Source organism: Berghia stephanieae, unplaced genomic scaffold (assembly GCF_034508935.2).
Source record: "Berghia stephanieae isolate SIO BIC M18660-M18661 unplaced genomic scaffold, UCSD_Bste_1.3 scaffold7, whole genome shotgun sequence".
NCBI classification, from domain to species: Eukaryota; Metazoa; Mollusca; class Gastropoda; order Nudibranchia; family Aeolidiidae; genus Berghia; species Berghia stephanieae.
This window is the reverse complement of record NW_027628621.1, coordinates 58,641-125,000: the sequence shown is the minus strand read 5'-3', so window position 1 is coordinate 125,000 and position 66,360 is coordinate 58,641. Positions and strand designations below refer to the sequence as shown.

Below are 66,360 nucleotides of genomic sequence, written 5' to 3'. Positions count from 1 at the left end.
AGATGACTTCATCAAAGTCATAGTCATATTCCTGCCTCTGGAATTTTTTTTTGACATAGTCAGAAAAATAATCACCATTATCATCTTTAACTTCTAGCCATGACCAATTGAATTTATTCCTCACACTCACAGCTTTAACTTTATCGATGCTCGACAAGTCTGAATTGCGATCCACGAACAGCTCAGCCATTGTGAGAACATTAGAATAATGTAGCAACGAGCAAACTTGATTTTCAATCAGTAAATGACAGAGAAAAAAAAACTTAAATTAGTTAGGTACGGCAAACTGCCGCTAATACGCTCTGGCGGACAATTTTCAATGTGTTTTACATCAATTTTACTTCGTTGTATTCCATTAAATATCAAAATGACAAGGATAAAATTTATATCAATCGAAAGCTTATTCAAATCCCTTTAAAATGGTGTCTAAATGATTTATCTGCTTTTTTTTGAAGATAATTTAAGTGGGTTTTGAAACAAGTCACTAATCGGCTCGTCCGCTGATGAAAAAAACGAACTTTTCGCGATCTGTCATCTTGAAGAGCTTGGCGAATTCGGGCCATGGGTGGTATCGGATCAGTAATTGGTTTAAAATGTGCACAAGATCTTGACGTTTCGATCGATACCAAATAACTGTTGGTTTATTTAGGGGAAGCGATTTTATTTTTTAAATTTCTCAAAAAAAGGAAGATTAAACTCATTTCCACAAAATTTCAGCAGACTATTTTTATATCACTGGAAAGCTCATCCATTTTTCTCTTAAAATATGGAGATGCCGTACCGATTATAAGTATCGCCCGCATTCGCCCAGCATTTAACTTTGGTAAATAAACACTAGTTGCACAGCCCAGTCAGTGAGAGCAAAATGGCGTGCCGACCAGAGGCTGCCTCGACGGACCAGGTCGAAAATACAGACGCAATTGATCGGACTGTCATAATAGGTGAGTCGAAATGTTTTTAACATGTAAATTATTTAATATAATTTGTAGCTGATAAGTTTCAAACCACTTTTTAATCAATTTTGTACTTGTAATTGTAATAGCAATTAGATCGATGTTGACCGGTTAAGTCAATGGTTTGTTGACAAGTGAGTCGTGAACTTTGCGGTGAGATGTATTTTTTATTTAGAAAGTTTGGGTATTGACAGTATGATTTATATAAACTGCAGGTATTGTAAATATGATTTTAAAACATTTGTGATCGCTATCTGGTATAGTGCTTTATATATCCAACTAAGTTGCGGTCACACATTTCTCTTCACAACGGCCTCAATTTTCAAAATGGCGGATTCCAGTTTGGACTATTCCATGTTTACCAACATATTGATGAATACAGTTTATTAAAATTTATTAATCAAGAGATCAGTGGCCTATAAACTTTTAAAATTGATTTTGGTTTATTACATCCCCGTTTTGATATTTTGATGCCGTTTTATATAACTATTTTAACTATACTTATCGTAACATAATAGTTTGCTACGGATTTCTCAACCTTCTCACCCCTACCATTTTGAGACTGCCCATTTTAGTAATTATTTAGAGTTTTGCTGAAGGTTTTAATATTATTAATACTCCTTAAAATTTTGTCTGCACAATTATTTAGCTCTTTTTTTCATCAGTTTAAAAATTATTTTGTTTTCTTATTACTATATATTTTTTTTTTTTTTGGATTCATATATTTGCTTTATCATCATGAATTTCCAGGCGATGCCCAATACCAGGCCCTTAGAAACAGATTCCTTGAATCTGGAAAAGGCAGGAGGCCAAACTTGCCCCCTTGAGCTGTTGACAACAATTTGATTCTTCAGCTGTACCATCTAAAGGAAGAAGCTGGATGCTCATGGGACAAGGTAATTTGCTTTTTGCTTTCGGGGGTCCAAATTATTGTCTGTGCTCAAGAAATCCTTAGAAACCTTTCTTTTTTTATGTGATTTCTTGAATATTTATTTTGGGTTGATGAGAGTGAGAGAGAGAATTGGGGGGTTGTGCCTAAAGATGCTGGGCACATATTATATTATTAATATTTGTGAGCTTCTCGTTTATGACAAGAGATACCTCTGTTGCTGAAATGGCAATCAAAATAGAGAATTGTGGTGGTGATAACGTTGCAGATATTGCTGCTGATGAAGGTGAATTATTCTTCATTTGTGGCATTGAGCTCCTGCTGCTAAGTTGACCTGCTGGATGACCCTTAGTAGAATCGCAACGACAATTAGATGGTAGAGATATCAACTTTGACAATTCACTTTTTTTTATTTTTAGGTCAGTACTAAATCTGGTAGTTCCCCAAGTTGATTATTTGTTTAGATAGTGTGATATACCTTAGCATATATATGTTAATGGAAAGTGTTGCGAGGAAATATATTATTTTTATAAATATAAATATATCAGGTAAATTAATGATTACCAAATCAGACTTTTGATTGTGTTTTATTTTTCAGCTGTGCTCGTGGTCCCTCCATTGACAGGAGCAGTGTCCGCAAGTTGACAGAAAACTCTTAAAATGTAATGAAATACGATTGGAACGACTGTCGATATAACATTGTCTGGAGTTTGGAATGATTTACTCATATTTTGACTGCAGCTCGACAGAACTTGCTGTCAAGACTATTTTATCTTAACTGTTTTCGCCATTTTTATGAATGTTTGAAGACCCATTATATTTTAATTTTCTTATTTTAATTGTTGATTTCCACTTCATTTATTTCTATTTTTGTAACATTAGTCCAATATACTGATTTTTCCATAATTCTTATGTTTTTTATGAATTTTTAAAAATTCGTAGACGGTGAATTATTTTTCAATAGTGTGACTTTGGAGACATTGTATAGGAAATTTATATAGTTGTCATTCATATGTATTGGAATTGCCCTTATAGATCTTGATTTATACTTTGATTTGATGAAACTTGGATGTTTGTATCTTTATTCATTGATTTTATGCGAAATTTTGAAATTTACAATTTTTCACATTTTTTGTCTCCCTTGGCGATTTATGAGAAATATGCATTTTTTGCGTTTTCGTGGCGCTTAAAATGTAATTAAATAAAGAGCTAGAGTTCTGAAAAAAATTGGAGTTGTTTAATTTATATGAGACTCTAAGCAGTTGAAATTTTGTCATTGTGAGCCCGATACTTTTTTTTATACGAAGCCCCGAAGTTGGGTGCTGAAGCAGGGTGTCGCGAAGACGAAATTGTCAAATTTTCAAATGGCCATATCTTCCTTAAAATTTGAGATACAGGTATGATATTGGTATCAAAATGCTCAGAATTGCAAACTCTTTTAAGCAAAAGTGACTAAATTGAACATTGTTGGGTTTGAAAAATCAGTTTTCTGTACCAACTTAAATAAATATGACTTCTGGCTAATACACTGAATTATTAAGTAGAAGTGAATTATCAAAAAGAAACTTCGGCAGGCGTAACGGAAAAATTCAAAGAATCGAAATGAAGGTAAATCGCCACAAAACAGCAAGCTCGCTTGGGCTTGAGCATAACAATGGCAGAAAACGTCCTGATTTGCACGGGTATTAATTAGGCTACTTACCATTGTTCCTTATAATCAGGTACTCAATCAGTGAAGAAACGGTCAACCAGTTTGTTTACAATGTGAGGCAATCGAAATGTGCTTGTATCAATCTATTCTAATCTAACTTTCGATTTAAAGGTGTCTCCACCATCTACTCGAGATGTTACTTCCGGCATTCGCATTTTATTTTTTTTATAGTTTTAAAACCCAGCTTGTAATTGTGGTCAATTTTGGCTTAGACGAAACAGTGAAATTTATCGCTCGGCGGCTCAGTTAAAATTGGCTACCGTTGGGATCACGACAGGTTGGAAAGTGAAAAAATAATTTAACGAAGGCTGTGTGAAATTACACTGCGATGTGTTCAGTCACGCCAATTCTAAAAAGCGCCGCTTAGCCTTGGCAATAAATCCATCGTTAATATTAACGGCTCCCATGAGCTATGCGTAGCGTTATGGAACACTCCTAATTACTTTACGGTCATTCGACTACGATTTGTGAATTCTTTCTTTCTTCACTTCTTTCTTTCTTTCCTTTTTTTTAAATATTTGAATTTGACAAATTGACTGATTTCAGTTAATTGACTGAGAATTTACAGGTCTAGCATTTATTCATCACCGTGATTGCAACTTGTACTATAATCCATAGACATTGAAGGTTGCATTATTGCAAAGTGGCTTCAACCGCTCAACACTGTTGACTGTTATAAGGACAGCCAGCAAACCTTTGGTAGATAGTGAGGATATATAAGCTATCCTGAGTGCATTAAGCGCAGTTGCCTGTTTACGATGAGTTGCCCTAATAAGATGCTTTCCATTAACCTTATCCCTACTACGTTTGGGTCAAAATGACCCGACACCCTGCATTAACCCATATAATAGCAAAACAATTACACCAATTACCTTAAGACTCAGAGTATTCCTAAATTAACCATATTTACACATTATATCATAATTTTGAAAAGTTGAGCCCATACTGTAGCGTTTGAGTGATTTTTTTTCAATTAGACATTGCTCATACCAGGCTGGGTCAATCTGACCCATATACTTCTCAATGAGAGAAAAACTCATGCATTCGTGGTTTAGATACTGCAGTATAGATTCATATTATATTAAGATGGGCTATAATATGTTACCTTTTATATTGCAATTGATTTATGAGTTATTTCCCTTTGTAAAGAAAAAAACCCAGAGTGATGTCCCTTAGACACTTCCTCTTTCCCTTCTATTCAAAACATCATGGCTGACAGCAATGCCAGGAAAGCGTGGTGCGATGCTGCTTTTCAAAAAACAGATACCTTTCTCTCTGCAAGCGTCTACGTTTTGATGACAAGTCCTCCAGGAGTGGTCGTAGAGAAAGAGATGTGTTTGCCCCAGTAAGAGATTTCTGGGAGAAATTTCTGCTGACATTGAAACGTCACTATGTTCCCGGCGAATCAATCACAATTGATGAGCAACTTGTCCCATGGAGGGGGAGGTGTTCATTTCTGCAGTACTTGCCCTCAAAGCCTGACAAGTATGGGCTGAAGATATTCTGGGCCGTGGACTCAAAAACATTCTACCCACTGACAGGAATTCCTTATTTAGGCAAAGTCAGTCGCTACCCTACTGCAAATCTTGGCCGAAACACAACCTGTTCTCTTGTGGAACCATTCTATGGCTCAGGAAGAAATGTCACCTGTGACAATTTTTTTTACAAATTATGAACTCGTAAACAAGTTGGATAGAGAGAAGATGTCACTCGTTGGAACAGTGAGACGAAGCAAACGGTTCATTCCCCCAGAGTTCCAAGATCCCAAACAAACAAAAAGGGGGAGCCGAAGTTTGCATTTCAAAATAATTCAATGCTTGTGAGTTACAAGTCTGGGGAAAAAAAGAATGTCATTGTAATTTCCAGCCTGCATTCAGATGACAACATTGTGATTAACAAGCATAAAAAAGAAATTCCAGAAGTCGTCGACTTCTACAATAGTACCAAAGGAGGTGTCGACACGATGGATCTCATGGCACACACTACAAGTACAAAGCGTCAGACCAAGCGATGGCCCATGGTTATATTTTACAACATATTGGACATTGGCAGCCTTGCGGCATCAGTGGTTTACCAAACCAAATTTCCTAATGAAAGAGTTTGTGACAAAGACTTGCGGCACAAATTCCAATTGGATATAGCTGAAGGCCTCATCACTCCTCAAATTGAACGACGTCGTGGCAACAAGTTTTTGCCCAAACCACTTGCTTGTGCTATGGATTTGTTTCTGGGCAGAGATCCTCTTGTTATCATCCACCCAAGGCCTGTTGACAACGGTGTTAAGCCACCTGCGTCTAAAAGAAAACGATGTGCTCGCTGTCCTGGGAAGAGCGATAGAAAGGCATCAGTCCAATGCTCTTCATGCTTTGCACCATTATGCAAGGATCATACTTTAGCAATTTGCTCTGTGTGTCATGCTAAGGAGTAGGAGAAGCAACATTGCTTCAAATAAATCATGAATCTTGTGTTGTTTCAATAAATTCTTGTTCTTTCTTTGCTATCACATTTTTTGGGTGAAAAGCGCTATATAAATTACTCTTACTATTACTTTTCTCATTCATCAAGTGGTGAAATGAGTGCATACAGTTTTAGAAATAGATTAACCATGTTAGAGTGTATGGGTCAGTGAGACCCAGCCAGGTAGGAAGTGTGGGTAAAATGTTTTTTGCTCTAATCAGCTATATGGGTCACTCAGGCCCAGCCTGGTAGGAAGTGTGGGTAAAATGTTTTTTGCTCTAATCAGGTATATGGGTCACTCAGACCCAGCCTTGTAGGTAGTGAAAGTCAAAAAGCCTAGTAGGGATAGGGTTAAGAAAGTTCTAATCTGATCCTAATAGTTTTTTAAAAAGATGGACAGCAGATGACCAGATATAAGAGTGGAACTCTTCCTTTCCTCTTTCTTGTGATGACAGGTTAGCTCTCCTCTCCTGAAATTCAACGTCGATTCCTTCCATCATCCGTGTAGTCACAGCTCCTTTCTTCTCGTTCTCAACAAACCTTAGCTGGAAAAAAAAATAAAAAGATAGAGAAAAAATAATCACAATCTTCAACTATATTTATATATATATATAAAAAAATAAAAAAGATAGAGAAAAGATAATCACAATCTTCAATTATATTTTTATATATATTAAAAAAAAATAAAAAAGATAGAGAAAAGATAATCACAATCTTCAACTATATTTATATATATATAAAAAAAAAAATAAAAAAGACAGAGAAAAGATAATCACAATCTTCAATTATATTTATATATATATAAAAAAAAAAAGAAGGAAGAAAGAAGAAAAAGAAAAGTCAGAAAAATAATATCCGAACTTAACACGCTATGTGGAAAAATAAATATAAAAGACATCTTATTACTAAAGGAGGCTGCATTTATTAATTTCCGCACCGCAATGCGATTTATGCGCCCAAATTTCAGACAATCACACTCACACATAATGTGGAATAGAACACTTACACTGGCGAACATTCAACTCAGTCATAGTCATTCACAGTATCAGATTTATCAAACTTTCACACCTACCGCCTACAGACTATCCCAAATGTACACTTTCTCTCAGAATCATCAAAGGCCTAGTTTTCCTTTACTACTCCAAAATAAAAAAAAATAAAAATTAGGCACCACCGAAGTTATTGTAGTAAAGGAAAACTAGCCCTTTAGTCTTTAGTCGAAGGAAACGATCCATGATGGAAGTGACTAGGTATGACTTTAGACTTTAGATGTAAGTATGAGCAGTGATGTCACCAAGATTTTGAAAGATCGTCGTTGGTAGAGAGCAGCTTCCCTTGGTGTTTAGAGTCTAGGCTCAGGCAAAGCTGCATCATTCCTCAATTTCATACCTTTTTTTTTCGTTATTTTGTTTTCGATGCTTCTTTCTTCTTACGAAAATTTGCCTAATTTTACCAATTTGGGGAAATTTGCCAAAATCTGCAGATCGCCCTGATATTTAAGGCCGCAGATAATGTAGATGACAGATTTGCTTACTGCAGGCTTCAAAGAGTATAAGTTAAGTCAGGGAAGTTTTTCATCCACTGAATTGGGAAACTGCTATATAGGAAAATTATTTCGGTGGTACACAAGAATACATCATCTGAGAACCAACCTCGACTATTATCAGACCTGCCAACCTTCCCAGGACGAAAAGTGTATTGTATGTCCCTAAAAATTTTATTTTTTTAAAGCAAAAAAGTGTATTTCGTCCGCACATCTGGAAAAAAAAGTACGCGCTATACAAAAAGGCTACGCTTATTTGTACTACCACTGCAAATAACGCCAGAGCTTATTTGTACTCTTACTAAAAATAGAATTTGCGTAATTACTAAAAATATAACATTTTATACGGATAGAACTGCAATATACAATGAATTATCTGGAAGTCAAAAAGTGAACACACTTCATCTCATCACAATCACATTATTACAAGTTGATTTTGACGGACTTTGGTAATTCTTCACTCTTTTCAAGTCACAGAATACTCAGTTTACAAGGTAAGCATACGAAATGCACATTTTAATTCATTTCTTATTTTTATAACTAAACATGCTTTGGGGTTGTGTGTTTGTTGATTGTGCATCAGCTGACGACACATTTGTCGCTACCGCGAATTACTTAACTTTATTACTTTATTTTGTGAAAAATAACAATAACAGGGCTTAAAAAAATTAAAATACTAATCTCCCCCCCCCCCCCCAAATAATTTAAATCAGCCTTCCATGTCAGGCGATTAAAACCAGGTGTTTCAATGTTCGATCCCCAGTCAAAAGGTTGCTAATTTTGTCAAGATCATGATCAAGAGGTTTCGAGTACTCACGACATTCCAGGCTCAGGTCCTTTAAAAAATACTTTTCATTCAGTTATTGTTATTATCTTTATTATGGCCGACACAGCATGCATCGTCCATACTTTTTCAAAACTTTTTTTTGGGGGGGGGGGGGGTGGCTGTTTTTTATTATCGGAAAATTGGGTTTTGTATGTTATGTTCATGGAGAGAGAGAGAGAGAGAGAGAGAGAGAGAGAGAGAGAGAGAGAGAGAGAGAGAGTAATATTTTATAATGATAAGATATCTGTAGTGGTAGTATTATTAGTAGTTTTGAAATGCCTATGATGATGACAATGTGAGATAATTATATTAGTGTGATTATTTTTATTATATTTTTAAAAATTACGTACGGCTATGTCGTAGTGGTATGACACTCGCTTTTGGACCGGAAGGTCCTGGGGTCGAGCCTCGCTCTGCGCATAGTTGAGCCCTTGGAAAAGGCACTTTGCTCACTTTCTCTCACCGGACTCAGTTGTAAAATGTGTACTTGGCCGTTAAATGCGTTGTCTCTGTCCGAAGAAATTGTAATATTGCCTAACAGTAACAGACGTTATGTCCCGTTCAACATGTTCAACATGCGAAGTGTTGCTGTTATAAACTTTAGCATTGGCATGTATGTGCCTATTTCGCTGTAGTGAATTTAATTTAATTTTTTGTTTTCATTGACAGCTAACATGAAAGAACACTGTTGACGTTACTGGTGTCCTGACAATCCATAAAGATGCTGGCTCAAGGGCTATTCTGGCAAGGTGTGTTGAGGCAAACCTTTGCCTGTGGCAAAACTCATCAATCAGCAAACCATCATCTGGGCCAGCAGACCAGAGTGTCTGCATGCACTTTTTGACAATGGTTAGTAATGTTTTCAAATCTCCATTGCGCCTTTACATTTTTTATTGGTGATCAATAAAATAAATGCTCATTTTTCTAAATGAAAATGGCAAAGCATCATTTGAATTGAATTACTACTGAATGTATTAACTTAACGACAGACTATAGTTTGTTGCCAAGAGTTTTGTTCTATGGATGTAAAACCAATGAAATTTCAAGTGTGTTGGTGTGAATAATGATCATTTTTAAAAAATTGCTATGTCTTTGACAAATGCATTTTATGACAATAATGCCATTTCCAAAAATTGCTAATGAACTGTGTCTCTTTTTTATTTCAATTTTTCCATCCAGAGCAGGATCAACCCTCTTTGTGGAACTACAAAAAAAGTGGTGGCAAACAAGTAGTGTTGACTTTTTCTGTATTGAGCCGAAAGATATTTTTATTCCAAGGGTTTGGGAAAGCAAATTGCTTTTTATTCAGAGCTAGTGCACTATTTAACTGTTTTATTGTCTAAAATAGAATTGATTTTGCAGTTCAACTTGACTAGATATCTAATTTTATACGACTTGTCTCTCAAGTAGAATAAAAAAAATGAAAAATGAGGATAGCGTGCCCTATCATATTTTGAAAAATCATTTAATGTATCTAGAAATCATCTGTATAACCTATTGTATACAGTAAATAATTAGGTTTTGTGATTATAATGATGAATTCATAAGGTATGACATCATATTCGACCACAAAATTATTTTATCTCTGGGCGTAAAAAAATCAATTTTACAGCATTTTTTTTTATCTATGGGGTATGGTTAGTGAACCGATTATAATTTTTTTTAGACTTAGATCAATCTACAAAATTTTCGTTTTCTTGTCCTATTACGGTCATATTTTGAAAGTTTGATGGATCATTTCTTTTAGTTGTCTGCAAAATCAGCCTTTTAACTTTATGTCAAATTATAGAAAAAGCTTGCGCTTTCTCAAATGTCTGTTTTATGTCATTTTTCTGATTTTCTAGCAATCCTACCTTAATCATTTTCCTTTAAATTATCTTCAAATTTATTCAGAATCTTTTCTATGATGTGTTTTACATCATGATGTAAGTGTTTGGGGGTAAATTAAAATTTAGCAATTTTATAAATTTTAAAATTCATTTGTTCCTGTTGATCCGCGCTAAATTTTCAGTTGAAATCAAATAAAAATTCTAAAAAAATTATTCCAAGAGTTTTCATGATATAGCTATTTATGAAAGAAACATTGTGTTTAAATTTGAAAGAAATTTATATGCTAGTTTTTGGTGCATCTATGTTAGAATTTAGGGTTTTACGTCTAATTTTAGCTTATGTTGCCCCTTAAAAAAGTTGTTTTTTTAAATTCAGTTATTTTTGGTGTTTAACATCAAATTATACATTACATTATTAGTTCATGAGATATAATTAAAGAATTTTAGAACTATAAAGCATATTTGACCACTAAAGTAATTTTTTGGTGAATAACAGCAGATATGAAATTATTTCGTAATTTTTTTCTTAGAGGTATGGGTTAGCGAATCGTTTAGAATTTTTTTCAGAATTTGATCAATTTATAAAATATTACTGTTTTCTTGTTCCATATTGTTTATATACTTGATGAATGTTGGCCTTTGTCTGCATAATTGGCTTTATTATCAAATTAAAGACAAATTTTTCATTTTCTCAAAATTTCATTGTGCGTCATTCTCTGATTTTCTAACATTCACATCTGGATTGTTTCCCATCAGATTGTCTTCAAATTTGGTCAGAATTTTTCTTATGATGTGTTTTGCATCATGATGGATGGGTTTTGGGCTAAACAAAAATTTAGCAGTTTTACGAATTTTTAAATCAATTTTTTTTCCTGTCATGTCACACCAAATTTTCACTAAGAAATCGAAAAAAAATTCTGAAAAATTTATTTTCAAGACTATTGCTAAACCTATCCATCTTGTTGTAAGAAACATTTTGTGTAAATTTGAAAGAGATCTGTTCGTTGTTTTTTTCTGCATCACTGTAAGAATTTTTGGCGTCTAATTTGAGCTTATATTGTCCCCCCTGGTGGTAGGGATTTGGTGGCTAATAGTATTAGCGCTGGTGTTAGGGACTCAGTAATAGCCATGTGGTAGGAACTCGGCGAGTAAAAGTGCTGGTGATAGGGATTCAACGAGTAAAAGCGCTGGTGGTAGGGACTCAGTGAGTAATAGCGCTGGTGGTAGGGACTCAGTGAGTAAAAGCGCTGGTCGTAGGGACTCGATGAGTAAAAGCTCTATGACTCGCTGAGTAATAGCGCTGGTGGTAGGGACTCGGTGAGTAATAACGCTGGTCGTAGGTGCTCAGTGAGTAAAAGCTCTAGGACTCTGTAATAGCGCTGGTGGTAGGGACTCGGTGAGTAAAAGCGCTGGTGGTAGGGGCTCAGTGAGTAATAGCGCTGGTCGTAGGGACTCAGTGAGTAAAAGCTCTATGACTCAGTGAGTAGAAGCGCTGGTGGTAGGGACTCAGTGAGTAAAAGCTCTATGACTCGGTAATAGCACTGGCGGTAGGGACTTGGTGAGTAAAAGCTCTATGACTTAGTGAGTAAAAGCGCTGGTGGTAGGGACTCGAAGAGTAAAAGCGCTGGTGGTAGGGACTCGGTGAGTTATAGCGCTGGTGGTAGGGACTCAGTGAGTAAAAGCTCTATGATTCAGTGAGTAGAAGCGCTGGTGGTAGGGACTCAGTGAGTAAAAGCTCTATAACTCAGTAATAGCACTGGTGGTAGGGACAGTGTCAGTGAGTAAAAGCGCTGGTGGTAGGGACTCGAAGAGCAAAAGCACTGGTGGTAGGGACTCAGTGAGTAAAAGCTCTATGACTCAGTGAGTAAAAGCGCTGGTGGTAGGACTCGAAGATAAAAGCGCTGGTGGTAGGGACTCGGTGAGTTATAGCGCTGGTGGTAGGGACTCGGTGAGTAAAAGCTCTATGACTCGAGTAAAAGCGCTGGTGGTAGGGACTCGGTGAGTAAAAGCGCTGGTGGTAGGGACTCGGTGAGTTATAGCGCTGGTGGTAGGGACTCGGTGAGTAATTGCACTGGTGGTAGGGACTCGGTGAGTAAAAGCTCTATGACTCAATGAGTAAAAGCGCTGGTGGTAGGGACTGTTTGTTTGTTTGTTTGTTTTTGAGGGTTTTACGGTGCTTGCAAAACATTAAGGTCATATCAGCGCCAGTAAAAAGGAAGAAATGGGATAGTAAAAAGTTATAGAATTCAATTAAAGCACCCAAGAAAAGGTAAGACAACGGGAATTTGTTCAAATGGGAAACAGATGTAGATTCCAAGAGCACACCGTCAAAGTACTTAGTTTGAGATCACCTAAAAGTCTCATCCAGACACAAGCACAGGTCCCGACTAAGAGGAATACACTCAAATGTTAACAAATCAAATATAATATGTAAATAAAACATAATACAGTACATAACAGAGAGATGATTTACAATGAAAAAAATATCATCTCCCAAAACTAACTATACATTCGACTGCTTCCCTCTCAGCCGGGGATCCGGCCAGGACCAGGACAAAACCAAGTAATCTCATTCCAAGACAAAGACAGAAAGCATGTTGGAAAACAGATATAAGGGATAGAAGACACAGTATGAACCCCCCTGCCCACTAAGGGAGGTCAGGAACCCCGCCCAGGTGGAGGGACTGGGTGAGTAATAGCGCTGGTGGTAGGGACTCAGTAAAAGCGCTGGTGGTAGGGACTCAGTGAGTAAAAGCGCTGGTAGGGATTCAGTGGTGTCACTGATTTTATGACATTAGAATATAAAGAAATTTACAACTACAATCGGACTAATGATTTTACAAAAGGTCCCCACAAAAGTATATCTTTAAATTATTAAACAAGTCTGTTGATTAAATTAAATTATAATTTTATTTTAAAAGATCAAGAAAATGTCAAAATGCATGAACACTACTTCACTCTATACCGATCACGACCCAACAAGTATTGAGAACAACCATGCTTCTCAAATTTGTTTTACATACAGGACTTTGCACTATCCTTTTGAATCTGGATAGAGACTTGACCGACTCAATTGTTAACGGGCACCTTTTTACTATCACACTCTTTTATTGAGATGTGATATTACGACTTATAATGTCCCTTTTTATTTCGTCACTGACCGACCACCTTTGAAATTTTGATATTCTACAACACAGTGTTTGGTCTCCTGTGTTATATTTGTTTTATTCTGTACCGACCTGTATAACACAGTTTCGGCCTGAAATTTCCTGTGTAGAGTCCCATTTGAAAAATTTCGCACGTCTAACTGTCTCTGTCGTGTCAAGGGCATCTTTATGGTCGCATGTCTCTGTTATCTGGAGTCCCTGTCTGGTCAGTCTGTGTGTCCATAACGTCTGTGGTCTCTCTGTCTGGTCAGTTTGTGTGTCCATAATGTCTGTGGTCTCTGTCTGGCAGAGTGTGTATTTATAATGTCTGTGGTCTCTGGTCAGTACGTGCATTTACAATGTCTGGTGTCTCTGAAAAGTCAGAAAGAGGGTTAGAATGGGATTTGTCTGTATTAAGTCAGTCATGTCAACAATGTCAAAGTCTTTATCTTCAGAGACAAGAGTCAAAAACTGTTCCAACTGGGAGATTCTTTGCAGAAACTGATGTTCTACCATAACTTGAAACAAGCTATTGATCCTGTTTGTCACTGAAGATACAATTCGATACAGTCCTTCCTGTGTATTTGTCACACGCCATACTGGTACAATGTCAGTTTCAGGTTGGTCATGGATTTCCAGTCTTTCGCCCGCCATGACCCTCATCATCTATGCACATAATATTCACAAGTGGATACAAATATCGATTTACTTTGTATGTTGCATCCATAACAAACACATCACAAAAAACACTCACATCACGCCTCATTCTTCCCGTTACTTAAAACAAATACTCAAAACCACCATCCTCATTCACACTGAACTTTGTTACACCTCCTTCCTCCTCTATCTCTCTCAGTAATTCCTGTACCGTTTCACTGTCCGTCCTATCAATATCAGTCTTGAACAATCTCCGCTGCAAATCTTCGACATCTTTAGCAATACATTTTATCCTTGGCTTGATTGAATGGAATGTATTGCCTAAGTTGGGTTGTGGACACCTTTGTTTTAGCCATAGCCTTCACTGTCTCATTCACGAGGGGCAGGCGATTCTCCGGATAAAGTGAGGATGGCTAAATGTAAAAAGAAAAAAGATTAAAAGTACAAAATTGTATGCAATAGCATTCAATTCAGACCTGCCAGCTAACAAAACAAAAAAAAAAAAGCATTTTATTTTTTATTGACAATTTAAAGACAAAAATCTGCATATAAACCCATAATGCACGAGTTGTGTTTGTCACTCTAAAATACTTGAATGAACTAAAATGCAACAGGCGCTCATCAAATTCAAGGGTTAAATGAATGACTGCAGAATTCCCAAAAAACGTCACTTCATTGTCTTTGTAACATTTTCATGGCATACAAAAACGCAATAGAGTGGTCACCATTTATAATTAGTCCTCAGAAATCAAGCATTTATAACTGCATCGTACCCATAGTCAAAGTCAAATTTTATTTTGAAAAGTCTATGGACAACCATCAAATCTTAAAATTCCTTATCTGGAACAAAAAAAAAAAACCAAAGACAAAAAAAAAAAGACCCAAAAAAATACCACCACCTAGATCTGCTTATATTGTCTTACAGGACTTAATAGCGCTTACAACACTATAAAAAGGATGATGATATGGTGACTGATTCAATAAATAGGGAACAGTAGATTTCACGAGCACCTCAAAGATGTACCAATTTTGACATTACCTCAAAGTCTCACTGAGACACAAGCAAAGGATCCTGCTAAAACATTTACATAATGCAATAATATTCAAAACCTATAACTATAACAGTACATAACAGAGAGATGATATTTACAGTATAAAAAATCATCTCAAGATGAAAGGTACTGTATTTGACTGTCTGCCTCCCAACTAAAGACCCCCGCAAGGACCAGGAAAAAAATGAGCAATCTTAATCCATAACAAAGACAGGGAGCAACATGGAAAGGGAGAACAAATATAAGGGATAGAAAAATGTGAACTCTCTGCCCAGAACCCTTCCAAGAAATTTTTTTTTTAATAAAAAAAAATACAAATTCTGGAACAGTCAATTTTGTCACAAGCTGGTCATCATCTCTCCATCTCAGTGCGCCACCTTGAATGTATCGTAATAAAATATGAGTTGGAATGGCTGTTGTCCTTTAAACATTTGGTCCTGGTGTCAACAGTGCATTTACCTAACTAATCTATTACTATATATTACACTCAATAGTGGGAGGGGGGAGGGACAATTAAGTACTGAAAATATAAAGTAACAAGAAAAGAAAAAATAATACATATTTATAAAAAAGAATTGAGTCTAATTGCGACTAAAATAGAATTTGCGATTAATTGCTGTCAAGTGTAAAATTTTCGGCAGCGAAAAACTGCAGGGACAAAATGTCGATGGAAAATAAGTATAAAATGAATGAGTCTTACCAATTTATCACATGGGTGATTTTCATGGTGGTGATTAGCCCCTGTAACCCTCAGAAGCCAGTATTAATTTCAGAGTCCTGCATGGTAAGAAAAACTTTTTATTACAAAGTAATAAAATTATCCACAACATAGTATGATAAAATATTAATAGCGTTGTCACTTGCATAACTCAATTGTGAAGGATTTCAACATGCAGATTATAGAGCAATTGAAAATAAATCTTAATAAGACATTCAATAATAATACTAATCCAGATGAACAAATCAAGTGTTTCACTTTTTAAAACTGTTCTGGTAATAGTTGAACTATTGTCTTGCTGCATTACATCGTGCAGCCCGCCCACTGAAGACTGTAAATGAGCTGCAGATAGGCACACATTGCCTCTTCCTCTGGATGTTTTAAAATTCAGAATCAGTTTGATTGCTTTATTAAAATTGTCTTGGCAATCAAGATAGAAAAGCTGATGGTGATAATTTACTTCCGAGTTATTCTGAAATATTATAACCTTGTGCATATAATATTTCATTTTTTTAAAATATGTAAAAGTAAAAAAACACCTCCTGCCCCCGTCCAAAAACAACCTCCTACCTCTGGTTAGGGCGAACTCTTTTGCTTGAAGCCAATTGCTTTTTGCCTGCTTGCATTCATAGACACAAAAGTCATAAATTAGCCAACTTTCCTCAGGGTGATATGATGGAAGCTGAAAAACACGGAATAATATAAAAGATCATAACATAAATACCTAAATATTAAGTTTAAAAATTGCAATATTTTCTCCAACTGAGACAAAGGTGTTACAGTTCAGTACGTTAGAAGAATAAGAAAGTAAGTCGAGAGTTTTCTCGAAGAACTTAAATTTGTGACGTGGTACTCAAATCAGGGACTAGGTCAAAAGCTGAATGGAATGGCACAAATGGAAAGCCAAAGGCATGTTGTTTTCAATATTTAAAGTCAATAAAAATTCAAATTCTGTGCATTCTAATATTAGGCAAACAACTACAGACCACACTAAATTGAATTGTATTAAGTAAAAGGATCTTGTCACATTCAATCAAGCTGTCATTTGAGAAAAATTACTTCATTATAAATTGAAGTTCAGATCGCATGTTTGAAGCCGTATTAGGAAAATTCATGTATCTGTGTATAAGCCAAGTTTAATCAAAATCACAGTGGCAACGAGTGTCTAATATTTGCCACCAGATACACTCGTAAAATTTGAGTGTAGGCCTATTTAGCAAAATCATATATTAGGAATGGTTTATACTACATCATAAAGTAGCGCATGCCCGTCATCATCCTGCATCTTTTTTATATATACAGTGGACTCCGGATAAGACGATGCCCAGGGGAACCGAGAAAAAAATCGACTTATCCGAAAATCAACTTAACCGGAGCGTAACCAAATGAGCAAAAACTCATTTGAACAAAGCAACCCAATCTAGAATAAGTATGTCCCTTCATATCGCGCGGTCTCTGTAGTGGTCATGAGAGGCTCCTACCCCCAATAGTCCCATAGAGGAATCAGAATACATAAAAATCGGAATTTGAGATAAAAAAGCGGAATCAACTTACTGTTATTGACTATGACATGCTTTGCAACAGAAAATGTAATAGACAATCCAAAAGTACTCAAATGATTAAAAATAAAAAAATGTGTAAAAATGTACAGATTGTGTAAAGACTAAGAATGGGGTCAAATAATAATAGAGAACACACAGGTCCTGGTCGTCTGAGAGCAAAGCATTGAATGGATGGATTTAACCTTATCAGGACCCTTCCCCCCCCCCCCACACACACACCTAATCAAACAAACGGGCGTGCCGGTACTCACACACACACACACACACACACACACACACACGTACACATGGTTAAAATTAAATAGGGAAAGAAGCTGACCGTACTCAATAATATTATTACCGATTTAGATTGAAGCCAACATATAATATTACCAAGGTCATTGACCTCACGAATTGGAGTCACAATAATAATAATAATACTTCGGTCAACCCCCCTCCCAAACATATAATATTATCCGACATCAGCAGCACACACTTTGAAGGGACTAATCAGACACACAAAATGTGTGTTGATTGACCATAGGAGATGCTGACGAAATAAGCCATAGTTCACTTTTTTTTCACTAGAGATTCTTTTTTAAAAATTTTCCTCGATGGGAAAGGTGAAAAGCGGAATTTTTGCTTTGAATGTGGAATGTATACCAATTAAGTGAAATTATTCTGCGAAAAGCGGAAGGGTAGGAGCCTCTATGTCAAGGTCAAGCTTCTTGTAAATCGTCGAGACAGAAATAGCTGACATGCCAATTTCCTATGCGATGATTTTCTGTCGCATGCCAAACTTTCCAAATGCATCGAATCTTCCTTTTCCGCGATAGGTTTTCCATTGTAGTTGTAGACTTGATTTGAATTCTTCTTGATCAAATTGATACTAATTAAGAGGGTCATTACATAACATGGAATGGATGGCCTGGGATTAGAACAAAAAAAAATCTTGAACTTGAAGTTGCGACAATGTAAAATTTGAGATGGAGAAATTAGTTATTCAATACTGCTTATGTACATTGAACAAGGACGTCAGGCAAAGCACCTACATCACATCGATGTGCGCCAATCGTTCGCGGATATTCTTAACCATTTAAAATTCTTACTGGTAGCTTTTTTAACCAATGGAAATACTTGTTTATCTGTGATTTTATTGTAGTCGTAAGTGATAAGAACATCGACTTAAGCGACATCGACTTATGTGGAGTTTTTTTTTTTTACTAATGCTATAGGGACTATCAAGGTGAATGGGAGGCGCCTTAAAACCTGCCAAATGTTCCCACTGCCTTGTGGGTTATGACCGGGAGGTCAAAAGGCTATGGAGTAAACCAGATAAAAATCCGTCAGAAGGCAACGGGAAACCACTGACGTATCATCCCAAGATCGTCATGATGTCCGTCCAAGCGAATCTAGTCAACGACGTCAATGGATGTTTTTCGAGCAACTCGATTACAGCCTCGTCCGGTAGAGATAGTCATGCAGGTGAACAGGTGACTCTCGACCGTCATCCAGCTACTGTGCACCACCAAACATTACGAACAGCAACATGGAATGTAAGAAGTCTGTACCAGAAAGGAAAACTAGCAAATGTAGTTATGGAAATGAAGAGATTGAATATCAATGTTTTAGGATTATCAGAAGTTAGATGGAAAGGAGCAGGAGAACTTAATTATGATGACTGTAAAATTATATACTCAGGAGGAGGAGAACACCAAAGGGGAGTTGGAATTATACTAGATAATAAAACGGCGCGAGCAGTCAAAGGATTCTGGCCCATTTCAGACAGAGTAATGGCAATCAAACTACAAGCAAAACCTTTTGATTTTGATATTTTACAAATATACGCCCCAACCACCAGTCACGATGATGAAGAAGTGGAAAATTTCTATCAACAAATAGATAAAGCAATGCATCAGTTTAAGTCTTCAGACATAAAACTCATCATGGGCGATTTTAATGCCAAGGTGGGCCGAGAAAGAATAGAAGATATTGTGGGCCCACATGGTCTGGGAGACAAAAATGACAGAGGTGATCGTCTTATTCAATGGTGCCGTCAACATGATCTGACAATCACAAATACTTGGTCAACAAACCACAATAGAAGGAAGTGGACATGGAAAAGTCCTGGAGATGGAGTGAGAAACCAAATAGATTACATACTCATCAGCAAACGTTTCCGAAACTCGGTTTTGTATGCCAAATCTATGCCGGGGGCTGACTGTAACAGCGATCATATACCTGTGCTATGCCCCATACGAGTTAAATTGAAAATCTGCAAAAGAGCAAAGGCTAAACCTAAATACCAACTAGACATTCTCCGGAAGAACAGAAGATACAAGAAAAATTTGAACTATCAGTAAGAAACAAGTTTGAAGTGCTTGGAGAACTAACAGATATAGAAGAGAAATATGAGCAGTTTAAAGACAGTGTTGCTGCATCATTAGAAGAAAATGTTCCAACCACACTTAAGTTGCAGAAGAAGAAATGGATTACTCCAGAGATATTAGAACTAATGAATGAGAGAAGAAAGGCCAAAAATCAGGAAGAAAAATACAAGACTCTGAACAGGCAGATAAAAAGAAAATGCAACGAAGCTAAAGAAGACTGGATAAATGAACAATGTCACTATATAATGTCCTGCAAAGAAAAAAATGGCAAATTCTTCCATCAGAAAATCAAAGAAGTGACAAACAAAACTAAATCAGGTGCTAAAAGTGGATGCATCAAAGACAAGCGTGGAAACACCATCATGGACAAAGTCTGCATTCTAAACAGATGGTCAGAATATATTGAAGAACTTTTTTTTGATAATCGAGGAGAAATGCCTATGATAAAAGAACTGGAAGGGCCTTCTATAATGAAAGATGAAGTTAGGAACGTCATGAAAAGCATGAAAAATGGAAAAGCTGCAGGACCTGATGCCATAACAATTGAAGCCTTGACTGGCCTGGGTGAATGGGGGATTGAATTCATCACAAACCTTCTAAATCAAGTGTATGACACAGGAAAAATACCAACTGATATGAAACGATCCATTTTTATAGCACTACCAAAAAAGCCAGGGGCAGTTGATTGTGAACAACACAGAACTATTAGCCTAATGAGCCACCTCACAAAAATTCTTTTGAAGATAATTTTACTAAGAATAAGAAATAAAATACGACCTGAAATTGGGGAGATGCAATTTGGTTTTGTTGAGGACAAGGGTACCAGAAATGGAATATTCACATTATCAATGCTGATGGAAAGATGTATTGAAGTAAATAAAGATCTGTATATGTGTTTCATTGACTATTCAAAAGCCTTTGATAAAGTACAACACGAAAAACTATTCAAAATTCTATCATCCTTGGACATTGATGGTAAAGATTTAAGAATATTACGGAATTTGTACTGGGAACAAGAAGCAGCAATGCGTGTTGACAACGAGCTAAGCAGTTTTACACCTATTAGAAGAGGAGTTAGGCAGGGGTGTGTGTTCTGTCTCCAGAGTTATTCAACCTCTATAGTGAAATGATATTAAGAGATATCGAACATAAGAAGGGGTGTGTATTGGAGGAAAGAATGTAACAAATCTGAGGTATGCAGATGATACGGTTCTACTGGCAGAATCTGAACATGAACTACAAGAATTACTGGATGTTGTAGTCAGGAGTAGTGAAAATATGGGACTGGAACTGAATATATCTAAAACAGAATGTATGACGGTATCTAAAAATAATAACCCACCAGCCTGTGTAATAACAAGCAGAGGACAAACAATACAACAAGTTGAATGTTTCAAATATTTAGGCTTCAATGTAACATCCAATGGAAAATCAGATTGTGAAATAAAGAAAAGAATAGGTATGGCGAAGAATGCATTCAACCAGCTGCATACAATTATGAAAAACAGGAATATTAGCATGAAAACAAAAATCAAAGTCCTGGATTGCTATGTACTGTCTGTGCTGCTATATGGTTGTGAGAGCTGGACCATAAACAAGACCATGGTTAAAAGACTGGAGGCAGTGGAAATGTGGTTTTACAGAAGAATGATGAGGGTGTCATGGATGGAAAGGAAAAGAAATGAAGAAATTTTAGAAATGGCAAACAGAAAAAGATCACTGATAACAAAAATCATCAAACGCCAAATGGAATTTTTAGGACACATTATCCGCCACCCTGGTTTGGAAATACTCGCCTTGACTGGAAAGATGAATGGAAAAAGAATAAGAGGAAGACAAAGAATAACGTATTTGAAAGGGATAAGAACTTGGACAGATGAAGCTGAGAAAGGTGGCGCTGCTTTAATAGAATTGGCAAGAGATAGATCAGCTTGGCGGAAGATGACCTCCGACGTCTGCTTCAGATATGGAACTACATGAGATGAGAATGCTATATAGGAAGAAGGGGGAGGGACCAAGAAAAAAATCGACTTGGGTAAAAATCGACTTAGGCAACGTCGACGTATCCAGAGTGCACTGTATATAAGTATTAAAAAAAGAATTGAGTTTTCATAAGCCGCAATATCCACCAAACATGCTCAAAGCACTTTACAAAGGATCCATGACTAGCAGCAACACGTAACAAGTAGAACGTTAGGCGATGTTTTTCTTCTGACAGACAACGCTCTTAGAGGATAGGAAATCATACACATGAGTACAGTGAGAGAATGTGAGGCCTTGACGAGGCTCGACCCCATGACCTTCCAATCCGGAAGTGAGTGCCACACAGCCGCATATATCTTGGCGGTTCTTGAGAATTTGCCAAACACCTACAAACTAATTAGTAAAAAGAGGGGAGATGGGCAGAAATAGACAGACAGATACACACGCAGAGAGAGAGAGAGAGAGAGAGAGAGAGAGAGAGAGAGAGAGAGAGAGAGAGAATAATATCAGTTGCCTGTGGTGTCAGTCCGTTTAGGAGTGAGGTGGCGGAAGAAGTAGTCTAGCACTATTACTTGGGTAGTAGTAGTAAGTAGTAAATAGGGGAGGTCTTCTGCACGTTCCTTGAGCTAAGGAAAGTATTCCTTCAACTAACCTTAAAATAAAAAAAATAAAACCTTGTACATTTCCAACACTTGGACCTGCACTATGACCTATAACTAAAACTAACAGACAAAAAAAAACCCCGCTAAGACTCCTCTCCAGTACCTTTCAATATTTCAAATTGAATTATAATGGCTGCGGAAAACTAAAACAATGGTCATATAAGGAAATTTACAAATCAATCAAGTTGTTCTACAGGTTTTAAAATGAAAATATGAAGTAACAAGATATCACTCTAATATAGTGACACCTAACTAACACTAGACATCACACCAGCAGCAATGCTGAGCGGAGTAATTTTACTTTTTTCACTTGCAACCAAGTTGCCACATTGGATTTTCTTTCTTTACTTTTTTTTTTAGTGTTCTGCTAATGTGCAATCTACATTTAAAATAAAAAGTGGCATCTTTCATTTCTTCTAATTCTTAACAGACACGATTATGTCCACTTCACATCTCAACAACAGGGACAATTTTTTTCACTTCTTGAGGCAGTTTTTTCTTACTTCTTTTAAATTTCATTTTTTTTAAAGCTTCTTTATTGATTTGTTTATAAGTTCTATTGTTCTTCTTATTTTTCATTGTCAATATCATTTTCATCAGCATACTTTTACGGTACTTTTACCATGTTATTCTTACGCTCTTACAGTTACAGTACAGCAGAGCGATACCTAACGCAGACCTTTAAAGTGCTACTAAATTTGAAAAATTAAATAAAACGTTTGACAAAAGATCCACAGTTCAAAAACTAAAACAATTATAAAGTGAAACTACCTCGAGGCTCGAGGAACATCGGGGGTAAGGTCTCCCGCCCATACTGGGCACTGTGGGACTGGAAGTCTAGAGAGCTGCGCCGGTGGAAACCGTAATTTAGTTTCTTAAACGGCTCCGATCATTCAGAAGAGGAGTAGTACCTATCTAGTTGTAGTTATTAGTAGTAGAAGAAGAAGAAGAAGAAGAAGGAGCATGTTCAGGTTCAAGTTCAACCCTCTTAGTAGGCACTTGCAAGAATTTTTCAAAATAGTGGCTATGGGTATTAATTTAGCGTAGAAAAATAAAGGGGAGTGAAACATTAACTAGAGTGAAAAATTATGGCTCTGTCTCAACTGGTCAAAAAGTTATGACCGTTTATGTGGTGGAAAATCTCTATTTATAGAGGAAAAAATGTGACCAAAGCACCCAATGGATAATCACGTTAGGTACTTTGGTAAAAAATTCAAATTGGATTGAGCTCAATGAAACCTATATCATTTTAAAGTGCTTTTCAACACGATTCTAATGATACCAAAATTGTGAAAATCAGATAAGCAGAAAAAAAGTTGTGTTAGTTTAAAGGCTGACAAATGGTCTTCTATTTGCCTTTGTTATTTACTGACGGACTTTGTGACCTGAAAATTGTTGCATTTCCGGTAGTAACCGCCATTTGGATTTCAAAACTGGTCTAAAATGACCGCTAAGATTTGAGTAAGGATTTTACTGGAACGAATTTCATGGATGCGGTATACAACTTTGCCCTGAATTTAATTTTATAAAAAAGTTAAGATGTTAAATAAACGTGCCAGCATGAAATTTTGATTTACCAAGTTCTAATCTTTTAATTATCCAAAGCTAAATTATACCCTATTTTATCCATAATCAAAAGTTATACTAAATTGTCATTGATTTTAAAATAAACTACACCAAACGATAGAGTAATTTCTCCTGAAGAAAATAAGACATAAATCATTAAAATCCATCCATAAACAAAAAATCTATGGAACTTTTTCTGAGACCCATCACTCAAAAGTCCAAAAAATCGGGTCACAGCCACTAGGCCATTTATCGGCTCCCTGCTGGAGGGCCAAATGGACGTTTACCAAAGTACCTAATCACGTATAATTCAGAAACAGCTTCAGATACAACTTTGAAATTTTTACATGTGGTAAATCAACATCTCTGTAATACATTGCAAACAGAAAATGAATTATTTATTGAGAAAGAAAAGTATAGTTTAGAGCTGAGACAGCTGAAATCAAGGAAAAATAGATCACGACATGCAAATGAATGACCTATTGGAATTTTGGAAAAGTCAATAATAAAATATTTATTCACATGAAGATAAGACCAAATACACCACTGAATCGGCGTCGTTTAGTTGTTCACTTTGAACTTTTCAAAATGAAAATAGACCTCATAAAAGCAAAGATATGAACTGACAAATGTTTGAGGTGGTGTACTCTTCTAAGTTGATAGAGTTAGAGTGAGAATGACGAGAAATGAGTTGCCACTTAATTAAGGAAAAAAAATTGTCGTATCTAGTTTACTTACCTTCTTTGTTGACTTTTTAATAAAAAGTACATTATTCTCATTTTCGAATGTTTTCAAATTGGAGAAAAGATGAGAATGTCTCGTTTACCGAGAGGGCCATTTTTTTTGCTTCACACTTCTCAAAGAAAGACCGCGAAAAGTGGAGGCTGGTCGGCTGGTCCTTGAAAGCTCACAAATGCAACTTTAAACGCATAAGAGTGCTGGGAGTAGGTAGCTACAAATAGGTAAAGGAGCGGTGGTTTGCAACTTTAAACACATAAGAGTTCTGGGAGTACAAATAGTGAAAAGCGGTAGTTTTCGCTATTTGTAGTGGTAGTACAAATAACCACTTCGATACAAAAATTTATATAAAAGCTAACACCAAACCAGGCCTGTAAATGGTTGGTGAAAAAGTTGTCGGAACTTTTTGAACACATGAAAATAGACACAACAGGACAAAAATATGGATTAATTAAAAAACACAACACAGATATGATACGTCAATTGACTAGTCAAATCATGTCACTTTCCCCTACTTATTTATAATGAGCAGGCCTGTAAATGGTTGGTGAAAAAATTGTCGCAACTTTTTGAACACGCGAAAATAGACACAACAGGACAAAAATATGGACACAACACAGACATGACACTGACATGTCAATTGACCAGTCAAATCATGTCACTTTCCCCTACTTATTTATAACAAGGTCCTTATCTTATGGTACCAAAAAAAAAAAACAAAAAAAAATCCCAATTATTTGAGGGCCCAGGTCTGAGTTAGTTGTAAAATGAAAGGAAGAGAACAATTCCTACCCTTTTGAAGGATGTGTAACTTCGCTCTTGTTTGTGTTAAATGTTTACGCTGATTCTTTCCTTTATTTGGATTAATTCTTATGAGAAGAAGAAGAAGAAAGAAGAAGAAAAGAAGAAGAAGAAGAAGAAGAAAGAAGAAGAAGAAGAAGAAGAAGAAGAAGAAGAAGAAGAAGAAGAAGAAGAAAACGACGACAACGAAAAAGAAGAGGAGGTGGTGCGAGAGCTTTCATAGAATATATATTTCGAAGAAAAACAATTATTTCGCATTATTTATTTCCGTCTTACATCTGGACGGAACCAAAAAGATGTAGAGACTGAGAAATAAGAACCGAAGATATGCATGTGTGTCGGTAGCAAAATAGAGAGAAACATTCCGGTTCGGTTCGACACACTTTTGTGTGTGCGTTATTTACTGACTAGGTGTGTGTGTGTGAAGACGAATCGCGCAAACTTTGCGACCTCTCTCGCTGGCTGTGGCACAGTACGCAGGCAGTGAATACATCCACGGCTAGCGGAGCATGTAGGTGACACGATAATATTATAGCTTTTGTTTTGTCTAGTCTTTTAAAGTCGGCATTTGAAATGGAATAAAATATTTTTTCGAGGAACAAAATAAGTCTTATTTTCTTTTTTATTGGTTCTGTTCTTCGACGTTACGAATGTTATTTTTACTATTAATTTTTAAAAATAATATATTAGCACTTATAGAGAAAATCGTACTGTCGGAAATCCGACAATAGACGGAAGATTTACAGGCCTGAATGAGGTCCTTATTTTATGGTACCAAAAATTTTTTTTCCCAATTCTGGGTTTGTAAAATGAAAGGAAGAACAATTCCTACCCCTTTGAAGGATGTGTATCTAGTGCTTGACACGGGAAGCTGCGTATCTTCGTTCCTGTTTGTGTTAAATGTTTACGCTCATTCTTTCGTTTATTTGGATCAATTCTCATAGAAGAAGAAGAAGAAGAAGAAGAAGAAGAAGAAGAAGAAGAAGAAGAAGAAGAAGAAGAAGAAGAAAAAGAAGACGAAGAGAAAGAAGAGGAGGCGGTGTGGTTGTGGGAGAGCTTTCGCAGAAGAATAGATATTTCGAAGAAAAATAATTATTTCGCATTATTATTTTTCCGTCTCACATCCAGACGGAACCAATAAATCATAGGGAAAAGAAATAAGACACGGAGAAATGCATGTGTGTCGGTAGCAAAATAGAGAGAAACCTTCCGGTCCGAGAAGCTCCAACACACTTCTGTACGTGCATTATTTACTGATTAGGTGTGTGTTTGATGACTCGCACGAACTTCGCAACCCTCTTTCGCTGGCTGTGCCACAGTAGCCAGGCAGTGAATACATCCACGTCTAGGTGACATGATAATATTATAGCTAACTGATAGACGGCCTAGGTTTGTTTTGTCTGTGATGCGAAAAATAAAGTTTTTTATTTTTAAGTCGGCATTTGAAACGGAATAAAATCTGAATTTTTCGAGGAATGAAATAAGTCTTTTATTTTCTTTTTTATTGGTTCTATTCTTTGACGTTACGAATTTTATTTTTACTTTAATTAAAAAAAATAATATATTAGCACTTACAGAGAAAATCGTACTGTCGGAAATCCGACAATAGTCGGAAGACTTACAGGCTTGCACCAAACCAAAATAAAAATAAACTCTGCCTCTGACCTTCATCATTCAAGCAATCTCTGGCGATCGATTTATCGAGAAACCAAAAAGTAATGACCATTTTAAACTAGTATAAGGCTCAGAAATTGCAATATCAAAGGAAATTGCTATCGAAACACTCAAAGAAATGACCAAAAGACCCTTAACATGTTGGTAGTATTGGTGCTAGTGTCATTGGAATAAGTGGTGGTTGTTGTAGCGATGGTGCTCCAGTGGTGGTGGTGGTGATGATGAAGCTTGGTGGGGGTGGTGGTAAAAGTGATGTTGTGGTGGTTGTGGCAGTGACAATGCTGTGATGGCGGTTGTAGAAGTGGTGATGGTAAGGGATGATGATGTACTAAATGAAATTGTGATGGTGATATCTGCTAGCCCAGTACATTAGATATGAGTAAGTTTTGAGCTGTCTTCAATTCAATAGATGACATTTTGCAACAGTAGCAAGATATTTCCATATATGTTATCTAATGATCCATATCTTTCTCTCTCTCACTCTCTCTCTCTCACTCTCTCTCTCTCTCTCTCTCTCTCTCTTTTTTTTTTTTTTGAGCATTCACTACTAGTACTACTACATACAACCAATACTATTACTTTGGCCAAATGATAGGAAATTCGCAAGTATGTAATATGCAAAGACAAGTTAAATACTTAAAAAATGGTTCTAGAGAATTCATTTTGAACCAAATACCGTTCCTAAAGCTGCCCACTTTGTAATTCAAAATTCGTACAAAATAATATAGAAGAAAAAAGATCATTATAAATTTTATAAAGCAAAATAGAGTAATTTTACTTATTATCAATAAAAGGAAATAACCCATTTATGTTTAAGCTTTTTAGCAATACAGTTTTTAATTGAAGGCTTCATAGTCAAAGATGTTAGTTCAATTAAATTTTCACTTAGAATATTCTATTTAATAAGTGGCAAAAACTTAAATGTCTGAGACTATTTAAAGAATAAAATAAGCTGTTATATAAGCATAATTCTATGCAAATCCTCAAAAAATGTATGAGAAAAATATTGGTGAAAACCGGCATCATATAAGCAACTGAAATGATAACTATAATACTAAATGTGATGCATCATTCATTCAGAAACACGGTATTTGGTGTACGACATGTGTGTATCAATGCATCAAATGTATCATCAACATAATTCACATCACATATCTTTAAAAAAATCTTACTATTTCCCTTGGAATCGTATCTGCATAATTGGGTCAAAAAATCGTACTAAAATACGCTAAATCGTACTGGTTGGCAGGTCTGTATTATCCCAGCGAACACCAGACTTAAACCTGAAACTCAAATGTCAACATTTTGCTAAACCAGAAAAGAGGAAGTGCAAACTTTTAATTGACAATATGCATTTGGTTAATTTGACCTACACCATTTGGTTTCATTTTGCTTTTTAAGGTTTCTAAAATGCCTGTTATATGCAGGTCGTTTAAGGTTGGGTGAGAAGAGAGGCGCTGGGAGAGATGAGAAGCGACAGTGATTAGATAGCGGATTCATAGATAAAGACGGCAAGTGCTGAGTGTGTAACCATCAATGCTATGGGCTGGCTTTGTTTTCATATTATAGAACACATTATGCCACCTGTTATGCCGCTTTTAACCATCACACATGCTTTGTAAAATATACTCGACACAGAAATCTCAAACAACTAGGCCCGATCCCACGGTTGAGATTTCCCTGCTGCACTGCATAACAGATTATTTACAAGAAGAAAAAAAAAAAAAAACCATCTCCCAAAACGACAGTTATACATTTGACTCTACCAGACATGCCAAATTGAAAACTTCAAATTTAGTAATTTTTATGTCAATTTTTAGTAATTTGACAAGGAAATTCGTAATTTCTGAAATTGTGTATGAACAACCACAATATTATTATTATCATTATTATAGTAGTAATAGTAGTAGTTATTATTATTATAACAGTAGTATAGCAGTAGTAGTAGTTGTTCTTCTTCTCATTATTATTATTAATATTATCATCAAGTATTACTAAGAATTAAAAATTTGTAATTTTCCATAAAACTTATTATTCGGCCATGAAATTTGTCTAAAATTCGTAAAATTACGAAAAATTCGTAAGATTCAGCATGTATGCTCTACTGACCAAGATCAGGAAAGAATGAAGTAATCTCATTTCAAGACTAAGACAGAAAGCAAGCTTGAAAAAGATAAATAGTGACAGAGCCATCCACTATGAGAAAAAAAAAACTGCATCCAGGACTTCCACTATGAACCAAGGAGACCTCTGGTATTGCAAGGTGGCAGGGTCATTTGTGAAACTGGAAACAATGAACCGAAGAACATTTTTTCTCTCTTCATGATAGGTGCTAGAATTTTAGAGTTACTTAAACCACGAAAAAAAAAAAAGAAATGCAACACAAACCAGAGGCACCCATTTCCCATTTCTTAAAAAGGAGAGAGAGAGCAAAGTATCAAAAGCATTCAAACCTGCTTTCTCTCTTTTTTGAATTGTTCACCATGCTTTGCTTTCATTTGTACCTTTTCCTCAGGAGGTAGTTCCTCTCTCTATTTTCTCAAATTCTCTCTCCTGGCTCCTGGATCTGGTAAGCTTCAGCTTTTACAGGGTCAGACATGAGCTTAGTCCAATATTAACCATTTGCCTCCTTGGTAAGTGACTGGACGGAAGACTGCAATCAACCTCACCACAATTCAATTTCATATGGACTGGTCATCTGGGGAGGTCTGAAAAAGTTAAAACAATTATTCTCCCCTCTAATCAAAACTGTATAAAACGTAACACACACACAGATAGATAGAGAGAGAGAGAGAGAGAGAGAGAGAGAGAGAGAGAGAGAGAGAGAGAGAGAATGCCTAGACGATATCTTCATGTCCTAGTGTTATGATGTTGTGGCAGAAGGGCATAATTTAAAAAATCTGAAATTAATTAAACGTAAATAACAAAAAAAAGAAAGAAAGAATGACAAGTAATAATAATATGAACATGCTCCAATTACTGTCGTATACATTGACGTTGGTAAATAATCATCCGATGATTTCTGGTTGATTTGTCAGCGGACTAAGAAATTATAGATCTAGATAATTCTGTGTACCACTGGAACAAACTGAGTGACACTTTACGATGAATAATCATGTTTTAAAACTATGCCAAGTTGTTAATTACTTTGTAAAATGTATTAGCAGAATTAAAAACCGCATGGCTGAAAAATGTATAAGACTGGTAGTACACACCTCTAACTAACAGAACTGAAATCCCCTGCTCTTTTGGTCTCCGAAAGTCAATTTTCAAATATATCCATGGCTTAGCACAATATCGTCCACTATGGGAGGTCGAAATAAATAAATATAAAAAACCCACCCAGAGACAGCCTGTCAATAGCTCCTAAGCCAACAAGCAACTTAAAACAAGATGTAGGACTGGATATGACATAAGGTGCTCATATAATTTTTTGTTCGACATAAACAATGCCAGTTTGCCAAAGTAGCCTACTCACTTCATAGCTCCGTACTTGAAAGGGAATGATCTATAGCCACTGAAAGACATCTTAGCCAAATGTCAGAGTATTTCTTCTTCAAAAAGCTTGAAATGGCACCTTACACTGCTGAAAAAGTAAAAAACAAAAACACAACATCAAGTGAAGGAAAGATCCAAGATTGTGGTTTCCCTGTAAGTAGACACTTCCCTGCTCTTGGTTGCCATAGCATGGAGGTCGATTTGACAATCAAATAGAGGAAGATAAAAAATTGAAAATAACACATAACATACAGGCCTGTAAATGGTTGGTGAAAAAGTTGTCAGAACTTTTTGAACACGCGAAAATAGACACAACAGAACAAAAACATGGATTAATTACACAACACAGATATGACACATCAAATGACTTGTCAAATCATGCCACTTTCCCCGACTTATAATGAGGTCCTAATTCTATGGTACCAAAAAAAAAAAAAAATCCCAATTATTTGACAGTCCTGGTCTGAGCTAGTTGTAAAATGAAAAGGAAGTGAACAATTCCTACCCTTTTGAAGGATGTGTATCTCGTGCTTGACACGGGAAGCTGCGTATCTTCGCTCCTGTTTGTTTGTGTTCAATGTTTACGCTAATTCATTTGTTTATTTGGATTAATTCTCATAAAAGAAGAAGAAGAAGAAGAAGAAGAAGAAGAAGAAGAAGAAGAAGAAGAAGAAGAAGAAGAAGAAGAAGAAGAAGAAGAGGAGGTGGTGCTTACGTGTGAGAGGTCTCGAAGAAGAATATATATTTAGAAGAAAAATAATTATTTCGTATTATTTCTTTTCCGTCTCACATCTGGACTGAACCAATAAAATATAGAGAAAAAGATATGAGAACTGGAGAAAGGCATGTGTGTCTGTAGCAAAATAGAGAGAAACCTTCCGGTCTGATTCGACATACTTCTGTGCGTGCGTTATTTACTGACTAGGTGTGTGTTCGACGACTCGCATTAACTTCCTTCGCGACAAAGATAATCTGTGCTTCGTGACACTCTCTCGCAGTAGCCAGGCAGTGAATACATCCACGTCTAGTGGAGTGTGTAGGTGACATGATAATATTATAGCTAACCAATAGACGTTTTGTTTTGTCTTTGATGCGACAAATAAAGTTGTTTTTTTTTTAAGTCGACATTTGAAATGGAATAAAAATATTAGCACTTATAGAGCAAAATAGTACTTTCGGAAATCCGACAATAGACGGAAGATTTACAGGCCTGAACATAATATGAAGCTAATGTTACATGATTGAAGACATAAGAAACATAATTTGCCATAACTTTTATCCATATTTCACTGAAACAATTGCAAATAATACTCCTCTATGATTTAACATGTTTGAGCCAAAATGTAAAAGAGTCCACTCCGCTTAATCTCACGCCCCACATACCCGTAAAAAATGTTTCACTCTCTCTCTCTCTATATATATATAATTGCTCTGTTTACGCTGATTCTTTCGTTTATTTGGATTAATTATTATAGAAGAAGAGGAGGAGGTGGTGCGGTCGTGTGAGAACATTTGAAGAAGAATATATATTTCGAAGAAAAATAATTATTTCACATTATTATTTTTCCATTTCACATCCAGACTGAACCAATAAATCACAGGGAAAAAGAAATAAGACACGGAGAAATAGCATGTGTGTCAGTAGCAAAATAGAGAGAAACCTTCCGCAGGCCTGTCAATGGGTGGTGAAAAAATTGTCTGAACTTTTCGAGGATACGAAAATAGACCAACTAAACCAAAAAAGTGGATTAACAACACAACCCAGATATGACACAAATGCCATTCCTGGTGCCTCAATTTTCCTCACATAGCAAGAGAAGAAATCGCCGTTGGTGTCTTGTTCTTCAAGCCACGACCATTTAAATTTATTCTTAACACATTTTTCTAAGGTAAGTAAGTCCGATCTGCGATCTAAAAATACTTCAGGCATAATGAATAGGAAGAATAATTTAATAAATAACTGAAAAACTACGGTCGTGCGAGAATAGAGGAAAAGAAGATCGTCGTATGCCAAACGAGTGAAAACTTCCGATATAAGTATTCATTCGAAGAAAAATATCTATTTCGCATTCATATTTTTCTGGTTCACTTTCAACCGGATAGAGATAATGAACTGAACTGAAAAAAAGAATGGAACGAGGTGTGTGTGTCAGTAGCAAAATAGAAAGAAACGGCCTGGTCCCCAACACACTATGTGCGTTAGTTGATTACTGACTACGAATTGTGATCAACGATTCGCGAACGCGAGCGACAGACACTAGCTAGTTACATGCAGGTAGACACACAAGTCTGTGGGCAGACAGTAGACAGTGAACAAGTACACGTCGGGGTAGTGTGGAGGTGGTGATAATTATTGACAAGATGGAATGCTGTCAGGTTTGTTTTGTCTTTGACGAGATAAGTATAGACCTGTAAATGAGCTCTATAAAAATTGACTGAAACTCTTTGTATCGTATCAGAAAAATCCAAAGAATCGAGATGAATAGTAAACAGCAAGCTCATTTGAGCAAAACAATGGCGGAAAACTAATGTACGTGGGAATTAATTAGGCTACTTACAATTGTCTCTCATAATTAAGTACCCAAATCAGTGAAGAAACGGTCAACCAGTTTGTGTTACAACGTGAGGCAATCGAGATGAGCTTGTAGCAATCATAAAACTTTCGATTTGAAGGTGTCTTCATAACGCACTTCCGGCTTTCGCATTAAACTTTCTCATACTTTTAGGCTCTAAGAAGTAAATGTGGTCAACTTTGGCTTAGACGAAACAGTGAAATCTATCGCTCGGCGGCTCAGTTAAAATTGGCTACCATTGGGAACATGACAGGGTTGGAAAGTGAAAAGATAATTTCATAAAGGCTGTGTGAAAATACACTGGGGTGTGTTCAGACACGGCAATTCTAAGAAGCCTTGGCAATATATCCATTGTAAATATAAACGCCCTTGAGCAATGCGTAGCACTGTGGAACATTCCTAACTACTTCACGTCATTCGACTACGATTCATGAATTCTTTCTTTCTTTCCTTTAAAAAAATATTTGAATTTGACGAATTGACTGATTTCAGTTAATTGACTGAGAATTTACAGGTCTAAATGTTTTTAATACTCTCGTCGAGACACAAAATAAAACATTTTTCTTTTATTTTTAGTTGGTTCTGTCTTTTGATGTTGCGAATATATATATATATATATTTTAAATGTCAGAATTTATAGAGCCAAATCGTACTGTCGGAATTCCGACATTTGTTGGAAGATTTACAGGCCTGCTTCCAGTCCGAGAAGCTCCGATACACTTCTGTGCGTGCATTATTTACTGACTAGTTCTGTGTTTGACGACTCGCGCGAACTTCGCAACCGTCTCTCGCTGGTTGTGGCACAGTAGCCAGGCAGTGAATACATCCACGTCTAGGTGACATGATAATATTATAGCTAACTGATAGACAGCCTAGTTTTGTTTTGTGTTTGATGCGACAAAGAACAATTTTTTTTTTTAAGTCAGCATTTGAAAGGGAATAAAATCAGATTTTTTCGAGGAACGAAATAAAAGTCATTTATTTTCTTTTTTTATTGGTTCTGTTCTTTGACGTTACGAATTATATTTTTACTATTAATTGTATTTTAAAATATTAGCACTTATAGAGCAAAATCGTACTGTCGGAAATCCGACAAAAGTCGGAAGATTTACAGGCCTGACTTAAGTCTGAAAGAGAATAATACTTTTATCTCTCATAACTGCGGTAACATAAGAATCATTTCATTTACCAAATCTGTGGGATCTAAAAACTTCACTCAGGTTACAATAAAAATTGCTTCCAAATGCAGTCTGTCATCCATGTTGAATACACATCACTTTGTCGCAGTTGAGGACTGTGAGAATTAACAGACCATATATAGATTGACCACTGTGCCAATTGACGCCACCTTTAAGAAAAAATAAAAAAGCAGTAAATGTCATAACAATAGTAAATAATTCATTTTTAAAAAAATTAAAACTTAAACTCGCTCTGTGTGTAATTTTTAAAAATCAAACAATAAGATTTAACCCATAAAAGGCGAGATTCAATCTTACTAACACCAGATCTTAGTCTTAACTCACTAAATCCTAGCCCTCTACTCTCCCAAGAGATTTTTCATACTTTTTAAAAATCGCTGTGATTATCCCCAGACACCTGGGTATAATGCAAATTCGTTATCCCTCCCCTGACACCTGTCTGGGGATGACGAAAATTCATTATCCCCAGACACATATTTGAAACTCCGCTCTTTTAAACAATTATCCACATTCCAGAATATGGAATGTTTCCAAATGCACATAGAAATAAGGAAAGTTAATAAAATATCTATAAAAACAAAATTAACCAACAATAAATCAGTTGTTATACATATACACAATATGCGTCGACTTCGAATTGGGTGTCATGGCCGAATGGTTTAGTCGTCTGCCCTGGAAGTTTTACCAGAATCGGCGTTGTGGGTTCAAATCCTGGTTCCGCCACTTTTTAAAAAATTCCGTCTTCTTTTTACAGAACGTTGAAAGGGATAAATGTCCCATCCATCCTCACCCCACCTTTTTTTTTAAAAAACTCTCTCTTGGTTCCTTTCTAGTTTCTAGCAAATTGTCATATTCGTCCCCACTCCGATCTGAAAAAGCGTCTAAAAAGAATAATTAATTAAAAAGCAAACAAACAGAAATATTCAGAGAGCGATCAAATGGTCAGACAGAGGAGAAAAAACAAACAATTTTTTAAAAAAATAAAAACAATTTTAAGAAATTCATGCTCAGAAACGGAACAAAAGCCAAACAAAAGGGAGAAAAGAATAGACTCGCTCAAAAAAAAAAAAAAAGGGGGGGGGGGGGATGGGACATTTATCCCTTGCAACGTCCTGCAAAAAGGTGTCTGGGGATAACGAATTTTCAATGGGAATAATGACAGCCTTTAATTCTTTAATGAATACTGGGGATGTAGAAGCTTTCCGAAAATAATTTTCCTATTGTCTTAATTCCTATTGTCTTTCCTTATTGTCTTATTGTCTGTTGTACATTAATATTTGTTTAAGATTTATCTAGGCATGAATAAAATTCTGGATGTGATTCAGTTTTCTTTTTTTACTTGTTATTTTTATGTCTATCGTAACCCTATATTTGCGATGACAAAAAAAAAACAAACCGAACTGATCAAAGCAGCTCTCACTGGCTGAAAATGTTATTGCGATACCAAGCATTGTGCTATAAGTTTCTGTGGTAACCAGTCACTTCATAAAACTAAAACATATTAGCACTGGCACCAGTAGGCACTTGCAAGAATTGTTCAAAATAGTGATATCGGTATTAATTTAGCGTAGAAAAATAAAGGAGAGTGAAACATTTACTAAAGTGAAAAAAGTATCGCTCTATCTCAACTAGTTAAAAAGTTATGACCTTTTATGTGGTGAAAAATCTCTATAGAAGCTTAATAGGTTAATAGGAAAATGTGTGACCAAAACACAGTAACCCAATGGATAATCAAGTATAATTCAGAAACGGCTTCAGATACAACTTTGAAATTTTTACATGTGGTAATTCAACATCTCTGTAATACATTGCAAACAGAAAAATAATTATTTATTGAGAGAGAAAGGTATAGTTTAGAGCTGAAACAGCTGAAATCAAGGAAAAATAGATCACGACATGCAAATGAATGACCTACTGGAATTTTGGAAAAGTCGACAATTAAATATTTATTCACATGTAGATAGGCCAAATACACCACTGAATCGGCGTCATTTAGTTGCTCACTTTGAACTTTTTAAAATGAAAATAGACCTCATAAAAGCAGAGATATGGACTGATAAATGTTTGAGGTGGTGTATTAGTGTTTAAAATGATCGAAAATAGGTGATTTTAAAAACTTCCGCTCCCCCATTCCCCTAAATTGGACAGACGTCCGTCAAAGGATGAAAAACGTCAAAATCGACAGTGAAAAATCAATCGGAAAAAAAAGGAAGAGAATTGTAAATTATAAAATGAATGCATGGACATGAAAACGCCAATTAATTTAAAACAAAAATATCTTCCATAAATGGAATATATTGTAAGATATAAAGATGTAAAGTTTTGATGTGGATTGACGAAGTTATCTCTCAAACGCAGCAGACGACAGGAGTAATCAGTATAAGAAAACGTAGTGTTTTTATGCACTTCCGTTGACGGTGTATCTTAACGGATCAGTTTTATACACCTCCGTCACCCATGCGTATTCCACCCAATTTCATTAGCGATATTGTGTTTTTGCATTTGGACATGGCGAAAGTTGTACATCGGTAATCACTAAGCAGCGTGCTAAACTACAATCTAAAACTATTTAAACCTCATGGACATATGCAGCAACAACTTTACCATCACCGCCAACGGAGGTGCATAAAAACGGTGTGTTTTTGTACACCTCCAATGGAGGTGTATAAAAACTGTGCGTTTTTGTACACCTCCAACGGAGGTGTATAAAAACGCCACCATAAGAAAATGGCAGCTTCTGTAAACAATCGAGGCCAATTACTGTTTTTTGGGGAGCTCTAACTTTTGAGTGCAAACATATTTTGCTCTGAAATTTTTAGAGAAGCTACTTTAATATGTATCTCAAAAGGACTTTTTTTTTTATTAAGAAGGACCATCTCTGGTTTAAAAGTTGTAAGCGTTTAAACACATATACTGTCTTTAAGCAAAGATTACTCAAAATCATGATATAGGAAAATAATAATATTAGCATCATTGTATGTAGAATTTTATGCCCTTTCCAATGATATATAATACATGCCATTTCATTCCACTGAGAAAGAAGAATGAACATTTTAAAATCACTCCTAAATTTTTTCCCCTCAAAAACGGAAACAGAAATCCTCGCCTGTTTTCAACTCGCGAGAGCTACTTCTTGCAAGTGCCTAGCACCAGTGTCAGTGACCAGTACCTTATCACTATCACTATCCATCATAATTTGGAATCTGGAAAAGGAATGAACCGTTTTAGTATCATGAATCATATCAGTGTTCTATGCAAAACGAACTATTTTCTACTTAAAATATCAAGACTATCTAAATCTAATACGTTGAAATATGACACTATCCAACATCACGCCAATCCAAACATCTCCAAATCCAAACCCCACTCGTCGTAACCAAATGAAAATGAATGTCACACATTCCCACTAGTGTCGAGCGGAAGTCTCGATGATACCTCAAGTCATCGGCCACCAACACTCAAAACTTCCCGAACTCGATGACCAAGGAAAAGTCGGGAATTCCCGAGAAGTAGCACTTCAACTGAGCTTTGGATGGCTTTTTTGTATTAAAACTTAAAATACATTAAATAAATTCACTTTGTATAATAATAAAACATTGATACCTATAACCATTTTGATCTATTTACGACGTTTGTGTTTTGTTTAGCTGTTTAAAATATGATATAACGTCAATACCCATACCAATGACTAGGTATTGAATGAAAGCACCGATGACTAGAGCGATGCTCGAGACTTTTTTGAGTCTCGAGACTCAAAAAGCATCGAACGCAAAAAAGTCTCGAGCTTCGCTGGAATCATCGCCGACGAGAGAGGGGTGAACAATGCAGATAGTACACATTGTTTAGTAAGGCGTGCGTCGCCGCGCAGTATAGTCTCGAGACTCGGGACTCGGGAAGCATCGACGACCAAGATTCTCGAGACGAGAAAAGCATCGAGAACTAAGTGGAGGTCGGGAAGTTCTCAGTCGTCGATGACCTGACTTCTCAAAACCTAAAGCGTCGTTGACCTTTTGGTGACCCGGATGCCCTCCCCTAATTCCCACCGTTCAGTCCACCACAGTGAAAGCAAGTGACATTTTTCAAAGGGTAGCGTCAATTGCCAAGGACCGTGTCAGTTCATCAACTACGCATGTGTACTTTTAACTGCCACCTAGTACCTTTAGTGTCACGAAGTGATGTATTGCCACATAGTGATGTTATTAATTTCTCTGTCATTCCCTCCTCTCTCTCTCTCATATTTCCTCTTTTTGTCACGGACCTTGCCAGTTGGTAAATCGTCAACTATTTAGAATTAACTGCCACGGATTTATCTTGTTGCACAAATGTTTTACGTTAATTGTTCCTTATTAAGACGATGTGCAGTATATTTCCTTTAAAAAAAGGAAATCTTACTTTTGTTTTTTTTAAATCTAGGACTTGCCACTTCATTCTTCTGGGTTTTTTTTTTTTTTGCTGAATCCGAAATCAACAGCAATTTTTGTTTTGATTTTGATATTATTTTAACTTGTCTTGGAATTCGTGAAAAGACATAAAAATTAAAAACAAATGCCAACAAGTTTTGACTCGATCCTTTCCACAACGATTGACAAAGGAATGAGTGAATGGCATGGAAGAAAGTAGAAAGTGATGTGATTCGAGATTCGTTTGCGCGCAAATCGGGGCTCGACTGAAATCACCACATGCAGCTGAAGAGTTCCAATTTGACTCCTTGGCAGTTGATGAACCGTCAACTAGGGTAGAGTCGGGGAACTTCGCCACCCTGCGGTCGCTCCTCTTCTTTCGCTTATTTCAGTCTCAAGATGTCAATTTTCTTAAAATAGAAACTGGTCATCAAGACAATTAGCCAATCAGTGATGAGATTTTATTAAACTTGTTCCAGTATTTCAATTCGTAATACTTTATTTTCGCATTTAAAAGTTGTTATGCTCGTCGGGGAAATTCGCCACCACTGTCGGGGAAATTCGCCGCTCGATTTTAACACTTTTTTATCGTGAATTTTATGTACTTTTTAGATATTATTTTGTTTTCTCATGTTTATATTTGATTAAATTTGTAGTAATTACTATATTTTATTTATTTACAATGGCAAAAAACTAAAAATACTCAATGACCAACGGCAAGTTTTATAAATGACGATATGATACTATAATAGAAGGCGAAAACATAGAATAGAATAGAATAGAATAGAAGGTATCGACGTCGCTTGATTAGGCCACTGGCCTGTCGCCGAGTCTTTCCAGTCACTGAATGTCTTGTTCACTACTGATCTAATGCATAATGCATTTCCCTACCTGATCTTGTGATCAGGGGCTAGCCTACACTACACTTTCTCTACTGATCTTTTGATCATAGCTATTTTGGGTGGGAGGCACTTCTACACTATGCACATAACTTTCCATCACAGCATCTAATCTATTCTTGAAAGCATTGACACTCGGCGCTTCAACGACATTTGCTGGCAATGCGTTCCAACGTTCAATTACTCTCTGTGTAAAAAAGTTCTGTCGAAGGGTGGTTTTAACCCTGGGTTTCAGAAGTTTATATGAGTGGCCCCTGGTGACTGATGACAAAATATCTTTTCTTGTGTTTTGCTGAACCATCTTATCCTATTTTTCTCTTAATCTTTTGCTTCCATTTTGGGTTTTCTTTGAAGTTCTCACCATTTATTCTACAAATATATAAAAAACTGCTTCATTATAGTAAAAAGTTCATTAAGTCCAGTTAAATTACTAATAATCATTACTATCCTCATTATGTAAATTTTATGCACTATAACGCTACCTAGACACTGCATCACCAATCTATTAAATAATAATCGGTCAAAATATCATCAATGCCCCCTTTAAACATTTAATTAATAATATTCGACAAAACAGAGCGACAAATGTCCCCAATTAGAACGGCGAATTTCCCCGATACTAGTGGCGAATTTCCCCGAAAGCAGTGATATCATTGGGACCCTCAATTAAAAAATAAACGAATATTTTTAACTATTGCAAATGATGGGAACATCAAAACTAATGTTTAAATCATACAATATCAAAATAACAGTTGTAGAGTAAGGATCTAAGCTGAAAAAACGCTTAAAATGACAACGAGTGAAAGTAGGAATTTGGAATGGCGGTGTTGGATTTCGGATTAATCAGGCGCACAGAAACGACAGACACGCTATGACGTTAATTTGACACGATTGTGTCATGATAATTAATGTACTAAATGCTGATTGGTAGATTAAAAACATAGATGAAAAGAGCATCAAAGTGATGATGTGACACTTGGACTCGTCCAATAATAGGTAAGATGGGTTATTTGCATTTCAAGAGAGGGGTGTGAGAAGTGGCGAATTTCCCCGACTCTACCCTACCAAGGACTCACTCCTTGGCAATTGACACTTCCTTTTCAAAGACCCATCAACCCTTGGATGACTTAAACAAAGAGCAACAACAATATATCATATTAACCTCAGCGGCAGTACAAGAAAAATTAAATGTCTTCTTACTCATTTCAATAGGCTTCCTAAGTCGTGACGTAATCCTGCGCAGCAACGCATGGCAACAAACCGGCTGGCTCTAAACAGTCGAGAAAAATGGCTGACACGAACTCTATTTCCATCACCGCCCTTATGAAATACTTCTCCAATGAGCATAAAAGTGTCTCGCGAGTGAAAATCATCATTAGTCAGTCATGTTTTGACTTTCACTTACTCAGATGGCTTGATGTTCGGCAAAGTTCAAACCAGCATGAAAAATAAAGAGTATTTTGTGAAGGGAAGTCATTTCGTCTTCTCATTCTCACTCTCAAAATCTCACATCTCCGTAAAACTACTGTTGGACAATAATCAGTTTACTTTGAGTTTAGGCAGATTTATATATCCAATGGGAAAGATTTAACTGTTTACGTTCGATTTTAGTTAGGGAGAGAGAGAGGGAGTCATTGAATTATTGTGTTTTTATCTTATGGACCACGGACTTTGAGTCTTTGAGGTCTTAGTCTTGCTTCGCTAATTTTCGTTGCTATTGACTATAGTCTACACATACTATTTAGTATCGTGTTGTAACCTTCATTATAATACTCATATGAGCATCACAATCACCAATCACGCTAGACATTTTTCATAATACTTCATGTGGGGCAGCGTGGATCAGCGGTACGGTTTTTGCTTCGTACCCGAAAGGTACCGAGTTCGTTCACACCCGCCGCTGCGCTGTTGTGGCCTTGAGCAAGTCACCTCGCCCTAGCTCAATTTGCGGCGCTGCAACCGCGGTTATTCCAGTCTTCCCTGGGAATAGACCCTAGAGATAAATTTCCTCTATGGGATGAATAAAGGATTATATTTAGACCAGTGTTAGTCACGGTAAACTAAATTTCCTATTGGGTAAGTGTAATGTAAATGTTTGCTGCTTGAAACTCGAAGTAATCAATAACATTGTGAAATTGAATGTGAACTTCAATTTAATATACGAAAACAGATAAAATGGACGTTTCGGGTTTCCCCCTTATCAACAAAGCAAGATGAATGAAAGAATCACTTAATTTGTTTTTTTTTTAATTGAGTTTTTATACAGCGTAATATCCACTAAATGTGCTCAAAGTCTTTACAAGGGTCCCTGGCCAACAGCAACATTTAACATGTAAGACGGGACATGATGCCTGTTGGGCGATATTACAATTTTTTCGGACAGAGACAACGCTGTTAACGGCCAGGTACTCATTTGACACCTGAGTACGGTGAGAGATTGTGAGTAAAAGGGCCTTCTCCAAGACTCAACTATGCGCCGAGCGAGGCCCAAACCCAGGACCTTCTGATCTGAAAGCGAGTGTCATACCACAAGACCACAACAGACGTTTTATTTGTTTGTTTTTGCTTATTGAGCATGGTCGCAGCTCTAAATTAAATCTTTTATTCTTTTACTTCCGCAGATCTATCTTGATGATGCCTTGGGTTGATTCAGTCCAAAACTAATTTGTGTGGTTTTATTTAACAATGTTAATGACATTGAACATACATTGATACAACAAGCCATAATTTGTCATGTTTATCATGTAAAATCATGTATGGACCTACAAAACCATTATTTTGAATGGTGATTTGATGATGATGAACAAAATATGTGTGTTGTACAAAATAAATGCAAAGCTAACAAAATGCAGTCTCCTTAATAAGAGGAACTGGGATTGACAAGTGCTGCAACAAATTTGAAAAATAATATCAGATGTTTCTCTTAACATGGTTGGAATATATGAGAGGATGTTAACATTTTTCAGTCTTTCACTAGCCCTCTCAACATGAATTTCTACATGAAGCAATTCTTTTGTTAATAAAATCTCATTTTCAGTAAATTTATTATGTAAAAAGGAAGGGGTATTTACAGTTACTCCTTGAGGTAAAATATCTTGAATCAGGATGGGGTTTTACCTTTATTACCTTTATCTGCAAAATTAAATCTCCAGGGGTTAAAATTAAAAGTTTTAGTAATCCACAATTTTGTACAATGACCTTATCCGAGACAGACCCTGGATACAGTTTAGAAATAAATTTATCACACCATTTGGACTCAGACCAACAAGAGCTTTAACAGAATTCATGGACCTAAAGAATAAATAAACCGTTGTTTATCCATTTCTTTAGGAATAGCAATTTGGTCATCTGTACAATCAATGATCATTCTGCAATTTGGAAATCTTAAAAATGATGATGGAGCTGATAGTTTATTTTATGTCTAGAAGGCATGTAACCTTCATAACATTTTCAAAGAGAAGCTTATGGCTTATGTAAAACATGAATAAAAGTTTGTATAATATTTGTTATAGTACTTTCACTAACGCTAAACAATTGTGAAATATGAAGGTTAGCGTAGTTCTGTCTAAGTTTCATAAGTGTAATAATGAAAATTTGGTCTTTTAATGCAACTGTCTCTTCCTGAACTTCCCATCCACTATAATAAAGAATGTTACCTCTAAAGCACTCAACATATTGAACAATAATATTAAATATTTTAAAACAATGTACACCTGTCTCCATTCGAAGAACTTTTTCTGTAAGGCTTGAAACAGTGTAAGTGCGTTGAATCTAACTTAGTTGGGTTTTTTAAAGCTAGCTATTTCCTTATTTTGTCTGTAATTTCTTGTTCTTGAATTAAATTTGTTGTTCTATTTAAAATATCCTCACGTGTTCTACAATCTGTTTTTTTTTAAAGATGGAATCCTGTGATGATGGTGACGAGAGTTGAGATGATGATGAGGGAGAAGATAATGAGGATGATGATGAGGAGGAAAATAATGATGATGAGGAATCTGGTTTTTTTAAAGGTGGGACTTTGTGATGATGATGAAAGAGTTTTAGCTGATGATATGATGATGATGATGATATGATGATGATGATGATGATGATGATGGCGGTGGTGTGGTGTGGTGGTGGTGGTGTGGTGGTGACTTCTTGATGTTGGTGCCAATTGAGATGGGTGGGGATTCCTTGTGTCACTTTTCTTTTCTTTCTTTCTGGCTCTGATGGAAACAATTTATTTTTATTTCTGTCAAACCATTCAGGGAGGTTTGCTTTGTCACCATCTCTGAAGTGACAAGAACACACTCTTGATGATGATGTTGGATCTTTTGTCCTTTCTCCTGAAATGAAAAGATTAAAAAAAAAAAAACAATAATTCTGTTGGCATATTGGTATATTATTTAATTTGATAAGTACTTTTTTTAGACTATCTTGTTTGACACCAGCTCAATGCATGATAAATCAAAGGTGTGCAAGAGACTAGGTTACTGGTGGGTCTCTCGCCTGTCTTTTATGAAATCGCACATTCAGCAAAATGTCGCACTTCCTCATTACTTCTTTTGATGATTTTGACTAGGTATATATAAAAATATGAATTCTTAAATTACACAGTTAAAGTTATCTGGGGTTGAGTGTGCAAGACTGGCGTTTTCCTCTTTATTTCAGTCAGTACTGTACGGGACAGTGGCTGATGGAAACTTTGGAGTGTTAACAATCGGGCACAGGTAAAGGAGAAGGTCCCTGCCACCATCTTGCTTTGTTCACACAGAGTTGCCACCTCGGCTGTCGGGGGGGGGAGGCATGGCAGAGAATCAAGAAACTTTCCAAAAAAAAAAAAGAGGAAAGTATGTGTGTTTTGTGTGTGTGTGGTGTGTGTGTGTGTGTGAGAAAAGAGAGAGAGAGAGATCTGCGTGAGGGAGGGGGGGGGGGGATAGGTTGCGTTATTTTATTTATTTATTTTCATTTTGCCATAAAGGTATCGAGTTTTAAAGTAAGATTTTAACAAATATTTTCTTCTCTTTCTTCTTGTTCTCCTTAAAAAAAAAAATATCACTTATCAGTAGAACTTAACTCTCATTCAGTTTATCAGCCTTAACATCAAAACGATTGAGATATCATTTTTGCTTCAACTTCAATAAAAATCTAGTTTGAATGTATTTTTATATTATAATTTCGTGCAATTGTACACTTTAAATCATAAAATATAGGTCTACGTAAGCTAGAACTTGACCTAGATCTGGACTACGAACTCTATCAAATGTTCGACGAGGCGTGCGTGCTTACCTGACTAAAGTGATCCACTTTTCTTCAATTTTTTGTCTTCCTGTCCATTTGGAAATCTGTAAAACTTGCAGGAGTGACTCTCTGACTGGTGTAGACAATCTGGTACAAAACACTGGACCATATTTAAGATAAAAATTGTTTTTTGAGCGATTTTCCAATTAATCAATTAATCCTTGCCCGGACCAAGCACGGATTTTTTTTGTTTAGAGCCAGCCGATTCGTTGCTAGGCGGACGTGACGTCAGACTGTGGAATCCTATTTCATAATAGTACTTGCCATACGCCATCTTGAGATTGAAAAGGACGTGTAAAGTGTAAATGTGGCACAGGGTTGCCAGATTATTTTTCAACAAAATGCCAGGGGAAGACTCAAAAAATGCCAAAACACTCAAAAAAATGCCAAAGTCTGTTGACTCCCCACCCCCACTGAGAAAACTACTCACTTTTGATAGACAATTTACTATCATATCCTGGTGGCTTGCGTGTTTCCTTTTCTTTTTTTTTTTTTTTGAATTATACTAAATTTCCTGTTGGGGTAATTTTTTACCTACTGACTACTAAGTGGAGTGCTAAACCACTACACCACGTTGGATTTTAAGAATGAAAAAGAAAGGTAAATACGTAAACATTTAAATAATTATTGACAATTAAGAAAACTTACTGTTTCGTGTTTCTTGTGAAACTTAATTAAGAAAAGGTGTCATTTGAAGTATAATATACAAGAAAAGAAAATGCCAAATGAAAATGCCAAATGCCAAATGATTTTTCTAATGCCAAACGGTTTTCAAAAATGCCAGATTTTTGGAATCTGGCATTTAAAATGCCAAACTGGCAACCCTGATGTGGCAATGGCTCGCCTGAGGGACGGAGTGCTCGCCAAATCCGAGGCTAAAATGGCGACGTGGTCACGTGATGCTTTTTATCGATACCAAAATAGTATTGACATTGGGTTAAACTAGATAAAATGGCTTTTTAAGAATATTTGACATCTATATTTGGAGTTTAAATGGAATAAAAAAAAAGATTTAATAAATTTAGAGTATGGCATACCTATGTGTCCTCCATGGGTGAACCACCGCTGTAAATAATTAAATATATTGACTACTGTCTAGAGTATTATTGGTATCGATAAAATTTTCCTCAATACCCGCCAAAACTAAACAAGAGAAAGGAGTGGGATTGCCTCGATAATAGGTAGCTAGAGTAGGTAAAGTAAGCAAAACAAACGTGAAAGGGAAAATGGTCAATGGCATCAAGATGAAGATAGTTTAGCTGACGGCTGACGGTAAAATAATTAAGTCGGAGGACTTTTCATCCTCCTTAGTCTTAGCGTATTCAAATCTGTCACCTCCACCCATAGGAACGATGCTTTTTTCTATTATTGGAGTTGGAGGATGTTAGTAGGCTAGTAGGCACTTTGATAAAATTTTCAAACTCAAAATATCTCGATTTGACTCAGTCAGGGGGATGGGACTTGAAAAAACATAAAATTTGATACCTTATTTGTTTCTCTACGACCTACGGTTCCAGAGTTATTTATATTTTTCTACTGAAATTTTTTGTCAACTTTACAGAGAGAATCTGTGATCTCACTGCTGCCTCCAAAACCAGCATCTCGCGGCGATCGGGAAATTTTGATCTTGCAGTCAACATGGCCCACTTATTGTTTTCAGTAATTTTGTTTCAATTAAAAAATAAATGGCAAGTGTTAGATATCATATTAAAGATCAGAATATAAGCTTTATTTTCATATAAATCATTTTCATGTATGGAAAAATTGGAAAAAATTAATGATAAACGAAAATGGAAAAAAATATGAGGTTTTTGTCCTAAAAAGTGGGTTGGTGCGGAAAAAATAAAATAATGAGCGAGTATATCAACTTTTATGAAATTTGGCAGAGATATTCTTCAATTAATTGTCTATCGATGTATGAAGTAAAAATTGAAATGTATCCAAAATTTAAAAAGTTGTTATAATTCAAAAATTTATAAATTTTTATTACATAAGTTTTCTGAGAAATACAATCAGGAATTGAGAATGAAATACACCGTTAGAAAGCTTGTTTTGTTTTTGTGAAATTAGTCACATGGGTTCACAAATAACGCCATGGTGACCAACACAGTAAAGGGTCAAAAATAAAGTTCCAAAAAACGAGTTTCACCTTACAGTGACCTACGGCGGCCACGGGACTGGATTTACAAATTGCCTAATGTTACGTAAAAAAACAAACAAAACAAAAGAAAAACCGCGTCTATCTTCTTTTAGCACATCATCACTCTGACTCTCTTCTCCACTTGTACTGCAACTAATCACACATGAAAAGGGAGATCTTATTAGCGGTTATGGCTATAGACTTTCATATGTCCACCAATAAAATTAACTAAAGTTTCATAGAGAGAGTGGCTTGGAGTTGAGTAGGAGAGGAGACTACTAGGGAGTTTAAAAAATCTTGGTCCCTGGCCAAATTTTTGGCTTCCTAACCTAATGACAATGTAAATCCGTATTTTCGTTTATGGAACGTTTCTCTTTATGTTAAGAGGCGAGTTTGATTTTTTAAAAAAATTCTATTTACTACTTGTTTGGTTTTGCTGCTGTTCAAGTTCATTTTCATATTCTTTCATTATTTCTTTTTTTTTTTAAAAAACTGGCTTAGCAATGGCAATAATAATACCACCCTGCCGTACGGTGATAATGGTGTAGAAGGCTATAATTCAGTATACTGTGATAATACTATTATTAATAGTGTGGGAGACTATATTCACTATAATGGTGTGGAATTAGGGGAATGATATATTCACTGTAAGGTGATAATGTGTGGGAGACTATTTCACCGGACGGTAATATCTTGGTGGGCGATTTTGATCGTAGCTGTAATCAATTCTGAATCCACCATTCCGCTGGTATTATTATAGCTGTGGGAGGCCTTACGAAATATCGCTCACTAATCCTACGAATAAATACACCCTAGTACCTTTAATTTTAACTACCCTAATAGGGGAAAATAACGACCTCTAGCTAACCTGCTAAAATAACCTGACACACTATTTTCACCGTGCTAAATTATTTGTGTTGGACGGCCTATAACTTGCAATGGGGGGGGGGGGGGGGGGGTCATGATAATGATATTACAAAGCTTTTTTTTTTTTAATTTTAAAGCAATAACTAGATAGAAAAAAATAATCGTCCCTTAAACAGAAACTGAAATGTGGGTTTTACGCGGGAAGCCAAAATCTTGGTCTTTCTAGCCAAGATGGCCCATTTTGGTCTCCCTAGACACTCATATAGTTCAGTGTTTAGGCACTTTGATAACCAATTCACGTGGCTGCCGATATGGCTCACTGTACTGTCAGGTGAAACATTTTTTTTTTACCCTTTACTGTTTTGGTCACCATGGTCATGGCGTTATTTGTGAAAGTAGCTGGCTTATTTTGGGACCATAATTTTAAAGGTTTTCATGCAAGCTTTTTAATGGAGTATTTCATTCTTAATTTCTGACGATTGTATTTTTCAGAAAGCAAATGCTAAAAGTCAATTTTCAAATCATAATAAGAAATTTAATATTATGGATCCATATTAATTATGTTTAATACATCATAAAATTGATACACTCGCAACACTTTGTTATTTTAGTCGCCGTCACAACTATTCTTTTTTAGGACAAAAACCTCATCTTTTTTTTCAATTTTCATTTAACCCTGATTTTTTCCATACTTACCATACATGAAAATAGATTATATACGAAAATAAAGCTTTTTTTCTGACCTTTAATTTAATGTTTTAAAAATGATACCCAACACTTGCCATTTATTTTTTAATTGAAACAAAATTACTGAAAAAAATATGTGGGCGCGTTCACTGCAAAACCCTAAACTTTCCCCCGATCCCACGAGACAATGGTTTTGAGGCAGCAGTGAGATCACAGATTCACTCTTAAAATTGACTGAGATTTTCACCTGAAAATAGATAACTCTTGAAGCTTTCTCGTAGAGAGAAAAGTAAGGTATCAAATTAATGCTTTTTCATGCCCCATCTACCTGACTGGGTCAAATTGCAAATGAGATGTTTTTAGTTTGAAAATTTTATTCAAAGTTCAAAGTGCCTAGTGTTGTTATCATTCTAATTTCAAAAACAATTTGATAGTTGGTTGTCATTTAAACGGCAGATGCCATTATTAGTTTTCTGTTTTCCTACAGTTTCGAGATTGCAAGTGATGGGGAAACATTGTTTCAAACGGGTTAATAGTAACCAAAAAAACCTCCCCTACTTGTATGCTAAGAACCTAGGGAAGTCTGTACCATGAAAATAATATAGTATTGACTTACTTGACTTACGACTTAGATGCCTTTTCGCGTCTCGACCGAAAGATCGGGTCGCCTTGGCTGTTTCCAGTATTTCCTGTGTGAGGTGTCTCCAATATTGCCGGCCTCTGCTAGGGTCTCAGATTTTCAAGGCCCCCCCGCCGTTTAGAAATAATGCTTTGTCCAAGTGTTGTGAGGTTTTTGTTTAGGATCACAGGGAGTGTTGTGATCGGTCTTCCTCTGAAAAGGTTCCCGTGTTTTTGTAAGTATCCCGACATGTTTGGTTTACTGGGATGTTTTTGTCCCTGCGTAGTATGTGACCGAAAAGTTGCCATCGTTGTTGTAAAATGTCAAGGGAGATTGGTCCTTTCTTTTGTGATCTTATAGAGTGATTCATTTGAGATCTTTTTTGGGTATTTGATGTCCAGTACCCTTCTTAGCTGTGTGCGATGGAAGGCATCCAGATGTTCCTTTTCGGATTTTGTCAACGCCCAAGTGCCGCAGTTAACAGAAAGTACCCCCGGGTTTTACAAGAGCACGGTACAGTTTCAGTTTGGTTTTTCTCTTTTTTTTGTCACCTCTAATCCATACATTGGTGAGTTTACTGAGTGCGGGCGCTTGATAGCTGTTTTCTTCTTTGTACATCCTCGGTGTCTCCAATTAGTGAGCCGACTTTCTTTGTTCTTTTCCATTCTTCTTTGTTCCTTTGAAGACATAGAAAAGTCCAAAAATAACGCATCGTCTACTATGTTCAAAGCGACGAAATCTCTTGAACCGAAAACCATTCGAGAACCCAAAACTACAGGATAATTTGGCAAACAGACAACAAATCCCAACGATATCCTTGACATTGTAACTGACCACTTCCACAGAAATTTCACAAACAAGTCTCACAAATACGCCTTCTCAGGAAACCCTAGAGACCTAAACAACCGCATCACAAAAAATGAAGTTAGAAATAGCTAAAGGCCTAAACAAAAAAAACCCCCCGGCGAAATGAAATTCCCCTGAATTGCTGAAAGCGGTACCCTCTCCCTGGACTGAGCATCGCAACAAAAAGAAAAAAAAATTTTTCAACACACAAAGACTGGGACATAAACAGCGGGGGTCCTAATTACAATACAAAAACCAGGGAAAAAAAAAGGGGCCCGTAAAAAAACCTGCCCCAATAAATTACAAACCCCTAAGAAAAACACGTCAACTATTGTCCCCAACAGAATTGACGAAAATGAAAAATACTATCAAAGCCAAACGGGTTTTCGCCAAGACCGAACACATGGGACGTTGTAGGGGCACTAAAGGGTTTGGGGCACAAAGGCCTCAAAGAAACATACCAAACAAAAAAACCAATCGATATGCCGCCCCTTGAACATCGACAGAGGAAAATTTTTTGGAGATTTAAAACATAGTAACAAACGAGCTCCGAATCCCCCCATTCTCCTCGCAACACAAAAATACAACCAAGGGAATACGGGCCCAAAACAACGCAGTTCGAAAAAAACATGGGGCCCCCCCCCAAGGGATAGTCGAGCCCTTTTTTGTTACAATAACTTTGAACACCCGAAAAAGTTGAAAAGTCATTCCAAAACCAACACTGATATTGTAATGAAAAACCCTAGAGAAATCCCTATGCAATATGTCCTTTTTTTGGGGTCAACACCAGCAAATAAGACATCAACAAAATACCCTCATGAAAAAAACCCTCCAAGTCAAGCAAATAAAACCAAAATTTCAAAAATTCGAGGAAAAATATATTTTGGGAACCAAAAAACTAATAAAGAAACCTGAACCGTCCAAAGTCCGAGGAGGAGAGATTTTGCTTGATTAAAAAAAAAAAAAGGGTATAGCCCCCCAAAAATGGACCTGAAGCAAATTTTTGTAAAAAATTTCAAATATCCAAAATTTTTGAACTGAAAATTTTTTCTTCATGTCTCATTATCTTCAGAGCTATTCGCCCTGGAGCGGAGATTATCCCCTTTTTTTATAGTGTGAAACAACAGTAAAATGGGGTTCTACCAATTTTTTTTGTACAGTTCGTGGGGCAAAAAGGTTTCCACCAGATCTAATAGATAGAGCACCCATCACTGCTGGGGAGGGGGGCAAAATACGGGGGCACCCCCCGGTCGACTCGTCCCTACATTTTAAACAAGTGCTCTACCGCTAATCTGTCGATTTTATGGGAAAAAAAAAAAATAAAAAACTAATATATTTATATGGGACACAAAACTAATGTAATAAACTAGATATCTCCATATGTTGGTAAGCATAAAAAAGAGCCACTAAAGGGGGCATTTTTTTTTGCTAATTTGCAATGACATTTACAATAACAACAAAAAACAAGGACATTCATTCTTTTTTTTGGATTTTTTTTCTATTCTTTTTAAAAAATTTGTATTAGATTCTCCACAGCAGATGGATCTGTGTAGGATAGTGGGAAGTTGTTTGACCATGAACGGAAGGCCCGGTTTTTAAAAAAAATTTTTTCAACGGTGTTGAATTACCCTTAATTAAGAAGGTTTAATTACATTATTATATGAATCTTAAAAATAATTTTTTTTAATTTTTAGATTGGCCATTAATTTTGCTCGTTGACAAAAATATGGGGTGTACAGAAAAAAATTTGAACCCTCTTTTATATGTGTGCCACCATTGGGGGGGCTGACAAATTTAATGTGGGTTTTTACGGAATGGTTTTTTATTTAGTGAATTTTTATTCTTGCACTGTGCTATTTTCTTTGTTTGGTGGTCTAACTGGTTTTTTCGTGATTAATTCATGTTTTAACTAGGGGGTTTTGAACTCGAATGTCCCTTGTTAGTGTTTTGCTCTTTTTACATTTATGTGCACCCCCATATTATTTGTAATTTTAACATTCAGTTTGACATTACTATTAAGTTGATTAATCTAAATTTCAATGGCATTTTCCGTATCGTAGTGGGTTCTGTTCACCTGGAGCACCAAAATGGGCAACTCAAAGGTTTTAAAAGGGCAGGGCCATGATTCACTTTAACTATAAAAAATTCCTACATGATAATTTTGTGAGAAAACCCATTAACATAACCTGACCCCAAAAAATGTGACCAACTCAAAAAAAACGTTTATTTTTTGGGGTACGCCAGGAAGTTAATATTATAAGATCATTGAAATCTTCATTTTATAAATTTTTAAATTTTCATGCGTTCACAAGTTGAGGGGCAGCACGGACGAGTTCGGGTTGCAGGGGTTAAAGAAATTCCTTTTCACTCCCTCAAAAACTCATCGTTAGTATTTTTTTTTTTTATTTTTTAAATTTTTTTTAATAATTGGGGGTTTAATAATTAGCAATGAATAAATGGTCAAAACAAAAACTTGGGGGAAAACGATGCAGCAGGGGAATAATTTTTAGCGCGCCCCCAGGTAACTCTTAAATCGCCCCCAAAAGCGACATCAATGCCTGCAAAATAAAATAGTGTTTGGATGTATGTTTCATTCCAATGGGTATGGCAGAGATATTTTTAATTAATTGTTTTTTGATGTACTAAGATAAAAAAGCACAAAGGTGATTTTTGCACTTCTGACAGTGATCTTCACAGATCAATCGGATTTGCTTGGGCTAGTGCGCCAAGTTTTTCGTTATCTTGGGGATGCTTTAGTCATCTTGGAAAAATGTCCCAAAAGTTGTGTCATCTCATTGTATACGTTTTCATTTATAAACAAGATGCCGCCCGATGGTTTTTCCCGGTCTGGGGAAAATCTGCGGTTTTTAGTTTAGGGAGGAATTTCCCCTTTTTAAATTAAAAATTTCTCGAAACAATGTGAGTTTAATTTGGGGGAACCACAGGGCAGTTTCCCCTCTCCAGAATTAGCTCGAGTATCAAATTTGTCTATCATCTTTTTCTCTAAAGTGGGGTTTAGTGCGTAAAATGGGGTTTTTAAAGCAATCGTTCAACTTTTCCTACTTTTTATTTTTTGTCACCACCAGCACGAAACAAAAAAAATTTTTGGGGTTTTTACACATGGTGCTTAGTTTTTCATCAAATTTTTTGACCATGATCAATGATTCAGTGTTCGATTTGGTGAAGCCTATCAAAGATTTTCAAAAAATCTTTGTTTCCTCTGCTTTGGGTTTTAACAAGGGTTCTCGCTGAAAAGCCTTTTTATTCCCTTTGGCAAGAATGATGAAATTTATTAATCTGTTTTTTTCATGGGGGTTTTTTCTAGAATCCGATGATGGTTGGGGGTCCCAATCTAAAGAATTAGGATAATCTCAATAGATTAATAGACTGCTCTTTTTTTTGCCTTTAATCTGGGGGGTCTTTGGTCCAAATTTCCAAAAACCTTTTTCACCACCTTTTTTAAATGGGGAATTTTTTGTTATTCGAATAAAGCTGATTTCCTAGATTACTTTGTTTTAACCTATTGCCATTTTTTTCCCCAGATGCTTGTCCCTATCCTAGTACCAAAATTTTTTCTGTAACAGCGAGCTTTTTTCCGCTCAGAAAAATAAGATCACAAGAATCCACATAAGTTGGTCATGATGGCAACCATCTTTGAGGGAAAGGGAAAAAAAAGGGCCTCATGGGTATAAAGGTTTTCAAAACTGCTTACTCATTTAAAATTTAACACTAACAGGAGATAATCGTTTTTGTAATAAGTTTTTTTATTCAATCAAAAAGTTATATTTTGTACAAAGTTTTTAAAAACCTCACTTGGCTGGAATTTTTTCAAATTTTGGCCCAAGGGGGGTTACCTAACACCAGCGTAGTCCTTTTCGTTCTTGTTCATTAGCATTTACATAAAAAGCTTTGAGGACTTGATTCGAAGGAGAAAGAGATTTTTAAAGCATGGTTTGTTTTAAAAAATAGAAAAAATACAATAATTAAAAAATTTTTTTTTATTTAGACGTTGGCTATTTTTTTTTGACAATGGGGAATCCTTGACACTTGTTGATTTGATTTTTCATCGGGGGGTTTTGGGCTTTTTTGGAAAAATTAAAAGTTTAATTTAAAAAAAATTTTTTTTCAAAGGAGGTAGGATTTTAAAATGGGATGACTGCTAGCACTTAAAAATTGGGGAAAACATTGTTTAAAACACTTCTATTAACCCCCCCAGTGAGTGGCCTCCATAATTTTGGAACAGTCAACAGCTACACACAGTTTATATTACGTAGCTGTGTAATATATTTTTTTTCCAATTTGAATGTGGAAATGTTTAAAGGTAGTTTCAATATTGTCTGGGGAATGAATTTTCCCCCCAACCCCCACAGTTTCAGGGGAGGGATAATCACAGTGATTTTAAAAAGTATAAAAAACTCTTGGAGAGTAAGGGCAAGGTTTAGTGATTAAGACTAAGATCTGGGTTATAAATTTTAAACTCGCCCTTAACGGGGGTTTAAACTTATGTTTGATTTAAAAAAAAAACCCACAGAGCGATTTAAGTTTTATTTTTTTTAAAATGAAATATTACAAGTTTAAAATTACTGAGCTTTTTATTATTTCGGCCTTAAATCTCCGTCTAAATTTCAGATTTCCGACAGTACATTTGCCTAAATGCTAATATTTTTATTTGTTTCAAATGCAAACTTAAAAAAACAAAAAACTTTTTTTCGCATCACAACAAAAAAAATTCTATCATATTATGATAATATCATCCCCCTATACATTCCCCTAGCTGGATGTATCCACGCAATGGGGGCTGTGCCAAGCCAGCAGAGAGTTCGCGAAGCACAGATTTTTTTCGCAAAGGAAATTACGCGAGTCGTTAAACACCACCTGCAGTAAAAAACGCACGCACAAAGTGGTCAAAAAGGACCGGAAGGTATCTCTCTATTTTGCTACCGAACACATGCATAGCCAAAACCCCGGTTTTACCGAAAAAAAACCCCGGGGCTGGAGCAATAAATTCCGGCTCCGAAATTCCTCAAATTCCGCGAGGCAATTTGTTCCAAGGGAAAACCCCCCCCCCCCCTTTCCAACCCATCATCATCTTTTTTCCACTAACATCACAAACAAATACTAAAAAACCCCCCAACTCACCCTTCATCCCCCCCCACATCATCCCCACATCATACAACACCACCCCCATCATCAAAACCCCACCACAAATACAACCACCCACTTCATCAAAACAACTGCTACACTACAACCACAACCATATTATCACACCATTACTAAACCCACCACCGCATCGCCATTACCACTACTACTAAAAACCCCCCCACTCCACTACACAACAACCACCTCCACCACATCATATTACCACTACTACAACAACCACCACCACCACATCAAATTACCACTACTACTACAACCTCACCCATCATCACTACCACTACTAATACAACCACCACCACCACATCATCAATATCCACTACTACTACAACCACCACCACCACATCAATCATTACCACTACTACTACAACCACCACCACCACATCATCATTACCACTACTATACAACCACCACCACCACCACATCATATCCACTACTACTTCAACCACCACCACCACATCATCATCACTGCAACTACACCCTACTACAACCAATCACTACCACATCATCATCACACAACACTACAAACCACCACCACCATATCATCACTGCCACTACTACTACAACCACCACCACCACCACATCATCATTACCACTACTACTACAACCACCACCACATCATCATTACCACTACTACTACAACCACCACTACCACATCATCACTACCATTTGTACTATAACAACCATCTCCACCACATCAACATCACTACAACCACTACCACATCATTATCATCACGACCAAAATACTACAAACCACTATACCCACCACATCATACATCACTACAACTAACTACTTCAACCACCACCACCACCATATCATCATCTCTACCACTACTACTACACTAACAACAACCCACTATCACATCTTCATCATCACTACCACTATTACTACAACCACTAACACCGCATCATCCTCACTACCACCAATTCTACAATCTCTACTATTAGGTTTTGGCGCTTTACTTCATTAAAATAAGGAAACTTTGGGATTGTATTTGGCAATGTGTTTATGTATCATAATATATTTTTAATCAGTTATCTATTTAGAACTATACAATATGTAAACACAATGCCAAATACCATCCCAATTCCTTTTTCTTGTGTGCGGAAATTCCTCTTTCGGCATTGAAATTCCTACGAGTGGTGTCTGAAACTCCTGTGAGCCAAATTTAAAGTTGGCGTCTCTGCACATGCCTTTCTCCAGTTCTCATATCTTTTTCTCTATATTTTATTGGTTCAGTCCGGATGTGAGATGGAAAAGAAATAATGCGAAATGATTATTTTTCTTCTAAATATATATCAGACCTGCCAACCAGTACGATTAATCGTCTTTTAGTACGATTTTTGGACCCCAAATACGCGGATACAATTTTCGTGGATTTAATACGATTTTTTAAAAGATGTGTGATGTGAATGATGTTGCTACATTTGATGCATTGATACACACGTGTCGTACACCAACTGTTGACTGTCTTTCTGAATGAATGATGCATCACATTTAATACTATAGTTATCATTTCAGTTGCTTATATGATGCCGGTTTCACCAATATTTTTCTCATACATTTTTGAGGATTTGCATAGGATTAAGCATAGAAGCTTGTTTTTATACTTTAAATAGTCTCAGACCACAAATTTAAACTTTTGCCACTTATTAAATAGAAAATTCTATGTGAAAATTTAATTGAACCAATATCTTTGACTTTGAAGGCTTCAATTAAAAACTGTATTGCTAATTAACTTAAACATAAATGGGCTATTTCCCTTTATAAAACAAAAATTTACTTTTTTGATTTATAAAATTTTTTAATGATCTTTTTTTCCTTAAATTATTTTGTACGGTCTTGAATTACAAATGGGGGCTTTAGGAACAATTTGGTTTAAAATGAATTCTATATCCGTTTTAGAAATTTTTAACTTTTCTTTGAATATTAATATTAGAATTTCCCATCATTTGACCAAAGTATAGTATTAGTAGGTGTAGTGTTAAAAAATATAGTAGTAGTAGTAGTTTGTATTGTAGGGGGAGGAGGAGGGTGAATGCTCAAAAAAAAACCCAAAAAAATAAAAGAGAGAGAGAGAGAGAGAGAGAGAAGAAAAGAGAGAAGAGAGAGAGAGAGAGAAGAAATCATTAGAATAAAGGGGAAATGTTCCAGTGCAAAATGTCTGTTTGTTGAAAACCCCCCTCCAAATATTTATCTTAAACTTACTCTAATGTTTAGGGCTACAGATATCCCCATCACAAGTTCATTTTTGGCATCACTCCCCCCAATCATTTTTTTCCCCACCTCTGGATCACCACTTTTAAAAACCCCCCTAAGCTTTTTCACTCCAAACCCCACATCATTTTACCCCCATTTCACATCACCCCACCCCAAACACCATCCTACAACAACCCCATTCCTTCCCCGACACATCAATACTCGTAATGTTTTTGGGGTTTTGGAATTTTTTTGGGGTTTAAAACAATTTTTCCCTTAATTTAAAATTTTTTAAAAAACTTTTCTAATTTTAAAAAGGTCATTGGTTTTTTTTTCTTTAAATTATAATTTTTTAATCACTAGGGTTTTTAAAATTTTTAAATCAATTTTTTTGGGGTTTGGGTTACTTTTTAAAAATTTATTCCCTTTTTTTTCCCCCACAAAAAAAATTTTTTCAAAAAAAAAATTTTTGGGTCATAGAATCATTTTTTCCCCGGGAAGGTTGGAGGGGCGATTTTTTCTTTGAGATCTTCACAAAAAGCCCCACCTCCTTTTCTTTTTCTTCTTTCTTCTTCTTTTTCCCTTTTTTCTTTTCTTCTTCTTTTTTTCTTCTTTGGGGGGGGATCCTGCCTCCCTAGGGGGGGAGGTACAGCTGTTTTTCCCCCCCCAAATCCGTTTTCCAATTGCTTCTTCTTTGTCTTGGAATGAGATTTTTATTTTGCTAACCCCTTGGGGGGGAGTTTTGGGGGCTGGAGGGAAAAGTCAATGCATTTTTTGTTTTGGGAGATGATATTTTTTTCCTTTTTAAATCATCTCTCTTTAAATCTTGTTTATTTTTAGTTTAAAATTTTAATTATTGATTGGTAAACTTTGGTGTATTCCCCTTTTTGGAACCGTCTTGTTTGGGATGAGATTTTGGTGATCTCAAACTAAGTATTTGAGGGGCTTTGGTTAAAATTTTTCCCCTTTTGAACCAATTTCCCTTTTGTCTCACCTTTTTTTTTGCACTTTAATTGAATTTAGAATTTTTACTTTTCCATTTTTTCCTTTTTAGGCGCTGAAGCCTTAATGTGTTGAACGCCGTAAAAAACCTTAAAAAACAAAAAACATCTTCTTTTTTCTTCTTCTTCTTCTTTTTTTTTCTTCTTCTTTTTAAGGTTAAACCCCAAAATAAAAATTTCGGTAAAATTGAACAAAAAAAACGGACAGACCCCAGTTTCCCCGTGTAAGCACAAATACAAATCTTAAAAAGGGGTTTTGGAATTGTTTTTCCTTTTTTTTTAAAAACTAACCGGGCCCCCTCAAAAAATTGGGTTTTTTTTTTTTTTTTTGGTACCTTTTAAAAAAAAGGGCCCCCCCTATTAAAAAAGTCGGGGAAAGGGCGTTTGAAAGTCTTTTGATGTTTTATCGTTTTTTTTTTTTAAAAAACCTTTTTGTTTTTGTGCTATTTTCGCGTGAAAAATTTAAAATTTTTTCCCAAACCATTTCGGCCCTGTTTTTATTGTTTTTTAAATTTTTTATTTCCCCTATTTGGTCAAATCACCTCATCTAGGGCAACTGAGGGGAAGTGTCTGCTTACGGGAAACCATGATCTTGGATTTTCCCTTTCACTGTTTTTTTTTTGTTTTTACTTTCGGAGGAAGGGCCTTTTTTCAAGCTTTTTGAAAAGAAATATTTTCCCATTTGGTAAAATTCTTTCTTTGGATAGATCACCCCTTTCAAACGGAGCTATGAAGTGGTGGTTTTTTGGAAATGGATTGTTTTGTCAAAAAAAAAATTTTTAGACCTTTTTTTCTTCCTTTACATCTTTTTTTAAGTTGTTGGCTTAGGAGTTTTGAGGGGCTGTCCTGGGTGGGTTTTTTAATTTATTTATTTCGACCCCCCATTGGACGATTTTGTGCTAAGCCAGGTATATTTTAAAATTGACTTTCGGAGACCAAAAAAAAACGGGGATTTCAGTTTGTCATTGGGTGGGGTTATCCTCTCATACTAGCCTGTCAATTTTAATCATTTAATGAAACAGTAAATTTTGTAAATTAAATATTTAAAAAAGGGGAAAAAAAATTTTAAAAAGAAAAATTCATGAATGAGTCAAATATGTAAAGTTAACAAAGGGGGCATAGTTTTAAAAATTTTTTTTTTTTTTTAAAAGGGTCATTTTTTCCAGGGGAAAATTGTTTTGTTTTTAAATTTCTTTTTTTTGACTTTTTTTCCAGAAAATCGGGGGTTTTTTTTAAAAAAAAAGGGTTAACGGAATTGGATTTTTTTATTATTTTTTTTTTTCTTTTTTTTTTTTTTTTTAAAATTTTTTTTTTTTTTTTTTTTTCTCCCCTTTTCTAAGACAAAGTCATGGTGGGTTTGGCTTTTCTTCTCAAAAATTTTTCCCCCGTTTATTTTTCCCCTTTTTTTCCCTCTCGTTCCCTTTCCCTCCTTTTTTTTCCTTTTGGGGGGGGGGGGTGTTGTGTGTGTTTGGGTTTTTAGTTTTGATTGGGGGGGAAAATTTGTTTTTTTTTTTTAAGACCTCCAGATGCCCCCCCAATATGAATTTGGGAATTGGGGGGGGTTGATTGCATTTTGTCCAGTATTTTCCAAGGAGCGGGGGTTAAATTTATTGGACAAAGTCATGTGGGCCCTTTTAAAAGTGCGTTCCAGGCCGGGAGAGAGAATTTAAAAAATTTTGAGGGGAAAAAAACCCCCTTGGGGAAAAAGGGAAAAAAAAAAAGGCAAAGCGGGGTTTTTTAAAAAAGAAAAAAGATTTTAAAAATTGTTTAAATTACTTCGTCTCTTCTTTTTTTTTAAAAAAAGGGGGAAGGGGGTCCCTTTGGGTTGTGTTGAAATTTTTTTTTTTTTGGGTTTAAGTTTTTTAAAAAAATTTTCCCAATTTTTGAGGGGAAAAAAATTTTTCCTTGGTTCTTTTTTTTCCCTTTTTTCCCCAAAAAACCCCTCCACCTTGCTTTCCAAAAACCCCCTTTTGGGGTTCATAGGGGAAGTCCTGGAGAGTTTTTTATTTTCATGGGGGATGTTTTTTCCCCTATCACTTTTTTTTTTTTTCAAGTTTGGGTTTTTTTTTAGTCTTAAAAAAAAATTTTTCTTCTTTTCTTTCCTGTTTTGGTCGTAAGCATACATGCTAAATTTTAAAAAAATTTTTCGTTTTTTTAAAATTTTTTAAACAAATTTTTGGGCCAAATACAAAATTTTTGGGAAAAATTTTTAAAAAATTTTTCATTCTTATTTAATACTTGTTAAAATTTAAAATAAAAATTTGGAAAAAAAATTTCTATTTACGGGTATTACTTTAAAAATTTTTTAAAAACTATATTTTTTAAAATTTTTAAAAATGAAAAATAAAATTTGGGGTTGTTCTAAAAATTTCAAAATTTACAAATTTTCCCCTTGTAAATTTTAAAAAAAATTTTAAAAAAAAAATTCAAAATTTTTGAATTTTAAATTTTGTTTGGTTTGAGGTCAATTTTTAAAATTGTCTTTTTTGGGATTTGATTTTTTTTTTTTTTTCTTGAAAAAAATTTTTTTTTGGGGGGTGCAGCAAAAATTTTCTAAACCCGGGGGCCCCCGGGGCCCTAGTTTTGTTTTTTCGTGTTGAGTATATTTTACAAACGTGTGTTTTTAAAAAGGGCATAAAGGTGTCAAAGGGGTTCTTTTATATGAAAAAAACCCCAGCCCAAATTTGGGGGTTTTTCACATACACCCCCCGTCTTTATTATGAATCCCTTTTAAAATACTGTCGTTCTACCCCCCCACCCCTCTTTCCCCACCCACCTTTTAAAACGATTGATAAAAGGGGTTTTTAAAAAAACCCTTTAAAAAGGGGAAAAATTTGAAAACAAGGGTTTTGTAAGTAAAATTTCCCCCAATTTAAAAATTGGGGTTTTTTTAAAAAATTTTGCACCCCTTTTTTCGGTTTTTTTGAAAAATTTAAAAATTTTTGGTTTTTCGGTTTTTAAGTTTGGTTCGCTGGGAAAAATTAAAGCCTAAAACAGTCGATTGCAATTTTTTATTTCGTTTTTTTCCCCCCCAAATTAAAAAGATTCAAGGGTTTTGTACGATTTTTTAAAAAGAAGGGGGGGTTGTTTTTTGGATGAAATTTTTTGTTTTGAAAAAACCCAGGTCGAAAAACCAAATAGTGTTTCTAATAAAGGGTGCTTCACTTTTTGTTTAGTTATTTTTTTCATTTGGGCTTATATGATGGGGTTTTCCCCCAAATTTTTTTCCCCAATACTTTTTTGGGGGTTTTTGCATAGATTATGATATTTTTAAAAGTTTTTTTTTATTTTTTAAAATCTCAGATTAAGTTTTGCCATTATTAATAAAATATTAAAAAAAATTTAATTGAACAATTTCTTTGACTATGAACCCAAAAAATTTAAAAACTTTTTTGGAAAAAGGCTTAAAATAAAGGGGTTTTTTTCCCCTTTTTTTAAAAATAAAAAAAATTTAAATTTTGTTTAAAAAATTTTTATAATGTTTTTTTTTTTTTTCTTTTTTATTTTTACGATCTTTTTTTAAAATTTGGGGCGTTTGGGGGAAAGGGTATTTTTTTAAAAAAAAAATTTTTCAAAAACCCATTTTTTAAGTTTTTAAAATTGTCTTTTGCATTTTTCTACTTAAAAATTTTCCCCTTTTTTGGGCCCCAAAAGTAATGTTTGGGTTTTGTATGTAGTAGTACTTTTTGGGAGGCAAAAAAAAAAAAAAAAAAAAGAGGAGGGAAAAAGGGAGAGAAAAAGGAAATTTAGGGATATTAGTTAATTATAAAAAATTATTTGTACTGTTGAAAAATTTGAAATTATTGTTTGAAGAAGTCAAAATTTATCATATTTTGTATGGGCTAGCAGATACCCATAAACTTCATTTAGATATTTTCTCTTACCATCCCACTTAAAAAAGCCAAAACCCCCCACAATCATTTTTTCCCCCCCCCACAAGCTTTTTCACCCCCCCAAAACCACCACTAGAGCCCATCGTACAAAAACCCCCCTTTTTCCCCACCCCCCTTTGCACCAATACTAAAACTGTTAAGGTCTTTTGGTCTTTTCTTGGGGTTTTTAAAAATGCAATTTCCTTTGATATTGCAATTTCTGAGCCTTTTTCTAATTAAAATGGTCTTTTACGTTTTGGTTTCGAAAAAAACCCCCAAGATTGTTTTAAAAAAGGGAAGGGAAAAAGGGGCGATTTGTTTTTTTTTTTGGGGTTTGGGGTGAAAAAAAAATTTTGAATTGTCGGATTTGACATTTAATTTTTTAAAGTTTTTATCTTTTTTTTAAAAATTTTTTTTAAAAAAAAATTTAAATTAAAAAGTAAAAAATAAAAATTTTTTTAAAGAAAAAAAAGACTTTTTTTTGTTCTCAAAAAATTCAGATTTTACCCGTTTCAAATGCCTTTTTAAAAAAAAAAACTTTTTTTTTTCGAAAAAAAAAAAAAACGGGCCCTTTTTAAAAATTATTTGTAAATAAACCCCGTTTGACGGGGATGTATTCCTGCTGGCATTTTCCCCCGCCCGAGAGGGGTAAAAAGTTGTGGAGTCGAAAAAACACTGATGTCAGTAATAATGAAAGCAAAATGGTTGGGTTCTGGACAAAGGGGGTTTCTCTCTTTTTTGCAAAGGGAAAAAATGTTTTTTCCCCTTTGTTTTTTTTTTTTCCCCCTTTTTTTTTTTTTTCCGTCTGGTGGGGAAACGGAAAAGAATTTTTTTCGAAAAAATTTTTTTTGCAAAGCTCTCAAAAACCCCCCCCTCTTTCTTCCTCTTTGTTTTTTTCTTTTTCTTCTATAAGAATTCCCCCAAATAAACGAAAAAATTCGGTAAAATTTAAAAAAAACAGGGGAAAAAGAAACGCAGTTCCCCCGTGTAAAGCATGGGTACCCCCCTTCAAAAGGGTGGGAATTTTTTTTCCCTTTCTTTTTTAAACAAATCAAAATTGGATTTTTTTTGGGGGCCCCCGAAAAATAACCCCCCATTAAAAAAAGGGGGGGGGGAAAGTTTTTTTTTTGGGGTTTTCAATGAATATCTATTGTGTTGTGTTTTTTAAAATTAAAATTTTTTTTGGGCCCTGTTATGTTTTTTTTTTGTTTTAAAAAATTCCCCACTTTTTTTTTCCCCAAAACCATTTACCCCGGGTTTTTGGGGTGTTAGCTTTTATTTTTTTTTTTTTTTAAGGGGTTTTTTTTTTTTTTCCCAGATTGCGGACAAAATTCATTTTTAGGAAATAAAAAACATTTATGCCCGGGGGAAGGTGGGGGTCTGATAATAGCGAAAATTGGTTCTAAGAGATGTATTTTGTGTCCCACAAAAAAATTTTCCTATTTTTTTTCCCCAAAATTTCAGTGGATAAAAATATCTTCCTGATTCATATAAAATTTTCACTTTACTCTTTGAAGCCTGCAGTAAAAAATTTTTCATCTGCATTATTTGCACCCCAAATTTTCGGGCGATCTGCTTTTTGGCCCAAAATTTTCCCCAAAATTTGGGGTTTAAAATTTGCAATTTTTTTAAAAAAAAAAACATCGAAGAAAAAAAACCAAAAAAAAGGGTTTTGAAAAATTTGGGGAAGGGTTTCGGTTTTTCTGACCCCCAAATCAAAAAACCCAAAAGGGAAAAGGTCTTTTAACGGGTGATCTTTAAAAAAATTGGTGAACTTTTATTTACATCAAAAGTCTAAATATACCCAGTCCTTCAACTTCCTCAGGTTTTTTTTCTTGAAAAAATCAAAGGAAAATTTTTTTTTAAGGGCGGGGGAAAACTTCGCCAAAGGGGATTTCCCCCTTTTTAAAGGGGGTTTTATCCCCCCCTCACCAAACACAAATTTGCCTTTTAAAAGATCCCCCCAAAAACCCCTACACAACCCCCATCACCTTCTTATACAAACCCCCAAAACATATTTTCAAACCCCAACATCAACTAAAACTCACCCAATTTTTCTTTCCTACCTATCACCTTTTAAAAATACAACCACCCCATTTTACCCCCACCCCCACCCAAACCCCACGAAACTACCCCCCCATCATCATCCGCCCCCCAAACCCCCCATTTCCCCTAAACCCTACTTTTAAAAATCCCCCGACACCTTTATCCCTTTAGTGAGAAAATTTTTCCCCGGATTCCCGATTTTAGGTTTTTTTTTGAAATTTTTCATTTTTTTCCCCTTCAAATATTTTGGTAAAGGGTAATTATGTTTTGTCATTTTTTACCCCTTTTCAGCTGCATTTTTTTTTGACATTCCCCTGCCCCGGGCATTTAGCCCACGGTGCAAATGTAAAGTGGCAAAACCCGAGGGGCCCTTTGGGTGAAAGATGAAAAAAGGGGAAAGGGGGGGGAGCAAATGGATGTCCCAAAATTTTTTTTACATTTAGCTTTGTACTTCCCTTTTTTTTTTTTGTTTGTTTTTTAAAATTTAAATTTTTAAAATTTATTTAAATTAATTTTAATTTTCCCAAAAAAAAACAAAAATTTAGAGTGGTCTCGCTCTCTCTTCTCTTCTTTTTCTCCCCCTTTTTTTCTATTATTTTTATTTCTATCTTCTAATTTTCTATTATCATTTTAACATTATCTACATTATTTTTCGGCCCCCTTTTTTTTCTTTCTTTTAATATTTTTTTCCCCAACCCCCTAACTTTTAAATTTTTTGTTTATAGATATCATTTGGGTTTGAGAGAAAAACAAAAGTAATTTTGGGGGTGTCGTTTTTAAATAAAAATTTTTTTTTAAAAAGGTTTTTAAATTTTAAATTTGTCATTTGGGGAAAAGTTTTGAAAATTTTTTAAAGATTCTTACAAAATTTCAAAACCCCCCAAAAGGTTTGCAGAAATTTTTTCCCAACCCGGGGTTTTTTTTTTAAAAAAAAAATTTTTTTAAAATTTTATTTTTCTTGAATAGGGGGAAGGGAAATTTTGAGTTTAAAAATTTTTTAAATTAAAAAGAAAATTTTAAAAAAAATTTTAAATTTAAAAAAAATCAGTAAAAATTTCCCGTTCAAATGACGTGTTTTTGGGGCTATTTTTACAATGGTTTTAAAAAAAACCCCCCCTTTTTTTCCGTTTCAACCCCCTTTTTTTTTGTCGGCTGTGTTGGTTTTTATTCCCCTGCGCTTTTTTTGGGTTTAAAAATTTAAAACACACATCTCCTCAAAGTGAACCCCATTTCTTTAAAAAAAGTTTCTGTAAAAAAATGGTGGTGAGTAAAAAAAATGTTATTGAAACAACACCCCCCCAAATCCCGTGAATGTCATGTTCAAAAGACCCCCAAAACGTTAACAAAAAAATTTTTACAAATGGGAAAAAGACCCAAATCGGAAATCATAACATTTGTTTTGGGCCCTTTTAAAAGCCCGAGGAGAAACAAGACATTGAAAATTTGATGTATTTTATCAACAAATTTTGAACTGAATCTTTTGGGTTTAGTCAGTTCAGGATAAAAAGTAATGAAAGAAATGACCCCCCGGTTACAAAAGGAAACGCCCCCAAAAAAGGGGAATTTTGGGGGGGGTATGCCACATATACAAACACGTCTTTGTCTAAAAAAAAAAGGGGGCCCCAATTTCGTTAAAAAGTTTGGTGTTCCAAACACTTTCCCCCTCCCCTAAATTTTTTTTTTTAATAAACTTGTACTACAGACACCCCAAAGCAAAAAAAAAAAACGAGACAAAATGTTTTTGCGAAAAATTTTTTTTGATTTGTATCAAAGACACTAAAAAAACAAAAATTTTTTATGGCGTTTTTAATATTTTTTGTTTTGATCGAATAGTCTGGGTTAAATTAAAAAAATTTTGAATGAAAGGCCTGACCAGTTAGTGACCCCCCCAAACCCAAAAGATTGGGGCCATCTCGGAGGGTTTTATTTTGAAAACCCCCTCG

The 66,360-nt window shown here is 35.5% G+C and overlaps 3 long non-coding RNA genes across 9 annotated transcripts; 1 reads left to right on the top strand and 2 right to left on the bottom strand.

The window, feature by feature from the left end:
• Positions 1–6,327: 6,327 nt before the first annotated feature.
• On the bottom strand, positions 6,328–38,554 carry LOC144962217 (uncharacterized). 6 transcript variants are annotated; one of them, XR_013643402.1, is made up of 5 exons: positions 38,450–38,554; positions 34,397–34,555; positions 30,615–30,722; positions 29,590–29,844; positions 6,328–6,555 (listed from the first exon to the last, which is right to left on the bottom strand). It is a non-coding gene; the product is annotated as an uncharacterized LOC144962217 (long non-coding RNA). The 6 variants fall into 6 exon arrangements; XR_013643405.1 differs by having other exon boundaries at positions 6,417–6,555; positions 29,641–29,844; positions 38,450–38,543; XR_013643406.1 differs by lacking the exon at positions 38,450–38,554 and adding an exon at positions 37,713–37,807 and having other exon boundaries at positions 6,417–6,555; positions 29,641–29,844.
• LOC144962219 (uncharacterized) lies at positions 7,953–10,011 on the top strand. The gene is made up of 3 exons (XR_013643407.1): positions 7,953–8,047; positions 9,049–9,228; positions 9,559–10,011. It is a non-coding gene; the product is annotated as an uncharacterized LOC144962219 (long non-coding RNA).
• LOC144962214 (uncharacterized) lies at positions 13,100–25,526 on the bottom strand. 2 transcript variants are annotated; one of them, XR_013643396.1, is made up of 3 exons: positions 16,352–18,630; positions 15,764–15,840; positions 13,100–14,424 (listed from the first exon to the last, which is right to left on the bottom strand). It is a non-coding gene; the product is annotated as an uncharacterized LOC144962214 (long non-coding RNA). The 2 variants fall into 2 exon arrangements; XR_013643397.1 differs by lacking the exon at positions 13,100–14,424 and adding an exon at positions 24,662–25,526 and having other exon boundaries at positions 15,192–15,840; positions 16,352–16,463.
• Positions 38,555–66,360: the final 27,806 nt, after the last annotated feature.